Here is a 72,089-nt window from a genome sequence, read left to right as displayed (position 1 = left end):
AGTGCCTTTGAGGCAGATACTCATTCAAGGGATGATCATTGCATCTTTGTCTCTGAAACTTTCTGAGTAGACTCTTCTACAGCACTTATTCCAATTCACGTACATTGGGAACAATAGGACAAGAAGAGTCAACAGTACAAGTTCAAAACCCCAAAGGTGTAGAAAGATAAGAAAGTGTGTTAAACACAATCATCCTGAGCAGAGGAAATGAGCAAATGGACTTGCATAGTCTTTAGTTTGGTTCAATGACCCTAATAATATTAGAATATTTTTAAGGTAATAATAAGAGTTGGCAGTGTTTTTTGTTTTCTTTTATGACATAACTCCCCTTCCCAACATACACACATGCAAAAGTACTATGCACATTCTGGGCTTTACCTGACATTGTTTTGACAGAAAATGATGAATGGCATCATTAGTAAATCACGTTACCGAAGCAAAATGAATCTAACACCTTTTTTTAAAAAAGGTGCAGTTACAGCAATTACTGCCAAATTACTTCTAAATTATATGGTAGTTTGCACAGGCACAACTGCAGTACAGGTGAACAATTGAGAGCAATGGTTTTGTCAGAATCCATTTATATCACATTCATAAATGTATGTTTAAAACATTATCCCCCTCCCCGATGGATTCTGCCATCTCCCGAGGAAGGAGGAGCATATGTGGATTCAGCCTGCCTTAGGTTATTTCAAAGACCAAGGAAACCTTTTGAACTGGGGGGATCAAAAGGGAGGGTTAGAGAAGAAGGCTTCTGGCTTGTGTTTTCTTTTAATTCTGGAGAGGAAGAAGGCAATAACCATAAAGATTCGAAGTTCCTTTTTTTTCCCCACGAAAGGGATGACACGAAGTAGAAGGATGGGGGCTGACCAAATGGGGTTGAGGGAAGGGGGGTTGAACCAGGTACCCTTTATAAAATTTCAATTTGTAAAACAATACTAAGTCCTGTCTTGTATTCCCACAACCAAGCATGTCCTAGTAAAGATTCCTTTCGGACTAGAACTGACTCCAAGAGTTTTTGTCTTCCTAAGACATGGTTTGGGGTGGGTCCTGACAGGTTTTCTGGAACCCTTTCAGTTGTCTCCATGCCCAGGGCCTTCCCTCTCCCCTTCCAGAAGTCAGTGATCAGAACCCAGCAATGGGGAAGAGAGCATAAATCTTCCTTGCAGCTGAGCCTTTGCTGATATCCTGTGTATGGAAACTGATCAGCTTTTGGTAACCAATCACTACTTCTATGGTCATACTGTTTTATCTTGGCCTTATTTGAAACTAAAGGGAAGGGAGGGCAAATAGAAGCCACACATGGAACATATATACCTATAAATGTCTACCAGCATCAAAATCTTTTTTTCTCCTTGCAGCAGGCTTTTTAATTAATAGTTTGGTCTTAAAGAGTTTTTTTTCTTGTTTTAAAGTAAGTGGTCTCTTCTTCTTAGGTACTATTCCTTTAATGATGGTTTTCTTCCCATTCATTTGCAGAGCCATGACATGTCTGGATTGCAAGGGTAAGGGTTAATTACTATTTCTCTTTTTGTCTCCAAAACAACTGTCTGTTAATTGATTTTTTAAAAAAATTAAAAAAAATTGCATTGCTACATTGCCTTACAGCTCTCTTTTCCATTTTTAAAAAAAAACGAACCAAAAATATGAATGATCCATTGCTCTGGCTGCAAAGAGAAAACAACCCAAGTATGAGGAGGGAGCTGCTACTCCATCAGTCAACCTTTCCAAATGAGGTCAGACTGAAGAAAACACAAGAGAAACTGTCCTTTGACTTCACAGAGAATGCCAGATGAAAAAAGTCTTGGTCATTTCCTCCTTTTCCATTTTCCTCCTTTGCATACAGTGAGATACAGAGAGCTTGATGTCTGCCTTCATCTAACCATCAAAGAGAAGGCAAGGACAAATAAAGCAAGGGTCCCCGTCCCCCTGTCCATAGACTGGCACCGGTCCACAGCATGCCAAAAACTGGTCCGCGCAAACAAACAAAGCCCCATCCATGGAATGCAGGCAGCACACAAAACCACACCCACTCCAGTCCACAGAAAAACCTCTCTCCACAGAACTGGTTCCTGGTGCCCAAAAGGTTGGGAGCCACTGAAATAAAGCAAAGTCAGTCCTTGGACAATACCACTGTCCTGGGAAGCAAAGAAAGAAAGAGCTAAACAGTCCTCTTCTGTCACAGTGAAAGAGGTTATTGGTTTCCGTCTTTTCTGCGATTCAGTGGGTGGAAAGCAGTTGGTACTCTTGGACCGTCTGAATGGAAACCCAGACAAAACATTCAGCTCAATTTCTCATTTTCATTTTTTTTTAAAAATCATTTTTCATCCATTAGGAGAAGAGGCAATGAAGAAGGTTGCTGAGGGGTGAGGGGACGGGTGTGAAACAAACAAATGTTTCAACTCATGTGTAAGGTAGCCTCTGTGTGTACATGAACACTTCCCAGAACTGATTTTGGGTTGTGTAGATGGTTGTTGGGTTGTTTGCTAATGTCACAGTACCACCTGCTCAGACTGATCATTGTTCTTGAGAGGTTGGGCTCTACATACAAAATTATGACATAGGCGAGGCAGATATATGCATAGCAATGGCTGCACATAGCTGATTTTTGCATCTAGACATGAACATGAATCTTTAAAATATCTGCTTTGAACTGCACATAATTCTGTTCTAGCTTAAAGGTGTTTTTTTTAAAATGCCTCAGCAGAATTTCTCTTATGTAGACTTAAAAATACATCCTATTATTTAGTCAATATATTCTGTTCTTTCTACTGTAGAGCTGCTGTGTTCACAGACCATCTTCCTCGTGGAGAAATGTTCTATTCCACCCCAGCAGCCTTTTTATCTCCTGTCCTCTCTGGTTTCACAAGGGTATGGTATTTCATAAGCACCTGGTGATTCAGTTAAAAATAAGGAATCAGGTGCTTTTTTCAGGCTAACATTCTTAAAAGCTTGGCATTCAGATACAAAACAGATGTTTAGTGTGCATCTTGCAGGGGGCGGGGGCGGGCAGGCTGTCTTTCCAGGAAATTTTACTGGTACAATTCTGCACATTCAATATTTTATGTAAAATGTGAAACAAATTTTTTTAAAATGCAGCAGCATATAAGTTTGCCTCTTACATAAATACATTTCTCATTGAACAACAGATCTAGATAGGGACACTAAGGTTTGAGTGTTTAGAAGTGTTTGAATCAGACTTCTGCTGGAGGCTTATTGTTTATTAAGAAACTTAATAAAAAGAATTGCTGATTGATGCAAAGGATCTACCATCATTTTAGATCTCTGTGCCTTCTGGAGCCTAGATTTACCAATGCCCACTGTGCATCAGACATTTGCAGTGTAACATCCAATGTGCCTCAAATCTCACATATTGAAGTCCCCTGGGAGTTCTTAACAACTCAGAAATTTGTAAATGAATATATTGGGTTAGATCAGGGGTGTCAGCCCACGGCCAGATGCGTCATAGCAAAACTGCGCCCATCGCATTCCCAGCAATGAAAAAAAAAAGTCACAATACATCATGACACATCATGTGACTTTGCAACTTTGACACCCCTGGATTAGAGGAAAAGGAATGAGCATCCATGCATTCATTTGAAATGTGTCTGGACCAGATTAACTCTCCATTAATATCTAGGAGTATTTATTTTTTAGCTAGACAATTAACATGAATGGTGCAATAACTCATTAAACCATTTTATATAGGAAATTGTCAGTCTTTTAAGGTAGGCCAGATCAAGAGTAAGCACTGCATGCCATCCAGGAATGCTACTTTGTGGTTAGGGTACATTAACAAAATCTTCAGAGCCTACCCAAAACTTTCACTGCTTCGTTATTAAGAGCTTCTGAGTCTTTCTTAGGAGTAATCATTTTCCCTTTTCGCTTTCTTCTGAAGACAAGAGCTAATTTCTCTATCACATGCCCTCTATTAAGCTCCCTCCTACTCATGAAAATAGGCTGAGCAAGAAATAGAGGAAAACTTTCTTTTAAAAAAATGTTGGAGAGATTTAATAGTAGCTCTCACTGAAATATGTAAAGCTGGCATTTCAAACATATTTCAAAAATATGACACCTTTGCTGTAGGCAAGGGCGTCGTATTGAGTAGTGAGGGGAGCATCCTGAAAGGCACATAACCAAGTATGTCCGAGTTTTTCAACCTCAGCAACATGAAGATGTGTGGACTTCAACAAGTTGGCTGGGAAAATCCTGGAGTCGAAGTCAAGTTGCTGAGGTTGAGAAACCCTGAATTATCTCATCCTCCTTCAAAGGCAATGATGCAATGATGCAATTATCTGTGCCACTATTGCCACAGTTAAATAATTAGGAGCTTTGTGCTCTCTCCCTATACTTCCCAATGTCCTAAGCCAAAGCTACTCAGATCTATGGAATAGGTGTAGTTGAACATAAATGTTCCACTTGTCCAATCATAACTAAAGTTGCAGACCCAATACAAACTGTACCCTTACAGGAGTAAATCAGATTGAAGGCATTAACGCTAATTTTTAAATGTGCTGTTTAGGATTCCACTAAAAGGAATACAAACATGGGAAATTATAATGAATGTGTCCACAGTAGAAGCCACTAAATCAATGTAATGTAAGAATATAAAAAAGCTCTAACAATCTGAATAAAAGGCATGCTCATTTATGATATTGTATTGCCAGTTACGGTGAGCTGATATCAATAATTATATAGCTTTTTAATACTCTTATTGCTGATCAACCTTTAGGCCTTTTGACACACGCCAGCACACACAAGTCTGCAAGCCACTCTACATTGCTAATTCTGCCCAAAACAGTTTTCAAAGCATTTGGGAAGAAATACTGCAGGATAAAATATGGCACCACTACACATATTGACTGCATTGCAACTTTGCTTGTTGGAAACTAGCTGTGAAAGTTGGAAATGGTGATCACCTGACCCCAGGACACTGCAACAATCATAAATACATGCCGGTTGCCAAGTACCTACCTTTTGATCACATGACTATGGGGAATGCTACCACAGTCGTAAGTGTGAGGACCAGTTGTAAGTCACCATTTTCAGTGCCACTGAACTTACAACAGTCACTAAGTGAAAGATTGTAAACTGAGCAGTACCTGAAGATAAATGCCAACTATATTAAATCTTTCTCTTTAAGGACAAATTAAAGTAATAATTATGGTTGCATTTCTCTATACGCTTTCCCAGCTCTTCCATTTTTAAAAATCTTTTAAAACTAAATTTGCACCACAAAAAGCAACTGTAAATTAAATATTTATCTGATACTTGAATTATTTAATGTAACTTATACAATAAAAGCAACATTTTTTTGTGCCAGCTAGCTTGTCAATAATGTTCTTTAGTAGAAATCGCTACTAAAGCAAAGGGCTTAAGGCAGGGATCTTTAAACTTAGCTGTTTTATGACTTGTGGACTTCAATTCCCAGAATTCCTCAGCCAACCAGCCTGGCTGAGGAATTCTGGGAGTTGAAGTCCACAAGTCATAAAAGGGCCATGTTTGAAGACTCCTGGCTTAAGGGGTGAAGGGAGTTCCATCTTAAGTAAATCCCATTTTAGGTATTCTTCATCCTATTTTCTATCCATGCTTTTTAGGCCACTTGTGTATCCATGCTTTTTAGGCCACTTGTACGAAATCACAATTCCATTAAACCAGTATATGTGACTTACATCCACAAAAGCACTTCAGACCTGTTTCCCTAGGTTTTGAATATTGATTTTGCTGCTTACATTTGTTCTGTACCAGCCTGCTACCGGCCCTGCAGAAAAGGCAGGGACAACCCCTTTTACAAGAAGGCAAGAGGCTGGAACTAAGCCTACCAAATTTATGGATACAAAAGCAAACAAGACACGAACCATGAAACAGGAGCTATTCAAGCAGGTGCCTTCAGCAAACCAGCCCTCCCACGCATTCCCCTTTTATACAGTTCAGGGCATGGCTTCTCTCTGCCTCCTTCCGAGGTGCCCCATTGCCTTCCTCTGTTTACTCCTGATTGACTGCCTCCTGCATTGGGTGTCCTTGAACAGGGCCAGCTGTGGGTCATCTTCATCCACACTGTCAGGCTCACACAGCTGGGTCTGCGTCGTGACCAGGTGGGAGGGGCCTGGCTGAGGGCTCTCATCAGCAAGCTCTCCAACCCCCTCAGCAAGCTCTCCAACACGCCCCTCCTCCTCTGAGTCGTCCGACCCAAATGCCGAACCCACAGTCTGACCCTGAATCACAACAACATTATCACTTACAACTGTCAGTGAACTAGCATCCAGCTGACTTATTCACATATTCCTGCTGATTAACTGAACATGAGAGAAGCCAAAACCAAGTGATGAATGGGTTTCCTCTGATGGTGCAGATGTGGACATGATGACTGTAGTGGCAAGCAGGCTCTCAGCACATTCTGGGAGGTGGCAAGTGGGCTCAGAGAGACATGAAGAAATGGACTGAGAGTTAATCAGCCTCTCATCAACTGAACCCTGGCACATAGGAAGAGTAATAATTATGGTTGCAATTCTCTACATGCTTTTCCAGCTCCTCCATTTTAAAAAATATTTTAAAACTAAATTTGCACCAGAAAAAGCAATTGTAAATTAAATATTTATCTGATACTTGAATTATTTAATGTACTTTATACAATAAAAACAACACATTTTTGTGCCAGCTAGCTTGTCAATAATGTTCTTTAATAGAAATTGCTACTAAAGCAAAGGGCTTAAGGCAGGGATCTTCAAACTTAGCCCTTTTATGACTTTAAAGGGCAAGCAAGCTCTGATCCATGAAGGTGAGGAGGCTGTGAATTCACTGTGAGTTTGTGTATTTAACCTCTCAAACTAAGAGGAAATTGTGATGCAATCTTCTTGAATCTGATGTGGTTCCAAGAACCATAAAAAGTAGTTTGGATCCACATATAAATTGAGAATCCATCTCTTAACTAAATGTAGCATGTGGCTAATGTTGCTTCTTTTGGCAAGGTGAATACTTGAAGAACATGGGCAATCAGTTACTCACCTTGTTGACTGACAATGATTTTCACAAGTTAGAACTGTTGCTCTATGGGCTTTCAGCAGCCCATGTCACAATGTGGCATTTTGACAAAATTCTAAAGCTGCTGAGAATCTTCTGATCTACAATTGTTAGTTGACTTAATGCAACTCTTACTCAACAACTCATTAAAAAGTTTTTTTTAAAAAAAAATAGTGCCTGGAGGCAACAGTTGAATAGCTTTTAAGTACTGCATATTTACAATCTGTAGAACATACAGTCAAGTTATTTGTATAAGGTGGCTTTTCCTGCTCTTATATATTGTCTGTTTTCTTTCCCAGTTTAGCCTCTCCAAAACCATTTGATCTGGATAAACCAGCTTAAAGGAAAATGGTGGAACTATCTAAGTTTTGTTCTAGAGTCTGTGTGAGGGACAATGGCCCTTTTATGACTTGTGGACTCTAACTCCCAGAATTCCTGAGCCAACCATGCTGGCTCATGAATTCTGGAAGTTGAAGTCCACAAGTCATAAAGGGGCCATCATTCCCCACCTCTGTTCTAGAGGAAGGGGATTTCCTAATCCAGGGCTTTTCAATCAGTGGTACACATACCAACAGTGGTACTTTGGCATGTGGCAGGTAGTACGTGACCCTCCTAGACCAGTGTAGCAGGGTAGGGAAATGAACTGAAGTGACCCAAGCCTGAGGGAAAGGCAGCTGGAGCTGCAAGACTGTTGTGGCTTAGCAGAAGCCCCAGGATCACTGCAGGGCTCCAGCTGACTGGCACTTCTGGAAGCAGAGCATAGCTGGAGGTGAACAAAAGAGAAAAGGAGGGGGGAGAAGAGAGGATAGAAAAGGAGGTGGTTTTGGCAGGAAAGAGGATGGAGAAAAAGCTGTGGAAGGAGAGCTCAGCAGGCAGGGAGGAAAAAGAGATGGGGAAGAAGCTGTTGCTGAAAGAAAAGGTCTCCTGATTTGTTTTCGCCAGCCAGGAGAACACAATCAGCACGGATGAAACGAAAAGCCAGGAGACAAGCATGTCAGAAAGGAGGTTGGTTTATTTCAGAAGCCAGTGGGTTGCAACACTGTGACATGCAAGAGGCAGCTTAAAGAAAAAAAACCCCGTAGTTTAGTGTTTCTTCATTCTGGGAGGCTTTTGTGAGCCTTTCTTGCTTTGTGCTTGATTCCTGTGTCTTCAAGGGCACAGTGAAGGGACTGGGGAAAGGGGTGCATTCTTACTACACTGTGGCAGGAGATCCCAGAAGACAGAGAGGAAGAAGAGAAGAGGGAGAGACGTAGAACAGCTGACCAGCATGCTGGCAGTGGTGCATATTAATAAATATGAATAAATTATCATACATTTGTCAGTGCAAAGGGTAAATGATTCAGCAAAGGAACTGCCACCGAAGAAATTAAAACCGGTACTTTTTTCTACAGTTTGTAACATTTTATTAGATTATAGAATAAAATACAAAAATACAAAAGCAAAATAGTGGACACAGTGGGGAGAAAAAGGGGGGAAAGTGAGAGGGAGAAGGGAAAAAGAAAAGAAAAGGTATTGACTTCCGACTTCCTCTGTTGCAATATAAGGAAGCATTAACACTGAACCTCAACTTTTTACTTTTTCCATAATATTATGAACTAGCCATTTCTATAACAACAAATGAATCTAATCAGTAAAACCCAAAATCTACCCCCCCTTTTTTTAGTCATCAAATTTTTGACACCTTGCTAAGCAGTGGTGGTACTCAAATATTCTCATGTCCTAAAATTTATACAATCTGTGAAAAAGTTGAAAAGTCCTGTCCTATTCTGCCCCACCCAGATTCCAGGTGTGAGGGACAACTGCCTATTCAATAACAGGATTATCTATCATTCTAGATCTCTGAGTCAATGGAATACTCTCACCTTGGGAAGTAGCTATAACAAGGCTCCTAAAGCAAGGGAGATGTTAGGGTGGAGATCCTTGGGAGGGGTCTGGCAGGCTAGTGTGAGTGTTGATGATGGACAATCTCCCTATACATTTTCCCTGCTATGTGAGGTATTTTTTGCATTCAGATGCAGACCTTCAAAGTAGTTTTTTTAAGTGGTGGGTGATCCGAGAAGGTTAAAAAAACATATCTCCTTAAGACCAAATACTTTTCTACATGCAGAAACCAATGCTAAACATCACCTCAAAATGTCTATTGAACATCTGCCTGAACACACAAAAAGGTATTCACTACATAATGATGGGTCTCAAATCAATATTGAAAATATTACATATAAAACTGGACAAAATGGTTGGATTTGAACAATATTCTTAATATTCTTTATTTCCAGGGAAGGATTAGAGTTTTCTTCCAACATGAATTGCAGTCAGTGAAGCAGAAGAGTCTTAAGTTTAACCCTGAAAAGCCTAGCATAGCAATAGGACTTAGACTCATATACCATTTCACAGTGCTTTACAGCCCCGTCTGAGCAATTTACAGAGTCAGCATAGTGCCCCCAACAATAAGGGTCCTCATTTTACCAATTTGGGAAGGGTAGAAGGCTGAGTCAACCTTGAGCTAGTGAGAATCGAACTGCTGGCAATTGGCAGAATTAGCCGGCAATACTGCATTCTAACTGCATTCTAACTGGATTAACAGAGGGATAGAATCAAGATCACTCTAGAAAGAGTACAGAGAAGAGCAACAAAGATGATCAGGGGACTGGAGGCTAAAACATATAAAGAATGGTTGCTGGAATTGGGTATGTCTAGTTTAATGAAAAGAAGGGCTTAGAGGTGACATGATAGCAGTGTTCCAATATCTCAGGGGCTGCTATGGAGTCAAGCTATTCTCCAAAGCACCAGAAGGCAGACAAGAAGCAATGGATGGAAACTAATCAAGGAGAGAAGCAATCTAGAACTAAGGAGAAACTTCCTGACAGTTAGAACAATTAATCAGTGGAACAACCTGCCTCCAGAAGTGGTGAATGCTCCAACACTGGAAGTTTTTAAGAAGAGACTAGACAACCATGTGTCTGAAATGGTATAGGGTTTCCTGTCTGAGCAGGGGGTTGGACTAGAAGACCTCCAAGGTCCCTTCCATCTATTCTATTCTATTCTATTCTATGCATCACCACGGCATTGTTGTTGGTTCATGAGTTTGTGTATGTGTTTGTGTGTGTGTATATAAAACACAGTCCAGTCAACAAGGAAAGTAATTTGATAGAGAGAATGGCTGAAAAATAAGCTTTTCCATTACAGAACTCACTGCCAAGGTCAGGCAGCAGAAAGCATACCTTTCAAAAACCCAAACCATGTCTATTGTTATCTGATAGACAATTGAGAAAGGGGCCACTGCGTTTTTCTGAATTTTTATTGATACTTCCTGGTGCAAGATATCAGGGAATGGGCTGGAAATCAGGGTTGCTTATAACAATAACCCAGCATTACAGAGCTGGTATCCATAAAGCTACATTCATAACAAACTGAGATTGATGGACGATGTTAATGCCAGCTTTCAAAGCAGCACTCAACGTAACTCCCCAGATGCTTAATCCTTCATTCAGTTGACTTGGAAGAAAACTCTCAGACATGACTTGGCTAGAACAGAATTTTTATTGCAGACAAGAATGAGGTCTTCAGTGCAACAGTTGATAGCCTGTAGCCTACTGCAGTGCAAAGCATTTAGACTCTTGGCTATGTTTCTTCCTCCACCTTTCCAAGACAGTATACATGTAGTAGTAGTATATGTTATCCAGATAGATGATGGGATTTTCTTCATTACGTCATTCTTTGCATTGAACTGGAAGGGGGACTTGATTATCCCTTCCAACTCTAGCCTTTTTCTGATTCTATGGCATGACCAAGATTTCTTTGTTCTCTTAAATGGCAATTCTCAGCCAAGGTTGTGAGACTGTATGCACCTGAGCAATCAGAGCTATATGACTAGGTTATTTTTTTTTTATTATAGCATACCTACATATACCAACTGAAGACTTTTTTTTTAAAGCAAAACACATTGAACATAGATTGGAGCCTAAGAGAAAATAATTTTGTTTGTGCTATATGATTGACTCAAAATGTTTTATATAAAAAGAAAATGGCATATAGCCTGTTTTCTGCCAATGTGGACCTGATTCCGTGTTGGAAGTTCTGCTGTCAATTAAGCTTCACTAGTATATTTATGAATATGCAGAGCAGTAGGTTTGTGTACGTTTTTATATATTATTTACAGAAGGTTGCCATGCCTGCTGAAGAATTGCTGAGTGGAAGCAGTAACTGGCATATGTTCTGGATTGAGCAATGTCAGCCTCTCCCCACGCACCAGACACCACCAGAGGCATTGAAATTTAGTCCGCATGTCCTTTACTTTAGAGTTGTTCTACTCTTTTGAATCCTCTGACTCCAGAGTTGGGAATGTGAGGATCAGAGCCCTACATTCTCTTGATGCAACCCATTTAAAGTTTACAAGTATAACTGCTCTATCTCTTCCAGGAAAGGAAATTAAAGAGCAAAGGAAGAATGTGACTGTTCACTTCTTTTAGTTTATGATGTACAATAAGATGCAGGCTTCTCCTAGTCCCTTGGGGCAAGTCACAAACACAGATTAGCAAAGCATTGATTTAATTGTCTCTTCCCCCAGGAAAACTGCAACATGCCTGTTTAAAGTTAACCTTAACAAGGATTCTTATATCAAAGGAGCATCACCCCTACATTTAGAGTACTTTTGAAATATTTTACAGATGGATCAAAAAGGGCAAGCTAATGTTGTTTAATCAGCTCTCTGACTTTTGAAGTTTCTTTCACACAACTGAGATTGTAGCTAGATTTTGTCTCAAATGTCAGAGTCTGTAGTTTACTTTTTAGAAATACGGTTATAAGTGCACAACATTTGTTATTTGTGATAATAGTCATTCTCGTAGGAGGTGGCAGGGGATGGATGGGTTGACCAAGTGGTGAAATGTGTGTTGGGATATTGCAAAGCAAATTTTGTCCCTTATATTTGTGCGTATACCACGGTGCAAGTACAGAACACCAAAGCTTACATCACCATATCAAGACACACTTTTCTACATTTTTGTCATTGTGGTTAGGAACAGACATATGTAATTCCACATTCTTGGAAAAGCTCAGAAGCTCAACATAATAGCCCATTTGGTTTTTGAAGATGAATATCATGCAACTCCACTGTTTTTATAGTTCTTTTCTCAATCTGATCAATTCTCTTTTTAAGTACTATGAAATTCAGCACTCTAAACATTTGGAACTATGCTGCTATCCTGGTTTGGCCGATAGCCATAAGAGGATAGATCAATAACATATGGTCAGATGTTCTTATTCCTGTGATAGAAGAAAATCTTTGGAATAGCAGAAGTCCTTTTAGTTAAGCCAGAGGAGAACCAGGGTATAGCAGCAGATTATTAAACTTTTTTAAAATATTCATGCTAATGGAATGCAACTGTATTTTTTTAAAAGTCTGTCTCACACAAACATACATGCATATCTAGGAAAGGGTATTGGGGCTAACTAGTTGTGGAAATGGCTATTTATTCTGGGACTAGTAAGCTTTTATATTGATTTTTAACATGGGTTTATCTTTGATAGAAGCTGTTAATGAGAGCTAGATAGCCACCTATCAGAAATGCTCCATCAGTTTAATTCCTGTGTCAGCATATTGATTGGAGGACCTGTAAAAATACCTTTTAAATATATGATCTTACAATGAACTTCCAACTTAGTTCCATTTTTGTACTCACAATTTATTTTCATTTGGATTCTTATGATCTTAATTACCTACATTTATAAAAACAACTTTATTTCCTTTCTAAAGAATGTTGTTGTTGTTGTTGTTAGTTGCGAAGTCATGTCCGACCCATTGCAACCCCATGGACAACATTCCTCCAGGCCTTCCTGTCCTCTACCATCTTCTGGAGTCCATTTAAGCTCACATCTACTGCTTCAGTGACTCCATCCAGCCACCTCATTCTCTGTCATCCCTTTCTTGTATTGCCCTCAATCTTTCCCAGCATTAGGCTCTTCTCCAGTTAGTCCTTCCTTCTCATTAGGTGGCCAAAGTATTTGAGTTTCAACTTCAGGATCTGGCCTTCTAAAGAGCAGCCAAGGTTGATCTCCTCTAGGACTGACCGGTTTGAATGCCTTGCAGTCCAAGGGACTCGCAGGAGTCTTCTTCAGCACCATAGTTCAAAGGCCTCAATTCTTTGGTGCTCACCTTTTCTTATGGTACAATTTTCACAGCCATACATTGCAACTGGGAAAACCATGGCCTTGACTATGCGCACTTTTGTTGGCAGGGTGATGTCTCTGCTTTTTAGAATGCTGTCTAGATTTGTCATAGCTTTCCTCCCCAGGAGCAAGCATCTTTTAATTTCTTGGCTGCATTCCCCATCTGCAGTGATCTTGGAGCCCAGGAAAATAAAATTTATCACTACCTCCATTTCTCCCCCATCTATTTGCCAGGAATTGAGAGGGCCAGATGCCATGATCTTGGTTTTCTTAATGTTGAGTTTCTGGGTATGTTTTAATCAACTAAAATTGACTTTGGAGGGGGGGTAGCTTTTTTCCTTTACTTTTACTAACCTTGAATTAGGCTAGGATAATTTTAGAGTACTTTATTTATTTTTATCCCATCTTTATTATATTTATAAATAACTTAAGGTGGCAAAACATACTTAATATTCCTTCTTCCTTCTATTTTATCCACTATAACAACTCTGTGAGGTCAACTGGGCTGTGACTAGCCCAAAGTCACCCAGCCAGTTTTCATACCTAAGGCAGGACTAAATGTCACAGTCTCCTGGTTTCTAGCCTGGTGCCTTAACCACTCGGTGAAGTAGAAAAGATATTGCTAGAGTGATCAGTGTAACCAAACACAATGTAGTTATTCTATTCTGTTGGTGGTACATACGGACATCAAACATCTAATTACTTGGTGACACGATATTATATCTGATTGGCTTGGAAAGTGTTTCACTTATTATGTGTGTATGCATATGCTTTTGTGTTGCAGTTATGAATTCTTAATATTTTTACTAATTTGCTTAATAAATGAATCACACTGAAATTCGGTCCTGTTCCAAAGAATATTTTTAAAACTTGTTGACACTAGTAAGACTAAACATTATTTCTGAGTTTTGAGAAACCCATTAGGAAATTAGGAAATCTATTCTTCAAATAGCACTAAAACAGCACACAAATCTAGTGTGGATGCTAAATTTCAGTTACATGATTGTTTCACACACATACAGTATCTGTTTTGGGGTTTGAGGGAGGCTGTTCAGACTTGCATCATGATGATGTGGTGTAAAATAATGTGGACAGCATGTCAGAAATTATATAATCCTATCATTTTTATGATGACATCATGACACATATATCGCTTTAATATCCTCATGCCTACAGTATGTACATCTATGATAATTGTTGCAATAATTTATTCACAGTGTAAATAAAATTTAGTTGAATAAATAGTAAAGTTGGCCTGCTATTTCTGGGCATCCATTATTTTTGAAGAGTTGTCAAACTATTATAAAAACAAATGAAATACTATCCTTGATCTGACAAACAAATATATGGAAACTGCAATATATTGAGCTATACTTAGGCAAAGTGCTACATATAAAATTTCTGGAAGATACCTCTGATATGTTCCTGTTTATATTGTGCAGGTCTTGACAGATCAGCAGTCAAGCCACCCATTTTTCAATCCCAGGATTTAGATACTTCTTACTAGTGTTGGATTTAGAGCATCAAAGGCTTCACTGTACTGAGGAACAGTTTGGATTACTTAAAACATGCACACAGATGCATTTTATATAGTTATACTGGTGTAATAAGTTCCAAATTGCAGGCAAAACTTTCATATTTTAGTCACATTCGGATATATTTAAACTGTGTAGACCTGAAACACATTTTCATAATTTGGATTGGCAAAACTGGTTTTTAAAACGTTAGAACATAATGGAGCCTGAAGTCCAAAGTATGCTGTATTTATCAGTTGATCCATTGTAATTCAAGGAAATGAATATTAAGAAGTACAAATAAAGGTACACTTATATACAATTAAATACGTACAGTTTCCCCAAGATTCCAATAAATAGAAATTTTGGACTAAGTTCTTTGGATCTGTAAGAAATCAATACTCAGAGACTCATTGTTCCCCCAAATATGTGAGTACTTGGAATTATACTTAGTGGCAACTATAACAGATACATTGACTTAATGCAACCTATAGAATATTTGTTCCAAAATAAGTTCTATTATGTTATCAATGGGAAATATATATTTAATAGTATCCACATTGCTCTGGATTTCTATGGAAGATCTATTATTGCAATAGTTATAAGAAGATCAGATCAGAGAGGCTTGGAAAGTAACATAAATTTATCTAACCCAAATTTTATGAGTATTTGAAGTTCACTGCCTTACCAGTATGTGCACTTAAATCCAAGAGGATATTTACTTATAAACTATCATATATAATCTGTCCATCCAGTATGGTCATATAGAGTGAGTTCCCAAGCTTACTTTGTGCCTATTTACATTTTTGGAATTCTAAAAATACTGTGTATGCTATTACAAAAAGGAGTGAAGGCAAAATTATTTATTTAAAGAAATAAATAACCAATTTTAGAAATTAAACTCAAGGGCTCAGAACCCCAGAATACAAAATTATCCCTTTGACTTTGCCAGAAAACCCATTTTGCAAATGTGAGAATGAATGAGGTTAAAAGTCCATCTGATCGTACACTGGAAAAAATAAAATAAAATCATGCACATATACAAATCAATATTGTTATATCAGAAGAATAATTCCCCACAGAGAATGTGCACCCATATAAAGAAGCCACAGTGTGTGTACACACATACACATGCACTGCAGGCATTGCATGAAGTATAACAATAGAAAAGAGAGACCCCAAAATAATCACTACTTTCCTCTTATGCCGTTTTCTTCCTGCCCACCCATTACACTAGCCTTCACATTCCCTCCTTATCCCTTGCTGACATCCTTGAACACCTCCAACTTTCACTACTATTGCTACCCTCTCCCAAGGGGGTTGGAGCTGGAGGGTTCTCTTTGTCTTCCTTCCCACTCACTTTCTCTTTTCTGGCACCTGGAGAGTTTTGCTTCCAGTCAAACTTGCATCTAAAGAATCTTTCTCATCCTGATGTGAAAGGCATTACCAGGATTTCAAGGTGATGGGTAGAGGATTTGGTTGCATTTAGAAAACATTGCAGCTCATTAAAATATTTGTGGTTTTTTTTCTTTTATATAATTTGAAACCTTAAAAAAGGAAAGGAACCCAATAACTAAAGGTAAAGGTAAAGGTTCCCCCGCACATGCGTGCTAATCATTTCCAACTCCAGGGGCTGGTGCTCATCTCCGTTTCAAAGCTGAAGAACCAGCGCTTGTCCGAGGACGTCTCCGTGGTCATGTGGCCGGCATGACTAGATGCCAAAGGCGCACGAAATGCTGTTACCTTTCCACCGTAGTGGTCCCTATTTTTCTACTTGCATTTTTTACGTGCTTTCGAACTGCTAGGTTGGCAGAAGCTGGGATGAGTAACAGGCGCTTACTCTGTTACGCGTGTTCTGAACCAGCCTGCTACCGGCCTTGCAGAAAGGCAAACCCCTGTATAAACAGTAGAGACTGGAGAGCGTCTGAGGCTGGAAAGCGTCTGCCAAGATTTATTACACAAACAACAGAACAAGAAACAAAACACTGGAACTTGAATCCTCAAACGGAACGGTTGCTTTCAGCAACCGGCCCTTCCCCAAACACTCCTTTTATTTAGAGTTCAGGGCGTGGCCTCCCTGTGCCTCCTTCCGAGGAGTCCCACAGCCTTTCTCTGCTTGTTCCTGCTTGACTGCCTCCTGCGTCGGGCGTCCTTGAACAGGGCCAGCTGTGGGTCATCATCATCCGCACTCTCGGGCTCGCGCAGCTGAGAAGAGGGCCCTGGCTGGGGGCTCTGCGAAGCCTCCAAGCCATCATCAGCAAGTTCGTCTTCAACACCCACCTCCTCCCCCTCATCTGAGTCATCCGAGACATCCGAGCCGGCTGCCGGACCCACAGGCTGGCCCTGAATCACAACACTATCCCGCACCGCAGGGCCCTTCCCCCGGGGCTGCCGATCCGGATGCGGTCGGGATGGGAATTGTTCGTGAAAAGCAGTCACCAACGCAGGGGCATGAACGGCGGTCGCGTCTTCCCATGTGAAGTCCTCCGGCCCGTACCCTTTCCACTCGATCAGGTACTGGAAACGACCTTTCAACCAACGGGAATCCCTGATGCTGGCGACCTCGTACTCGGGGGTGCTGCCTCCATCACGAGGTCCTGATGGGGGAGGTTCCGCTTGGCGGAGTGGACAAGACGGTTGTTCGGGGACCAACAGGGACCGATGGAAGACTGGGTGCACGCGCAGGGAACGTGGCAGAGTTAAACGATAGGCGACCGGATTGATGACAGCCTCGACTGGGAACGGTCCAAGGTAACGGTGGTCCAGCTTCCTCGCCGGCCGCGTGGATGGTAGGTTCCTGGTGGACAGCCAGACCCGATCCCCCACCGATAGTGGAGGCGTATCCCTTCTCGACCGATCGGCAAACCTCTTGTAGTCGGCCTTGGCTTTCTCCAGCTGCCGTCGCACCAATTGATGGATCGCCTGTAACTCCGCCATGAAGTCGTTCGCTGCCGGCTCCGGTGAGTCCACGGGAGAAAGGGGGAAAAACCGGGGGTGATAACCCACATTGGCCAAGAACGGTGTCATCTGCGTGGAGGTGTGCTGCGAGTTGTTAAAGGCAAACTCGGCTATGGCCAGATAGTCCACCCAATTGTCCTGCTGCAGGTTGACGTAGCAGCGCAGATACTGCTCCAGGATACCGATGACCTTCTCGGTACCCCTGTCAGTTTGAGGATGATGCGCGGACGAGAGGCAAACCTTAATGTCCAACGCACGCATCAACTCCTGCCAGAAGCGGGCTGTAAACTGGGACCCCCTATTGGAGACGACTCTATCGGGGAGACCGTGCAGCCGAAACACCTGTTGGATGAACATGCGACTAGTGGCGCGAGCTGATGGTAAGCCGCGACAGGGGATGAAGTGCGCCATCTTGGTCAGCATGTCCACCACCACAAACACTGTCGTGAAGCCGGAGGATGGGGGTAAATCCGTCAGAAAGTCCATGGACACAGCCCCCCAGGGTCTCTTGGGTGTTGGCAAAGGCTGCAGTAAACCAGGCGGGGCCCCTGTCGCTGACTTGGCCTGCCTGCATGGGATGCAGGAGGTGACATAAGACTGGACGTCGTGTCGGACTCGGGGCCACCAGAAGGTACGGGAGACCAGGTTCAGAGTCTTAAACAGGCCAAAATGCCCCGCTGCCGGGTTATCATGACACTGGCTGAGGACGAGTCCCCTGAGTGGCCCTCCCGGAACATAGAGCCGGTCACGATAATACAAGAGTCCATCCGTGACCGTCCAAGGCGAGTCTGGCCCCACCTCCTCCTTCCGCTGAGCCACCCACGCCTCCTGCTGCTGCGCCTCCCGGATCCGAGCCCGTATATCAACCGGCTCCCGCACCGCAGCAAAAGACTCGACGGGGATCACTGTCCTGGGCAGAAGCTTGTCTTCCACTCGGGTATATTCGGGCTTCCTGGACAGAGCATCCGCTCTCTGATTGTGCCCGCTTGGTATGTACCGAACCCGGAAGTCAAACCTCGTAAAGAAAAGGGACCACCGGATCTGGCGTTGGTTCAAATTCCGAGCGGTCTGCAGGCTTTCCAGATTCTTGTGGTCCGTCCGGACCTCAATTTGATGCCGCGCCCCCTCCAGATGATGTCTCCAAGCCTCGAACGCCGCCTTGATGGCCAGCAGATCCTTCTCCCAGATGGTATAGTTGCGCTCCGAGGGGTTCAATTTCCGAGAGTGATACGCGCAAGGGAAAAGGGTACCGCTGGGCGTCGTTGCCTGGAGTAACACAGCCCCAATGGCAATGTCGGAGGCGTCTGCCTCCACGACAAACGGCCGTTGCGGGTCAGGATGCTTCAAGATGGGCTCCTTCATGAAGGCGTCCTTCAAAGCCTGGAACGCCTGTTGTTCTGGTGCGTTCCACTGGAACTGAGTCTTCTTCTGCAGGAGCCGGGTGAGGGGGGCTGTCAAGGCGGCAAAGCCAGGAATGAATGTTCGATAGTAGTTTGCAAATCCAAGAAGTCGCTGAACATCCTTCACGCGACGCAGGGGTTGCCAACTCGTCAACGACTCAACTTTACTCGGCTCCATGGCGATGCCCTCAGGAGAAATGCGGTGACCCAGGAAATCGATGGTCACCTGGTAAAACTGGCACTTCTCTAACTTGGCAAACAGCCGATGTTCCCGGAGGCGCTGCAGGACCTGACGGAGATGCTGATGATGCGCTTCACGCGACGGGGAGTAAATCAGGATGTCGTCCAGGTAGATCACGACAAACTGGTCCAACAGATCCCGAAAGATGTCGTTCATAAAATGCTGAAACACAGCGGGGGCGTTGGTCAGGCCAAACGGCATCACCGTGTACTCAAAATGTCCATAGCGAGTACCAAACGCCGTCTTCCACTCATCACCCGGCCGAACTCTGACGTGGTTGTAAGCTCCACGCAGGTCCAGTTTCGTGAAGATCTTAGCCTCCCGGAGTCGGTCCAAGAGCTCGGGGATGAGGGGCAGCGGGTAACGGTTGCGCACCGTGATGGCGTTGAGTTTCCGGTAGTCACAGCAAAGTCGTAACTCGCCCGACTTCTTTTTGACGAAGAGCACGGGCGCAGACACTGGCGAGGACGAGGGCCGGATGAAACCGCGAGCCAAATTCTTTTCCAGGAAGTCCCGCAATGCAGCCAACTCGGGCTCCGACATGGAGTACAAACGCCCCACTGGGAGAGGCGCATCAGGGACTAAATCAATGGAGCAGTCATAGGGCCTGTGCGGGGGTAACTGATCCGCCTCTGACTCGCTGAACACGTCAGCAAAGTCGGACAGTTCGGGAGGCAAGGAAACCCCTGGGGAACCCTCCACCTGGCCGGCACAGATATGGCGGGAGTGGTCCACGCACTGCAAGCTTGGGAAGGTGACCAAGTTCTGAGACCAATAGATCTGTGGATCATGCGCCCGGAGCCACGCCAGTCCCAAGACCACGGGCAAGTGCAGATCCGAAGTGATGTAGAACTGGATGGCCTCCACATGGGAACTGATGGCCATACACACTGGTTGCGTGGCGGACAGGAGCACTTGACCATCGATAGTCTCCACTAGCATGGGCGGATCCACCGGACACTGGGGAACAGTCCATTTGGCCACAAAGGCCGAGTCCATAAAGTTTGTGGTAGCCCCGGAGTCAATTAAGGCATGGACTGGAATCCCCTCTGGCTTGCCAGGAAGGATCAGACGTGCCTCCAAAATCAAATGCCGTGGAGGTTCACAGGCACCATTGGAACGGCGTCGCTCGGTGTGGTTGTTGTGGGTCGCCCGATCTATCACACCGTCTAGATCGGGCTCGGGGCGTTTCCCGACAGCAAAGTAGGGGACTTTCTCGGGGCAGGCTTGGTCACTGATGCCCGCTGACGCTTCTTTGGGCAAGAAGCAGCCAAATGTCCAGGGTCCCCACAGTAAAAACACAACCCCCCCGATCGTCGTCTGTCCATTTCCGTCACCGATAGACGAGACCTGGCGGCACCCAGCTCCATTGGCTCCTCCCTTTGGACTGGGGGCTCACGCACAACAGGGGCGGCAGGGGTCTGTGGGGTGGCACGGCGACTCTTTCGCTGCTGCAGCCGGGCATCGATCTGCAGGCAAAGATGGATCAGCCCATTCAGGTCTGAGGGAATGTCCATGCGGGCCAGCTCATCCAACATCTCCTCCGACAATCCATCCTGGAAGGCATCCACGAGCGCAGCCTCATTCCAGGCGGAATCCTGGCTAAGCAGCCGGAAATCGCTGATATAGGCCTGTAGTGGGCGTTGACCCTGCCTCAGAGCTTTCAGGCCTCGGGTGGCAGTCTGTGTCTTAATTGGGTCCTCGTACATTAGGCGCATATGGTCACAAAACCCCCCAAAGTTATCCAACAAAGGGCTAGGTTGTGCCAGCAGAGGCATGCCCCAACGAGCTGCATCCCCCGAAAGAAGGCTTAACACGAATCCCACCTTATCCCGGTCAGTGGGGAAATCAGCTGCTCTCACGCTGATAAAAAGCTGGCATTGTCCCAGGAAGGCAGGAAACAGTTCTGGATCGCCAGCAAATTTATCCAGCATTGCTATCTGACATTTCCTCCTGGGTGGGGGTGCAGCATGTACCTGAGCTTGCAGTTGAGCCACCTGAGCTGCCAGCAAAGTGAGTTGCTGAGTGAGCTGAGCATTCTCGGCACGTAGCTGCTCCATCTTAGTAGTAAGGGGTGGGAGGCTGAAAGCAAACTGTTCTGAACCAGCCTGCTACCGGCCTTGCAGAAAGGCAAACCCCTGTATAAACAGTAGAGACTGGAGAGCGTCTGAGGCTGGAAAGCGTCTGCCAAGATTTATTACACAAACAACAGAACAAGAAACAAAACACTGGAACTTAAATCCTCAAACGGAACGGTTGCTTTCAGCAACCGGCCCTTCCCCAAACACTCCTTTTATTTAGAGTTCAGGGCGTGGCCTCCCTGTGCCTCCTTCCGAGGAGTCCCACAGCCTTTCTCTGCTTGTTCCTGCTTGACTGCCTCCTGCGTCGGGCGTCCTTGAACAGGGCCAGCTGTGGGTCATCATCATCCACACTCTCGGGCTCGCGCAGCTGAGAAGAGGGCCCTGGCTGGGGGCTCTGCGAAGCCTCCAAGCCATCATCAGCAAGTTCGTCTTCAACACCCACCTCCTCCCCCTCATCTGAGTCATCCGAGACATCCGAGCCGGCTGCTGGACCCACAGGCTGGCCCTGAATCACAACAACGCGGCACTCGGGATTCGACCCGCCAAACTGCCAACCTTCTGATCGACAAGCTCAGCGTCCTAACCCACTGAGCCACCCAATAACTATCCCTACCTAAAGCATACCTATTGTATATTTCAAAGGCTTCAGTATACCACATACAGCAAGCAACTGATGTAGAGTAGGGGTGTTAAACTTGCAACGTCACATGACGTGTTGCGATATATCGTGACTTTTTTTCCATTGCTGGCAATGGGGTGGGTGCAGTTTCGCCATGATGCATCCAGCCCACAGGCTGGCAGTTTGACAACCCTGATGTAGAGCAACATGAGTCCCAGCTTTGATTCCAAGAGTGTTCTGAATATGTAAGATTCATATGTTGTACAGTTCCCATGTTCAGTATTGATAAGAAAGCTTTCAAATAATGAACCATATTTATATCAAGATTTATTGAGACACAAGGACACAACTGTAGGGTATTCAAGGGCATTCTTAACCCCTGTTCTGAATAATTCTTTCTGAAGCAATATAACTAATAATGAGGAAAAAATTCTGTCCTCCATTTCTCTTTTATTAGCTGCCAAATACCTTAGCCTGTGGCGATCATTTGTTTTTGTTTGTGTAATCATTAAGTGGTGGCCTTTTTAGTCCTTCTTTAATCAACACAGCGGATGTATCTTCATGCTACATGTGATACTGATATGCTGTCCTTTCCCTCTTCCATTAAAGGGAACAAAACAAAATGCCAGCCAGATAATGGAACAAATTCAGCTGCACAAGTTCACTAATTATGTTGTTTCCAATAGGTGTGCAGTTAACACTTTCTAGATTAGTGCTTCTCAAACTTGGCAACTTTAAGACATATGGATTTCAACTAAAACATTTCAACTACCAGATTTCTGGGACCAAAAAACTACCAGATTTCTGGGACCAACTACATTCACCATACCTTTAACCTGAATGCATAAGAACCCACCTTACAAGCAGCTGATTTCTTGAACTACTTTAATTCCTTGTTTGGGCCTTAATGTATTGAGACGTTCATCTAAAAGGATGATCATTAGTTGACAGTGGTTTATTTGCTTAGCAGCCCTGATAATCAATCATCAGGTTTCACCACTTGTCTTGTGGCATTTTATTTCATCACTAGGTACACTATGTAATAGTATAATTCCTTACAAGTTTATTAATGGCATATTTATTTGAGTGGGTTCCACTATAAATAGAATCTATATATTTTTTAACAAGAGGGTTTATTATTCCATTAGCTGTTTGCTTTCCTTTCCAAAAATCTCAGTCAAAGAAAAACTAAGATTGGGGAATCATGAAAATAGTATTCTTTCTTTCTTTCCTAGAATAGCTGATCTTTCAAGGTCAAATAAAGGGCTTTGGATGAGATATTGCATCTGTCTTTCTAACCCAAGAGAACTTATTTACCTCTGGCCTCATTTGACTTATGCACAGAGATACTGAAACTGTTAAAATGCCACCACATTAAATAGATATTTGATACTTGGTACACTCGTAATCTCCACTTCTTTGATTTTTTGGGAGGTGGAGTGGAAAACAAGAGTCAGCAGTATTTGATAATTCATCCAATGGTTGCAGTGGCCAACATAATAGAAGACTCTTTGACAAACTTCACACATGCCATTTTGTTAAATCAAGATAATGTTATCCGCCTACCCAAATCTACTAATTGATTTCATTTCTATCATTCAACTTATTTGTCATCATATCTCCCCTTCTTTAAATACTTTACTGCCATTCTTTACTTTTTGTTTAATTTTCTCAATTAAAAAAACCCTTTCCTGAAAAAAAGTATTGATTGGCTATATTTACACAATGTAAATAACAAAATAGGACTTCTATAATCACATGTTATGTCCAAGCAATATGATTTAATAGGATTAAGTCATATTGCTTGGGCATAACATGGTTGATATTGTGACAATGTTTGGATTCTCACAGCAAACCCTTCCCATTTTACCCTGACCTAGCCTTTTGTGTGAGCCAGGTAATTGTGTTTCTTTCTCTCTCTTTCTCTTTGCCTCCTTCCTGAACAGCTTACTTGAGTTTCTATTCTTTTTGATAAAATTATCAGAGCTCTATTTCTTACATTTTGATTTTCCTCCCAGTTCCTCCCAATAATCTAATTTCTTAACTTAGTGTGAAATGTTGTACTGTAAGTTAGTCTTCCATTACCTCAGCAGGAGCTGTTCCAGAATTTCTGAAACAAGTAAGACTATTAAGCTCATAGTTTGTTTGCGTGAAATCTTTGCTTGGCTGGAAATATGACAACTTCCACAGTTTTATTATGATAGCTGTTATATTACAATATGCAACAAATCTAACTTGTGGAAATGAAGAGATCACCTTTATTAAACTTTTCTTCAAGTTAGGTTCTTACCCCTTAAGGAAACACTAACTGGATTAAAAGTGTAATGTTTTTACATGGCATATGACTGGTTCTGTATAATCACACTACTTTCACATAGTAAAAAAAGTAAATCACTATATTTGGCACACTGGTTAAAGTGAAGCTTGGCAGGCAACTCTGCCCACAGCCTGGAGTTCAATCTCAATGGGGCTCAAGGTTGACTAAATTTTCCATCCTTCCAAGATCGGTAAAATGAGGACCCAGATTCTCTCTCTCTGTGTGTGGGTCAATATGGAAATAATGCTTCTGCATTGTAAACTGCTCAGACTACTGTAAAGTGCTATGGAATGGTATATAAGCTATTGCTATGGTATATAAATGCTATTGCTAGAGCTATATCAAATTGCTGATCCAGCTTTAGTGGAGTTATCTCATATTGTTGTGATGAACTGGGTTTACTTAGAATCAGGATGGATTCTTCAGATTGACTTTTCTGGCTGGAACTGCCAAAACTGTAGTTCAGCCAGAACCTGAAGGCCATATCTGAGTTACTGAAGTGACAGATGAACATTATTACCACCGACTATGAATTACAGTTCATTTCCACTACTCAGTTCAGCCTTAGATCCTACGAGATCTCTGGACAATATCAACTATGGTAATTAAAAAAATGATACTTCTTGCATATGTACAAAGGCTTCCCATCACTTCTGACCTCTTTTATCTGGACTTGAGTTTAGATTTAAGATTTCCAGAGACATTGGTTTAACTTTGAGATGGCCTTGTGCAGTAACAGATATGTCATACAAAAAAATGCATTTACCGAGTCAGGAAGGCAAAGGATCTGCCTGCTATGATGGAATCAAATAGTAAAATAAACAGGAGGGGCTGCTGAAAATGGCTGCCCTGTCTCACGTTTCTCTTCCATTTGATGCTTGCCATAATATACAGTACCTCACATTCTGGCAATGTTCCAATGTTCCAGTTGTCAACAGCAGCCAATTATATGGACATGTGCACAGTTAATACTGCAATAATGTCATCTCAGGAAAGTTGTCCTAGACCATTTCAAGTCTACATCTGAAAGGTTACAGATATGGTTGTGGAAAGCTGTCCTAGATATTAGAGAAGAAAGAAGACAATTCAGCCCAGTTTTAGCATCATATAGGAGAGGAGGCAACAAACACATATGCTTTGAAGCACACCAGTCTACTTTTGATCTCTGTACTTCAGGAGTGAAAAATAGTTCATAGCTAGTTCAGTATTGAAAGAAAACATTGTAGTTAATACGTATTATAAAGTTTATTTCCATCTGATTGAAGCATAGTATGTTCAATTCCCCCTCCTCTTCTTAATCAATTTATTTAGGCAAGCATTGCATACTTATTTTTACTTTCAAACAAGAGTCATATACAGTACAGCCTTTCATTAGATTATGATTTCTGGGACAGTGACTTGCTCTTCATAATGACCTGTGGGATATTATAAATCTGGCTATAGTTATACAGACACCTTGTCTGACTGAATTTAAATTTTGAAAAGGCTGGCTCCAGTTAATCATGTTGACTGCCTCTGTTTCCTATCTGTTTTCATCATAAGGCAGCACCTGTTCTCAATAAATTATACAGAGTAACTCCTTGAAAATAGCTCTCTCTCCCCACATCCCTGCCAAACATCCTCTCTTATACACACACACACACACACACACAGAGAGAGAGAGAGAGAGAGAGAGAGAGAGAGAGAGAGAGAGAGAGAGAGAGAGAGAGAGAGAGAGAGAGAGATGCTGTTTTCTCAAGCATCTTTATCATCTGGAATCTGATCTGCAAACTAATTTAGAGTATTAATATACATGTAAGAGGAGAATAGAAACACCGTAAGAGGGGAGCAGTTCATGCTAAATATTATGGAAGGAAGTTTTCCTTCTATATTCCAATCAGATTTGGTTATGTGACAGGCTAATGTAAACAATTAATACCCTCTAGGTTTGCCAGCCATTTGAGGTAGGCCAAGTGAAGAAACAGACACCATATGGAATCCTGTAATGCTTGATTGATCAATTAGTGCTATCAAGTCATTTCTGGCTCCTAGCAACCATATAGATAGATTTTTAATATTTTCTATCCATATGGTGTTCTTGTTAAAAATACCACAGTCATTTGCCATTGCTTCCTCTCACTCTGTATGCATTTATGTTTTTGCAATTGTCACGAAAGTGATCATCCCTCTCCAGCATCTTCTTATATCACTGCTGCCCAATATAGATCCCTGCTTGCTTTAGTTGAACAGCTGCTTATAACCTTCATATTGTGGGTGATTCTGCAGGGAATAAACACACTTGGCATGCACTTCCAATGCTTTTCTTTCATCCCACCCAGGAACAAACCCCTGCCACAATAAGCCAGTATAGCAGGACTAGGGGTGATGGGTGGGTGGGGGGCTGGAATGCTACTTTATTGTTATAAGATATAATAGCAGAATCTTGAAATTTTGTCCACATTCTCTGTCCCATCACATACTAAACAAAATCAAGGTGAGGTTATTTTGAGTTTCTTTCTCAAGCTTCATTCATTTCTTAATGTCCCTTCTTAACAGTTTATTCCTTTCCTTTTTCTCCCATTAATCTTTCATACATGCCCCAAGGTAATCTCTAAATTCCTTCACAAGATTGATCTACTTTCCATTTGAAGGTTATGATTCTATAGCACACAGACCAGCAGATGGTGTCTGCAGAGGCCACCTGATTGTGCTTAATCAGAACTCTGGGAATGGACCATTTTTGCTCTGTATGGTTGATGGTGGAATATTGTAGTCATCCAATCATGGCAGAACCAAAGCCAAAGTATTGTGAACATTAGGAAGAGAGGAAACTAATGAAAGGTTGCCTGAAGAAGGGGGTGGTTCATCTATCTTGAAAGAAATGGTAGTGCCTTCTTAATAAGACTTTGCTGAATCCAATAATTCTCAAGAACTGTTGAGGGGCTTTAACTTTCCTTTCTGAGAAAGGTGGCTGGGTTGCAATTTCAGAGGATCCTGCATTATCTAAAACTTTTTTTTATTTGAGTTTCAGGCTAGGACAGTGATGGTAAACCTTTTAGAAACCAAGTGCCCCAAAACTAGCCCTGCCCCTATCCCCACCCCACCCCTAGCCAACCCACCCGCAGGGCCACCCATCACCTCCATGGCCCACTGCAGATTGCCCAGGCAACCCAGCAGTGTCATGGCGGCCACGCTGTCTGCCTGTGCCCCACAGCACCATCTGCATGTGATGGGGCATGAGGGTCCCCGCTGCCCGGCTGCCATGTCCTTGGCTGTGCTCACTCTGGCCGCACTCAGGGGCAACTCTCCTCCAGGGCGGCTGCTGGTGAGGAGGGAGCCACGAGGGGAGGTGGGGCTGGGGCAACGATGCGTGTGCCCACAACAGAGGGCTCTGGGTGCCGCCTCTGGCACGTGTGCCATAGTTTCACCACTACTCGGCTATGAGGTAGTTATAGAGCCTGCATGGAGGAGCTGAGATGGGGCCATGCAGCCATGCTGGCCTTCTTTGAATTCTCAGTACATTTTTATACCTTAAATCATAGTATACTTCTGGACTACCAGAGTGGGAGGCCCTGTGTGCTTTTCTTTTGTTTTTTGGTGGTGGTGGCTTTCATCCTGTTTCCAAGTGTGTTTTGAGTCTATGATGATAGGAGGAGTTCAAAGTTCCTGATACTTCACACTCTTCCTGTTTAATATCGACCTGAGGCTGCTGGTCAAAGTCAACTCTTGGTTCAGACTGAGATATCATCAGTATGTAGATAATATTCACTTGTATATCTCAACCTCAGGTTGCCAAGTGATGCTTATCAAGATCAATTCTAGTAAGACTGAATGGGTATTAGGTCTGGAGAACTTTCAGCTTTAGTATTGCACGGGATCATATTTCCCTGATCAGTTTTGCTCAATGAGCAGGTACTAACTGTAACCAGAAAGGCCTTTGCACACATCTATTCTGTATACTAATTATCCTTATTCCTCACAGTCACTGTGTACCCCTTTATAATGCCTTATAATGCCTTGTATCTCCACACTTGGAATATTAAATCCAGTTTTGGTCACCATGATATGAAATAGATGTTGAGACTCTAGAAAGAGTGCAGAGAAGAGCGACAAAGATGATTAGGGGACTGGAGGCTAAAACATATAAGGAACAGTTGCTGGAATTGGGAATGTCTAGTTTAATGAAAAGAAGGACGAAGGGTGACATGATAGCAGTGTTCCAATATCTCGAGCTGCCACAAAGAAGAGGGAGTCAAGCTATTCTCCAAAGCACCTGAAGGCAGGAGGAGAAGCAATGGATAAATTTCTCCTTTTTGAGAAGAGATTGGATAACCATTTGTCTGAAATGGTACTGTATAGGGTTTCTTGCTTGAGCAGGGGGTTGGACTAGAAGACCTCCAAGATCTCTCCCTACTCTGTTATTCTGTATGTGGACTATTGCAATACACTCTACATGGAGTTGCCCTTGAAGACTTTGATTTCACGTAAGTGAAGGGATCTTTTGGAATGGAAATGATTGTGAGTTGTCCCTCTAAATACATTTTCTTGATTCATCAGTTTCATATTTTGTTTTTATTGTTGTTCATTACCCATATTAATTTGGAGGTAGGGAACATTATAATAAAATAAGTGAAATAGTAAAATAAAATAATAAAATAAAATAAATAACAATGAAATAAATAAAGGATTTTTTCTAAAAGTTTCTATGTTGCTTAACATATTGTATGCTTTGTCTTGTTGTCAGATAATGCCAGACCCTTTTATTGGTTATGTATTTGTATGTGTTTGTACTAAAAATTATGCACAAATGCATAATGCACAAAAGCAACAGCAAAGTCAAGGCTTTGGAATGTAAGCCTAATTTTTCTTTTCCCATTTTTAAAAGGTTTTCATTCAACTTGCTATTTAATTTATATTTTATTGAGGAAAAATTCATGCCTGTAAATTAGCGCTTCTGGTAAAGACATTTTATTAGCAAAGGAATGTCTGACTAGTTACTGGAATCCTGTATGAATTTAGCCATGTTTTTGTGTTAAAAATTCCCCTCGCTGTGGTGTTAAATCCCATCAAATTGCTTGATTGTATGGCAAGGAGCAAGAGCTGAGAGAGAACAATAAGACTGGTGTAAAGAGCCTGTTAAAATATTCCTAGGGCTTGTTTGCTAATTTCATGGAAAGTGGTGTTTAAAAAAAGGTAAAGTACATTTATTAGGGATGTGACTTTGAAATATTGAGTCAGCTTCAGTTCTCTGTATGATAAATTGTTCCATACTGTGAAGAAAGGTAATAGAATGTGCTCGATTGTATCACTCAGAGGAAAGAACAAAGAATTAACATTTACTGGGACACGTCCATATTGCATATTTACTATGAAATGGTCATGTGTCCCTCTTTCATTCTTATTGAGCATTCACAACTTCATTAGAAAGCCATTTTTCTCTCTGCAGGTTTTCCTGTCTCCTTCCAAGGTGCGGACAATGACACTCTGAGAGGGAAAATGAACAGTAATTCAATCACCACTACTATAGATTGCCTTATTCCAACTTTCCTTCATTTAAGGATATTGATTTTTCTTTTACGTGTTTCTGTTGAATGAGTTCACCATTTCCCTTGAAACTTTAGCACACCTTCATCAATCAGCTTATTGTTTTTATTTATTAAACCTCTTATTTTGTATCCATTTTTTTCTACATTTTTACCACTGAAATCTTTCAAAACTGTTCCTTTGTTGAGACATTAAGTACACATTTGTGAGCTAACCATTTCTTTTAGAAAAAAGATTGTTACTAATATGTGTGTGTGTGCATATATATGATCCATGCCTTGATCAGGCAAAGGGCTTGTGTGGGTAAATGAAATTGTGGGCTATGTCTTCAGACGTATATATGTCCAGAAGGGTTACCCAAGGCAAACAGGTCATGATGGATACCCCAAACTAACACCAATCACATCTGCCAACTTGCATTGGACCAACACGGCAGATTATAGTCTATTCCTTCAACATGTCAATACAACCTCAAAAATGGTCCTCATTCCCTGGAGGTTCTAGGGCAATTACCCATGGCAGCGGGATGACCTGCCTAAAGGCAGAGAGAGCTAAGAATTGTCAGGCTAAATCAGGCTGCCTTTGGACTTTGGACATAGGAATGCTCAATCAGCATGTATTGTGGGCCCAAATGGCAAAAGAAAGCTCAAGACCGTATTGGCTGGAAACATGCAGAAGAGGCCTTCATCCTGCAGTGGACAGACAATGGCTAGAATGATGCTGATGATGTAGATACATTTGTATGTATATTTGTGCATTATATATAGAAAGTGGGAAGGCTGGATGCTGGTTGTTTGTGCTTCCTCCCCCCCCCCTTTTTTTTTTGAAGCAGAGATCCTTTTAAATTCAGGGTTCTGAGGTAAAAGGCTTCAGCTGGTGCAGAATGCAGCCGCACGAGTAGTAATGGGAGTTTCCCGATACTCTCATGTAACACCTCTTCTCCGCGAGCTGTATTGGCTTCCAGTTCCCCTCCGGGTGAGATTCAAGGTGCTGGTGATGACCTATAAAGCCCTAAATGGCATGGGTCCAGATTATCTCAGGGAGCACCTGCTGCCAGCATCAGCCTCCCATCGTCCTGTGCACTCCCACAGGGAGGGCCTCTTTAGGGTTCCGCCGGTTAGGGAATGCCGGTGGGTGATTCCAAGGGGGAGGGCATTCTCTGTGGGCGCACCTGCCCTATGGAATGAACTGCCGGTGGAACTTCGGACTGCCCCGGACCTTCGCTCGTTTCACCAGGACCTGAAAACTTGGTTATTTGATCTTTCTGGCCTGGACTGAGGGGGTTTTAATTTAACTTTAAATTTTAAATTTTAATTTGTTTTAATTCTGGGCTAGTCTTAATTTAATTCTATTTTAATTGTATTTATTTTTATTGTTTAATTCGCCCTGTAAAAAGCCCTGAGTCCTTCGGGAATAGGGCGGTATATAAAATCAATTAAATAAATAAATAACTAAAGACAGCATAGGTAGCCCTCGTTTAACAATCATTTACTTAGCAACTGAAGCTATGAAAGACCTCCCCAGAGCTACTTATGACCCAGTCTCAAGGTTTTAACAGCCATACACCCCTCCTGTGGTCACATGATTGCATTTTGGTTTCAATATTTAATATTTTATCAAAATATAAAATATAGAGATACAAATAAAAATGAAAATAATGGGGAAACGGGAGGAAGGGGGGAAGAGGAAAAAGTGTGGGATAAAGGGGAAAAGAAAAAACCCATTGATTTCTGATTCCTTTTGGTGCAATAGAATAAGGTAATAACATACAACCTCAACTTTTTACTTTTACATAATAATATACACTAGCTATTTCTATAACAACAAACCTATCTAATCAGCAAAACCCAAAATCAAAGGGTTTTTTTCCACCTCAACCACAAAGTCCAAAAGCGGTTTTCAAGTAGAAACAAAATTAATTCTATTCTTTTCTTTAATCAGAGCAGTCAATTTAGCCATCTCTGCTAACTCTATCAACTTTTGCAGCCATTCATCCATTGTGGGAATCAAGTCTCCTTCCTTTTTTATGCATAAGGTATTCTTGCTGCTGTCAGCATATATAGCATCAAAGTTCCATTTTTTTTTTCAAGTTCTTTATCCATTAAGCCTAAAAGAAAAGTCTCTGGTTTTATCTTTATATTCACTTTAAGAATCTTCTGTATTAAGATGTCAATCCTACTCCAATATTTCTTTGGTTTGTCACATATCCACCATAAATGGTAAAAAGTTCCTTCTTTACATTTACATTTCCAACATTCACTTGAAGTACCTTTATACATTCTTGACAATTTATCCAGTGTTAAATACCAACTGTATATCATCTTATAAAAAATATTTTAAATTATTGTTGTTGTTGTTAGCTGCGAAGTCGTGTCTGACCCATCGCAACCCTATGGACAACGTTCCTCCAGGCCTTCCTGTCCTCTACCATCTTCTGGAGTCCATTTAAGCTCATGTCTACTGCTTCAGTGTCTCCATCCAGCCACCTCATTCTCTGTCGTCCCCTTCTTCTATTGCCCTCAATCATTCCCAGCATTAGGCTCTTCTCCAGTGAGTCCTTCCTTCTCATTAGGTGGCCAAAATATTTTAGTTTCAACTTCAGGATCTGGCCTTCTAAAGAGCAGTCAGGGTTGATCTCCTCTAGGACTGACCGGTTTGAATGCCTTGCAATCCAAGGGACTCGCAGGAGTCTTCTCCAGCACCATAGTTAAAAGGCTTCAATTCTTTGGCGCTCAGCCTTTCTTATGGTCCAACTTTCACAGCCATACATTGCAACTGGGAAGACCATAGCCTTGACTATACGCACTTTTTTTGGCAGGGTGACGTTTTTGCTTTTTAGTGTGCTGTCTAGATTTGCCATGGCTTTCCTTTTTAAATTATAATTTAATGTAAATTTTAAACCTTTTGTCCACATGTTCTTCCATTGTTCAAACACTGTTATATCCAAAGTTCTTTTGCCCACTGAGTTATACAGTTCTTTACATACTCATTCTCCAAGTTAATTTCAACAGCAGCTTATAAACTTTTGCATAATACTTTCATCACTACCAAACCATAAAATTTCCAATTCATTTTTTTTACAAAATCAAATCCACATGTTTTTTAAAAATCTAGTTTAAATCTTTTTTTTCATTTGTAAATATGGGGAATACATCCTTTAATTCCAACACCTCTTTAGATTTGAGGATAGGGTCACCATAATTGAAAAATATTATTTCACTGTAGGTCCACCACCAGTCTGGCCTTGCCAAAATTTCTTTTCTAAAGAAAAGCTTTCTGGGGTGACACCCAAAGAGGCATCTTCACGGAGAATCTTACTTTGTATTTATTCCAAACTCTTAGGGTGGCACATATAACAAAGAGGTTGTTGAAATCAACATTTACTTTAACCTTGTCATAACATAAATATTTGTGGTTCTCCAGCTCAGGTAACTTCTAATTTTGGAGAGTAACCCACTCTTTTAGCCAGACCAAATAACAGGCATCAAAGTACAATTTCAGATTGGGTAATCCCAAACCTCTTCTTTCCTTAGCACATGATTTCATTCTGGGAGCTTGGCAATGGACCCACATTTACTGCCATTTGTGCCATCCCGCTGTCACATGTTTTTGCCAGACATCAGTATTGACTTCCATTTTCTACCAAAAAAAAAACCATTGCATGCAATGGGGTTGCTTAACAACAACCACAAAAAGGTCATAAAATTGGACCCAGTCATGTGGTGACTCACTTAATGACCAGCGTGACTTATAACTGTAATTCTGAGCTCACTTATGGTCGTACATTGAGGGTTGCCTGCATTTTCTTCCTCAGTTCTTAGCAATGATGCCATTTACCCCATTAAATCACTCAGCCTTGTTTCCAGAGGCTTTTCCAGGTAGCCAATCTGGGAGTCTGCATGTGGGCTAAAAATGCAACAAATTCTGTACATGCCAGAACAACCCAAGGGGCAGCAAATGATGGGGGAAATTGTGTTGGTTTGTGAAAGCTTCTGGTAGGACCACTTTGCTCAAAGCATCATTGAAACAAAGCAGCCCTTCAAAGCTTTGCACAGTTTTAATCCTGACTCTCCTTGTGTGGCATCTCTACAGTTGTCTGCAGCCTCCCTAGCTTGCAGGGCTTCAATTAAATCTCAGGGGAAGATGTGGCCTTTTAAAAAATAAAAATGGGAAACAGTGTCAGCCAAGAAGGCTGTAGGATAAGGAAATGTATTGTAATAGGAAAAAAACAGCCATACCTTCCACTCCCTTGAGACAAAAAATAAACAAAACAAAACAAAACAGGTAAACACAGTTAAAAGCTATTATCAAACAGCCTGAGGAGAAGGTAGAAAACAGAAAGCTTTTTTTTTCTTCGCAGTGGAACAAAATTGTAAAGAAGCTAGAAGATTTCAGTACAAGAATAGATCTTTGTAGACCTGTGGTGAACCAGAGTTAATACTTTGTTTTCTGTGCCTTTAAATATTTCATGAATTACAGACGGTATGTTTAAATATTTGCTTATCACATTCAAAAGTAGAATATCCTGACTGGAAGACTGCTGTGTTTCCTTATGTTTCCATTTTGAGTCAAAAAATAATCTCCCTTTTTAAGTCTGGCCTCTCACAGGATTGCATGACAAAGAATAATTTCCTGTGTATGGGCTGATTAGTACTTTATCTCGATAACATTTTGCCTCCTAGTACCACTTTGAGGTTCGACTTACCCCTTTGGTTAATCACCTTTTTTGGCTTTTATTTTAAACTAAGTGCCCCCGAGTCAGGAATGTTCAAACAAGATCCGATGTATTTTGTTGCTCTTGAAACCTGGCAAATTAATTATGGGAGGTATTTTTAAAAAATCAAATCCTCCTATACAGTAGTTATCAGACAATTGCACAACTACTAAAGCTTCTGTTTGGACAACATATTAAAGGGCCAAGAAAGAAAAACTGAGATAATTTAAGAAGCCAAGTACAGACTGTAGAAGAAAACCAGTGGTGGGATTCAGCCAGTTCGCACCAGTTTGGCAGAACCAGTGGCTAATTTTTTGTTGCCCAGGCCCAGAATGAACCTCCGGAAGTGGCACCCACACAGAGAACAGGTTGTTCACATATTTGTTTCCCACCACTGAAGAAAGCCTTCATACATATGTCAGATTTGAGGAAGGAGAACTTTAAAAAGTAAAGAAATAAACATATCCATAAGAGTCTCAGTTCTTGTCTTTGCTTGAACTTTAGCTTCCAGTAAAGGGACAGTGAGAATTCCTTCACTGTTTGTTTAGCTTCTCTCAAATGTTGCAAAAACTTTGGGTGCTGCCCAAAATATTTTTCCAGGATTTTTATCAGCAGTCCCCCATTCCTGATTTTTCTGATGGCTTCCTGTTACTGCCACAGACCTTCCTGCAAGCCTCTCTGCAACAGGTATAAAAATGTTGACAAAAGATGAAATGGGTAACGGAAAAGAAAATTTACAAATGGTTGTTATTAACTGGAACGAAATAGGCTAAATAATGCTAGTCTGTTTTTAACAATTGTTTTCTACCCAAATGTATAAAAAAATAGATCTTAATTTCTTGGCAGTTTACTATTGGAATCAAATGTTCTTTACAGTGACGTTCAGCAGCAATATTAAAACAAATGAAAAGAGTTGCAGTGGTTCTCCTTCAAGGTTGCTTTCAGTTAGTGCAGGTTCGAGTCCCACCAGGCTCAAGGTTGACTCAGCCTTCCATCCTTCCGAGGTAGGTAAAATGAGGACCCAGATTGTTGGGGGCAATAAGCTGACTTTGTAATAATGCCATTTGGGGGGGGGGGTGAAAGCCCTAATAAGCAGGCATATACATAGAATGAAGGCTATTGCTAAGCACATTGATTTGTGCTTTAGATTGTAAGCCGCCCTGAGTCTTCAGAGAAGGGCGGGATATAAATGGGATTAAATAATAATAATAATAATAATAATAATAATAATAATAATAATAATAATAATAATAATAATGTTGATGCTGGCAGAAGGGAAGAAATCAGTCTTACGACCATTCCTTTGCAAGGTTTCTCTAGGCTCAACACTTCTCCACTTTCTGTTTCCAGGATCATGCACGAGCCTGAGGTCAGATAACCTTAATGAGCAGATGATACTTAATTGTGTACGTTGACCCCTGTAGCTGATTTAATGGAGGTTCTATCTCAGTTTGAGGGATAATTGTGATCTGAGTGGGCTCTGGCTCAAAATTGGCAAGACTGAGTGGCTTATGGATTCATGGGACCTCTGCTTCCAGGGACTTTCCAACTAGTTCTTGAAAGGGTTGTACTTTCTCCAGATGGAACTGATATGTAATTTGAGGATCCTCTTGGACTCATGGCTCTACCTCACTGCAGCTTTGAAGAGTAGAGCAAAGACAATAAGTATGTCCCCTTGAGAGGAGAGGGTGTCATGGTTCCGACAGTTGAGACTCTTCAAAAGAACTTCGAGGCATTGTTTAACTTAAAGAATCTTTTATTTGAGAAGCTTAATATCGGCACTACATAGTTGAAGCCAAAAACTGAATTCCCCTCCCCTTGGCACAAAGTAGCAAAGCACAATTCCCTCCTCCAACTATCAGTCATAAATCACATTCCCCAATTAGCTTGAAACGTGGGCTCTCTCCACAGCTCTCCAGCCTGCCAAATCGTTATCAAATCTGGGCTCAGTAACCTTGAATTCCCATGGCTTAGTTATTGTTGTTATGACTAACTGGACTCTCATCCCCCCTCCCAGCATCAATCAGCTCTAAAAGCAAAAGAGAAAAATGAATGCATTCCAATCTGTTGTCAAAGCAATAACACCCGATGTTAGCAGCATTGACAGAGGGTAGGTAGCAATGTTCCTAATCCAGGAGTCTTCAAACTTGGCCCTTATATGACTTGTGGACTTTAACTCCCAGAATTCCTCAGCCATCTTGCCTCCTTCTTGTGCCTCCAATGCTAATATTTCTCTGACAACTCTGAAGCTGCATTCCTGCTACTCTTCTCCTAGGCTTGGCATTTGAATTCACTCATGGAAATCTCTAGTACTTGAATCTGGACTTTATTACCATGTCATAAACTTCCTGATAATAGAATCACTAAGATTTCAAAAGTTCACAGAGTCTATAACTTGCTTTGTAATTTAATTAGTGATCTGATAGCTCAAGAAATCCAGGACTATTTTCCGGCGTATAAGATGACTGGGCGTATAAGAACTGGGTTAAAAAGTCATCTTATACGCCGGAAAATACGGTAAGCTTTGTAATTAATCCACTATCTGGGCCATCAATGCACTGGGCTACTGTTCTTCTGCTACAACAAAATACTCTGCAGAATAATTTTAATGAGATTATAAGATAATTAAAATGAATGGCTTTCTGATTTGCCTCAACTGGTACAGGACAGATTTTTTCTAACCCATATAAAAAGGGGCTTTCCTACTCTCTGCCTTTAAATCCTAAACAGAGACTCTACAGGCTGAACATTCTCAGTTCACGGAGCAGCTCTTTCAAGCTGTCCAGTGATATTGATGGTTTTGTATTTTAGGAAAACAAGTCCATTGCTTTATCCCTCTTCCTCCCCTCCATGATACAAAGAGAAATTAAATGGATCTTTACATAGTTTCTAGCATTGCTGGACATATTTATATGAGTCTTTTTCTTGAAGATTTTAACACTGATCAGATGAAAATACCGTATTTTCCAGCGTATAAGATGATTGGGTGTATTAGACGACCCCTGACTTTTGAGAAGATTTTCAAGATTTTTCGTCTTATACGCCGGAAAATACTTACATGCCAGTTGCCAAGTGTCTGACACAAGCCCGATTCAGCCCTGTCTGATGCAGATGGTGCAAAGCCTCCCTTTTGAAGCCCAAAGGGGCTTTTCCTTCCACCCACCCTTTGGAATAAACGCAAGAGCTGCGTTCATACGATGCACTCTTCCAGGCCAGACTCTGCAAACGGCATGCCAGAAGCCACAACCACCACAGGAACTCTGAGTCCCCGCCTTTCAGCAGCCTGCACAGCCAAGCACAATCCGGCTTTGAGAGTACATTTGCAGATGGAGCAGCTGCTGTGTCTGGAGCCAAGCCCCACCCACGAGGCAGTCGGCCAGGTGGGCCCGGAAGATGCGCTGGAGAGCCAGGCTTGGGGCAGCCATGCTGAGGCCGGCTGGCGAGGGCCGCTGTGTGGTCTGCGAGCGAGAGGGGCGCCAGGCCACCAAGTACCACTGTCCAGACTGCCGGGAGAGATAACGGGTAGCAAAGCGCGCTCTGCTTATGCTCAGATGCCGCTTGGGCGAGGGGGAGGAGCTTCCTGCCACTCCCGGGGTCTGGCGTTTGCAAGGGGGAGGGGAAGGGGCTTAGAGGCTCTTGGGGGTGGGAAGGGAGAGTCATGTTGGAGGGGGGACTGGACTAAGGAGGCTTGAAGTTGCTTTGCAAGAACAGGGGCACTCGATTGATTTGTGTACTATTTTCCGGCGTATAAGACGACTGGGCGTATAAGACGACCCCCCAACTTTTGAGAAGATTTTCATGGGTTAAAAAGTCATCTTATACGCCGGAAAATACGGTAAGCTTTGTAATTAATCCACTATCTGGGCCATCAATGCACTGGGCTACTGTTCTGCTGCTACAACAAAATACTCTGCAGAATATTTTTAATGAGATTATAAGGTAATTAAAATGAATGTGTTAAAATCCCACTAAGACTGCCTCTACCAATCACCATATCAATAGCTACATTATGGGCCTATTATCTATCACAGGGGTCTTCAAACTTGGCCCTTTTATGACTTGTGAACTTCAACTCCCAGAATTCCTCAGTCATCGTGCCTGGAGGAATTCTTGGAGTTGAAGTCCACAAGTCATAAAAGGGCCAAGTTTGAAGACCCCTGATCTATCATATCTCTCTCTCTCCCTCTCCCTCCCTCTCCCTCTCCCTCTCTCTGTGTGTGTGTGTGTCTGTGTGTATGTATGTTTCTGTCTATCATCTACCATATACTTTTACTAACTGGACTTGGTGTATCAAAAACTAATACAAGTATGCATGGGGGGGAGGTTACTGCTTCCTATTTTCTGTTGACCTGTCTAAAATCTTCTAAAAAACATTTATTAATAACCATAATTTTAGTGCTTCTAATTATGTTTCTTTCCCCCCACTTTAATCTTTTAAAAGATCAGTGATCACAGTAACCAAAATCAGACATGGAGGATGTATCAAATATTTGTCTTTCATCGTGGAATCCAGTTTGCTCACCCCCTTCTCCTCATATTTTGCTTTTGTTTCCCCTTCTGCACCCTTCTGGACATTCTTACATTTTACTAGACTATTTAGATGACCTTTCCACATGAAAGTCCAATAATCTAGATGTTACCTTGCCTGCAAAGTTTATATAAGCTCTCAGAGCTCTAATAAAAATACTATAAATGTGGGTATTGCAAAACAACAATATTTTTGCTGTAAGAATGCCATGTATATGCTCTTAGGTATGGGGGTGCAATGTAAGATCATCTCATATGTGAGGAATCACTTGTATGCAGGGAATATTTCAAGTGCACACAAGGGAATCAAAGAAAATGCTGGCACAATCTGACAGTTCTATAATCTACTTCTCTGGTTACACATCCTGATTCCATCAACACTAGAATTGCCATTGTTTGTGCTTGCAAAGCTCATTTAGCTCTATTTTGTATGACTCGCATACTGAACAAAATCCTAAATGGTGCCATCACAGCAGGACATAGAAAGTCAGTGAAGAAGATAGAGTGCTCTACTGGTTGAAAAGGAATGCACATGTTTAGTTCTACTATAGATACTCCTGGTTTAGCAGATATTTTGGCTAACAACCATTTGCAAATATGAGTATAATAAAAAAAAATCATTTTCCAACCAATCCATGCATTTACAGCCAAATTTTGTGCACCTCACTGAAATGAGAGCAACCCTGGCATAGCTATATGAGAGTACTTTAACTGAATAGCCAGGAATCAGTGATGTTCACAGCATCTGTCTGTCACTTTCTCAGTCACATGTTCACCTAATAACCATTTTGTTTAATGACCTGGTTATTGGAAGAGAACTAAACAAGGAGTAGGCAACCTTAGATTTAAGTTTTCTGACAGCACCAAATCAAGGTTTCACATAGAGAAGAATAGTACAACATGGAACACTCAGGCTACAATTTAGAGCCTGAGAGTACCATCCCTTTTTATTATATTTCTAGGAATGCAAAAAACAAGGGAATTCATCAAATGGAGAGCTACCTGGCATCATTAGCTTCAATGGACCATACTGAACATCTCTACAAGCAGGTACATCAACAGCCATGTCATGAGCAGTTCATCTAAATATGCCAAAAGTCAAGCAATGCTTTGTTGAACAAAGAGAATAGTGCAAATATTCTGAGTTATGGCATAAATGTATGGGCGCCTCTCTGGATGCCAGATTGGAGGAGGATGAGCTGATCCCAGACATGTCAGGGGGGCAGGTGGTAGCATGCTCAGAGGTAGCCAGTGGCCTCAAGCCAGGATCAGCAAGACCAAAAGCATTGGAGCAGTTGCAGGGGGAGTGACTGGACAAGCAGCCCACTGAGTGTTGGGACACTTGAGACACAGCTGCAGTAAAACAGAGGAGGAGCTGCCTCCTCTACTTCATCCAAGACTACACAGAGTGGAGAAAAGGCAGGAGCAATGGCATTCAGGCTGGCTACTCATGAGGCAGCAACCTCACCCCTCTTGATGGACTGCACTTGGTGATGGCTATTTAGTGGAGTGAGAGGAGGGGAATGACGTTGGGAACAACATGTCCATTTTGGTGCCTAGAGTTTGCCAGTTTGTTGATGTTCCTGACTCTGGATTTGACTCTTGGACTTACTTCTTGGACCTTGACATTGGACTTTGGTGTATGTGTTTGTGTGTGCCTTGTTTGCCTCTACTTTATCCTTACCATGTGGACTGTTGCAGCTTCATGAATTTGTGCAGGAATCATTTTGGAACTGAATTGGGAAACTCATTAGGAGTTGCCTTGTCACTGGATTGGGATTCCCTGGGGAAGACTTTTAGGGTGTTTGGAAAGCCTCAATAAACCCCTTGAATCCTCCAGGGTGTGTGCCTGTGTGAGCAGGAGCAGGACAATGTATTTTTTTGCTTCAATGAGCTGAACATCAGACATTATCTTTATGGCACTCTTTATTGACTTCAGGAATGGGTCACCTTGTCGGAGGAACCGTCTCGCACCAGCAAAAGGGAGATGCTATGGATCCTGTTGGTCAAAGAATTATGACTGGTGGGATTGAAGAGAAGAACCTTTTCTGCCATGGCTTCCACCCTCTGGAACATTGTGCCCCTCAAGGTGAGATCCATACCCACCCTTTTGGCCTGAAAGGGTCTGCCAAATGGCCTGGGGCCCCAATGGGAGCCTGTCTTTCTGAAGGTGATTAATGGATTAGAATAAAACTCTACCTTCTCCCAGTGTTTATCTTGCTTCCTTCCTTCCCATCTTTGTCAATTTTAAATTGAATTTAGTATAACTATTATTTTTTAAATGTTTCATATTGTTATTTCTATTGATTGTAAACTCCTAGAGTTGCTTCTAGGAGAGATGGGTAGCAACTAGGTGTAGTGAATGAATGAATGAATGAATGAATGAATGAATGAATGAATGAATGAATGAATGAATGAATGAATGACTGAATGAATGAATGAATGAATGAATGAATGAATGAATGAATGAATGAATCAGTACTTCTCACAGACCGGGAACAGTGGAAACCCAACCCAATTATTTTTGTTAACTTAATAGTGTGTAATACCCACTCCTAGAGCAGGCAAGGGAGTCTCTTTTTGCATCATAAAGGCTCAAACAAAAAGGTATGTGATGGGGGAAAGCCACATCATTTATTTATTTGTTTGTTCAAGTTGGGAGAGTTTGAATAAAATGCCATGGTTACAGCAATATGTTAAAGGTTACATGTTATTTTTGCTAAAAGGCAAAAAAAAATATGCCCATTTTCAAAGGTTTGTCAATAAATTCAGAGATGGATGTCAACGCTGCTAACATCAGACGTTCTTGCTTTGACAAAAGATGAAGAAGCAGCTATTTCATATGTAAAACTTGTGTGTTACTTTTAGAGCTAGAATCAGTTGATGCTGGGGGCGGGGAGGAAGAATGTCTCTCAAGGCTGTTTTGAAATAAGAGAAGATAAGAATTTGGCGCGTTGTCTAACAGAAGGGAAAACTGACCCTTCAAACTACTTGGAGAATGTGATTAATCACAGCAATAAATGGAGGAGAATTGTGTTTAATATTATTGTGCTAAGGAGAGGGGAATTCAGATTCCAGCTTCCAGCAAGAATCGCCGATGTTATAGGGCTCTAATATAAGACTTTTAAGGTAAACAATGCCTCATAGTCCTTTGAAGAGCTCATCCATCAGAAACTTGACAATGGAATCTGGGACCATTTCAGGGTACTATAGGTACAATATGTTGTATGTAAAGGAAGAGCTATACTGTATGAACAATAATAAATATGAATGGGATATGCAGTTATACATATATATTTATTTTTTTACAGGAGCTGGATATTTATCCAATCTCAAGATTCTAGTCTTTTAAAGTAAGTGAACATTTAAGTTCACTAGATAAAGAATTAACATTTATTTTGGCCTCATGATTTGTTTGCATGTCTTGCCTATTCACCCCTAAGGAACAGCCCATGAGTGATTCAAAATGTTATTTTAAAAAAAATGAAACCAGTTGAAAACTGATAACAAGTACAAGTTTCTCACTTCATACTTCCACCAAATGTCACCAAATGTCAGCCAAGATGAAAATAAAAGAAACATTAAAATCTTTTACTGTTCCAAAAACCTACTTAAACTAAGTCATGCACTAACCATTCTGGTGAGTCCTTCTTACAGTATGTGCATTATGTCATGTGTGAGATAAGCAAAACGTGCAATCCCCTTTGGAATAATGACCCGGTTAAAATCCTAGAACTCTTAACGTAGCAAAAATAGGACTCCAGATCTCATTTTGTTTCTCTCAAAGAAACAGGATCAAATGGAACAGTTTTTCATAAACTTACTATCACATACCACACATTTCAACTCCTTGGAAAAACCTATGATATAAATGTGGCATCTAGCTAAGTACATAAGTTGGTTAACATGTCTGTTTTTAAGGGAAATGCCAGGCTGTAGACTTCATTTTGATATGCTGGATTCCTAGGGGAGGGCATACGGTAAATATTTGATATAAGATACATATTGGAAGACCTGAAGAACCAGACTGGGGACAGATCATCCAGGAGAAAATTCACTCAGTCATTAAGACTTGACACTGACTTCATTGCATATAATAATCATCATATTAGAAATTCCTAGTATTGTTATTAAATAAGGAATAAAATGCTGAAAACCTGTGCAGACAAAAGCTGTACCAGATAAACATAAATAACAGCATAATGTATTTTTATACTGTATCTCACATTTTACAATACGATGTATAGTATGTTAAGTTCAAAGAGACTCTTGCCATCCAGGTGGCAAAGAAAAGAAATAGAAATAGCAACAATAATGAAAGGAAGTTGTCATTATAGCTTCATGGTACTCAAAACACTGACAGATACTTATATCAAAGGAAAAAGTAATGTGTACTGATGATTGATTAAAGGGCTGGAAGAGAATGGAGATTTTTCACAAGTGAGAGGTGAGCAAAGTAGGTTTGTCCAAGGCAATTTTTGCTTGTTTATAAACAACCTCCAGTTAGGGGTAAGCAGTGAGATGGACAGGTCTGCTGATAGCCCCAACATTTCCACTTGCAAAATAAAATATCACTCCAGACTATATGAATCGGTTTTAAAAGGAGCAATGGGTTTCAATGTAAACAAGTGGTAATGAAGACATATTGGGATAAGAAGAAAAAATAATTTTACAAATATATTAATGGAACATGAACAAGATCAAGCTATAAATGGCTATCAGTCAAGATAGCCATATTGTAAGTCTAAAAGCAAAATAATATATATTTTTATTTATGTATCTGCTTGTTTAAAAGACTGATATAGCTGCACTAACACCTCACCCTTCCTTCTTCTATGCATGCAGCAAAATCATATCTGGGCTATGAGCTTTCATATTCCAGCCCTAACCATTTTACAATTCCCTAGGTGCTGAAGAGCAGCAAAGAAAGACACCCCAAAAGAATAATCATCCTTGCATCTGCTTCTGTATATTCTGGGTGCATCTGGCTAGCCACCTTGTGATGCAACGTTAGACCACATGGGAGCCTAGTCTGATCAGAATGATCCATCTTATGTTCTTGTCTTTTTAAACTGGGAAAGAAGATGACTAGACTGGATTTTTTACTTGTGGGTTCTGTTTACAGCAGACATGTCAAACACAAGGCCCAGGGGCCGGATCCGGCCTGCGAAGTGGTTTCATGTGGCCCGCAAAGCCATCCTGAAAACAGTGAGGGAACGGCCCCCACTGCCTTGGCCCTGGCCCAGAGACCATCCTTCTGCCAGAGACCCTCAGATCTGTCCCACTCCTGCCCAGGCCCCTATAGGCACCCTTGATGTGAACGATGTAGAGCTGGCCACGCCCACGCAGTAGGCTATATGCACTCTAGCCACGCCCACCCAGTAGGCCATGCCCACCCTGGCAATACCCACCCGGCCCCCTGAGGGCAACCGCAATGCTGATACGGCCCTCAATGAAATTGAGTTTGACACCCCTGGTTTACATGGTATTCTGTTTGCCAAATGATTCTTTCCTTTGGGTCAGATGAGACTGTTTGCCACCCACATTTTCTCACTATTAGCTTGTCTTTTCATGGCATCAGTCAGCCTTTTTTGAAGTGTAACATTACTGCACTATTATTTTGGCAAAACAATTGTTGGATGATTCTAAAAGACGCTATAAGTCACTAGTGGGGAAATGGCCAAAGATCAGCAATCCTCTTAGGAATTAATAAGTGGATGCAGGAGGAAAATCCAATGATGAGACAAGACTCAAAGGAAAACCTTCCCTCTTTGATAGAAAGCAGCAGATCTATTAGTTCCAGATCATTCTGCCTTCTTAAAAGCTATCCATTCTTGCTTGGACCATGCATTTATGAATATCTTCGGATCTGAAAAAAGCCTAAAATGTTTGAAGAGAACTATTAGCATGCATGTTTTAGCTTAATGTCTTTTTCATGTTTAGCTCTTAAGAGGGAAAGAAACATCATATTTTGATATAAACATCTGTTTCATGTTTCTCTAAATGCTCACTTAGCATGATGAGCATTAACTCTAGAGGATTCCAACTGTGCAAGGCTTTTTAGCCCAATCCAGATAGATCTCTGCCCAAATGCATTGTTATGGCACCATCTGAACAGATGACATGCACATTGAAACTCACATCCATATATTTGTAATGGGGAAGGAGGGAAACAGAATGATGACAAAAAGGCTGGAGAATCTTCAGACATTTGATTACATGACCTCCCTGAACATGCTCAAAAGGCCAATTTTCTACACTCTCAAACATTTAAAAAGAAAGAAGGATGGGAACTGAATCAGATATGTCCCAGGTACCACCCCCAGCTTCTCCTTCTCATAAAAATCAGTTCTGCAGAGTTAACATCTTTTTTCCTTTATGTTGTGTTGCTCTACAGGTTCTGTCTGCCATATCCAATAGTTTAAGCTAACCAAGCAATTTATTTTTTATATGTTGGAACCCATATGTATACAGGGAGTCACCTCATGCCCAATAATTCAGTTAATGAATAAATCTTCTTCTTCTTTGGGCCAGAGATATGTTTGCACATATTATATGTTTATATTGTTGACTGATATGCCAGAGGGTGGAAGTTAAGAACACCTAAATTTAACTTCTAAATTAAAGCTTTATGAGGTGTGTTTTCTGCCATTATTACATATAACTGTTGGTGCTGCTTTCCATTATGAGTAGTAAAGAACAGTAGATATTGTTATTGGTGATCATTACTGGTAACATTTTAAAAATTGGTGGTGTTCAGCTGTTCTTCTCTAGACCCTTCTGTGCACAATGACAAAAGCCTGGAAGTTTTCAAATTTTTTGGAAGGAATCCATGTAAATAGCATTCTAGTTAGGGTCTTCTTGCACTGTGATCTTAGTGAAGACAGTATTCTAGACCTCAGAAAAGTACGTTCTTCTTCCAGATACACCGAAAAGCAGACTCAGAAATTGAAGTCCATAGGTCATAAAGGGGTCTAGTTGTCCACCTCTGCCCAAGAGGTTCAATTTATTTTCTTTTTTTGCTAAGAATTTGCTCCCTAGTATCATAGATTATTAAAATTAGAATTAGAATTCTTTATTGGCCAAGTGTGGATTGGCACACAAGGAATTTGTCTCCAGTGCATAAGCTCTCAGTGTACATACAAGGAATAGTCATGATCATAATCAACATAAAAATACATTCATCATAAATCATAAGATGCAGCACTTAGTGATAGTCATAGGATACTAGCTAAGAAAACAACATAAAACATACTAGGACAGAAGTCCCCTACCTTTGAGCACCAGGGACTGGAGAAAGATTTTTCTGTGGACTGGTGAGTGCGTGGTTTTGTGTGCTGCCTGCATCCCACAGATGGGGCTTTGCTTGTTTGCACGGACTGGTTGTTGGCATGCTGTGGCCCAATACTGGTCCACAGACCGGGGGCTAGGGACCCTGTACTAGGATACTAAATAAAACAATGTAAATTGTAAGATATAAGCAACAAAGTTATAGTAATAGTAATGCAGTAATACAGCTTTAATAAATATTTGACAGTGTTGTAGGAATTAGTTGCTAAGCAGAGTGATGGCATGGGAGAAAAAAACTGTTCTTGTGTCTAGTTATTTTGGTGTGCAATGCCCTAAAACATCGTCTTGAGGGAAGAAGTTGAAATAGTTTATGTCCAGGATGTGAGGGATCTGTAGATATGATGCTTAAGCCAGCCTCCCCCCAACCTTCAGATGTACTGAATCATCATTTACCAATTTCACTGTCATACTGCCAATATGTAGTGATGGAAACCATGGGAACTGTAGTCCTAGTACAGTTGGAAGATGCCAAGTAGCCTTCCAATGGCTACCCAAACTATATAGAAGGGTGGTGAAAAAGGTTTCTTGGTTCTTGGCATTCTTCAGATGCCATCTCAGCATCCCAAATCTAAGAAAGCTGCAAAACAGGGGCCAGTCTTAGTTAGGCCAAAAAGTAGAATAAAGAACACAAAGCAATTTTCATTTACAATAAATAAAATGAGTGTTGGTTAATGCAATTATTTTGTTCATATTATTCTTCTTTCCATCACATTGCAAGTTACAAACTGAGGAAGAGGGGGCTTGTTCATAGCAAAATTTTGAATGTATCTGGTGTGTAGGCCTCAGGTTTTGCACCTGTAAATTTATTGTCTTAACCAGATCACTTATTCGTCTCGCTCAGTTTTGCCTAGTGCAAACTCTACCAGGTCTCTAAAAGAAGTCAATTCATATTACCTGATATCTGATTGTTTTAATCAAGCCCTTCTGCATGGCATAGGGAAAATTCAGAGGTTCTTCCTTTCCATCCATATTCTTCTTTTTCTGACAGCTTTGTCCCAATTGCTTCTATATAGTATTTTAGATCTTTAGATTTCTAATTAAAATTTGAACTGCACATATTCTTTTTGTAAACTGCCATCCATGGCAATGAGGCCTGCACCGATTAAATGACCCACAGTCTTCTGCAGATGCAATATTTCCTTTCCTGATGGCCCTGATTTTCCACTCCATACTTATTTCTGTCCTTGCTGTTGTTTTTATACCTATTCTGCATTCTTGATGCCATTGTGCCATTAAATCATATATCTGGAAGAGCTCCAAAATAATTTTGCTGACTAGTCCTCACAGGGGGTAGCTTTACACTTAATTTACTTTTACATGTAGGCTGCCAGCTTTACTACCCAACCTGTCAGCAAGTATTTTTTGTAGTAATGTGTAGCATTCTACAACTCATAATCTTCCCATTGAGTAAGCCAAAATTAACTCTAGATGGGGATAGCCAGAAATGGCAGCACCTCTCTGTCCCCTTCCTTATTCTTTTGTCCCTACACTGGGTTTTTTTAAAAGGGGGACATGAAAAAGACTGTCCTTCAAGTGGCCAGAAAACCATGAGAGAATGGTAGCAAAGCATAGAGCACTTTCCCTCAGACAGGTAGGGACATTCCAGGAGGCCAGCCAGGGTGGGAATTGCTGCCAACAGCCTCAGAAACACAGAGGAAAGATTGCAAATCTCTCTTTCCTGCCTGTTCTCTGGAACAGCAAATTAATTGAGTCAGCATATAAAGATTGACATGAAAACCATGGTATCATAGGGATCAGCACTGCTCTGGCATGCAGAAGAGGAATAATAACATTAATGGTGTGAAATAAAAATTCTCGGTCTCCTTTTTAATACAACATGCTGTGTTGAGCATTTAGAAATGAAAGAAACTACATTCCAAATGTGCAGATTAACATTCTTTATACTAGTAGTGTTTTATTTTGGAGTGCTCTTTCTTTCTTTCTTTCTTTCTTTCTTTCTTTCTTTCTTTCTTTCTTTCTTTCTTTCTTTCTTTCTTTCTTTCTTTTTATTTTTTTAAACAGGTAACATAGATTGTCTTCAAGAACTTTAAGAGAAAATTCTTTTTTTAATAAACAGAACTGAACTACCATTCAGTCTTTGGACAGAGTGTAGTGAGATTGTGATTTGTTATCATTGTTGCTGTTCTGGCATTACAGTTATCAGAGCCAACATATTTCTACTTGGTTTCACCCCTCTTTCCCTTGTGATAAATTGAATTTGTGTGCATTATGGGGTAGGGAAGATTCTGAAATGATTTTCAGTAAGTTGTCCAGTGGCTGGCTGCCAACCTGAAAAGCTCCATGAATGTAAAGCAAACCTCACTGGTCTCCATAACAGACAAGGCAGAATCCAAAAAACATTTTGTAATATTTATTCATACAGTCTGAATGAGAAAAACATTCCATAATGTGGTGATGGGGCCCTAATTCTCCATCTCCATCAAGCAGATAGATATTCCTTTCTTTTCTTTTCTTTTTCTTCCTCCCCGTGTGGTCCTATTGTGCCAGAATAGTCAAGAGGAAAAGAACAGTCTTTGGTTTATGTGCCATATAAATTATAGGAAATGTCTCTGTTTGATTTGCATTATGTAATGGCTTTTGGGAAAGTGATATTAGCTTTATGTCACAATGTAACATTTTAATTTAATTATTAGCAGGTCTAAATTAAAATGTAATAAAAAATGGACTGAGAGTTACCCACAATTCTTGATTTGGTCCCTTATGCTGGCCAGAGGAGCACATTGAGCCAAGAATGAATTTAGGCTGTGGCTTGAGGGAAGTTCAAATATTTGTATGTTGTTGAGGAACAGTGAGGACAAAGGTTGTTGAGTTTGGCTTGCAGTTTTTCCAGTTGAAAAGAGCTAGAAGGGGTGAGAAAAGGGGGGAAGGGGTGGAAAGTCTAGTCAGAGAGACTACTCTCAAAAGAAGGTAGAGTAACAGCCTTCTAAACTTTTGAGTGAATGTCTGTAAAGAGTCAAAATCATTGAACAAGAGAAGCCTTATACAATAAGAAAGAGAAGCCAAGAAGCCATTTTGGGATGGTTCAATAGAGCCACAACAAAAAAGATGTCTTCCTGTGCTGTAAGCAAGCACAGCTTACATATAGAATGAAATGGAAAGAGACAGTCCTTCATGTCTTTGGAGGTTCCAGATTTATCCTTCCTTTATATATTTCTGGCTAAACTGTTATCATTCTCGAACTACAAAGAAGACATTTAAATTTGCAGTAAAGCTGCTTCTCATCTACTATTGCAACAAAAATATTTCACTAGATGTACAAATGTCCTTCTGAAGCAAAGCATCACATGAAGCTTATTTAATCAAGAAGACAGACTGGGCACAAAGTTTGATAGACATTTCAGTCTGAATCTGTGGATCTTTTATCAGATTTTATCAATTATATGACTACCTATCTTCACATAGTGGCTCTGGGTGGCTGACAACCATGTTATGTCATTATCTTGTGAGGTACTTTTATGTTGCCTTTCTCTAAGAAGCTCAAGGCTGCATAACAGCTTCTCCCCTCATCCCTCATTTTAGCTCTACAAGGCAGATTTGACTACACTATAGTGGATACCATAATAATTATTTGCTTGACCCTCCTTCCTATGGATGTCCCTGGACCTAATCTTTTACAGTGAGCACCATACTGCATGGTGCTTTGAATCTAAAGTTGTACAAGTCCTGATCTGGCATTATGATACCCACAGTCAGAAAATCAGATTTCTGGGATTTCTTCAGAAATATTATAAAGATTTTTTAAAAGGAAATACAGAGTGAGGCATCAGGGCCTTAACAATTATTTTTAAAGAAAAAATCCTGTTATCCCATATTATTGTCATTGGGTAATACTTTCACAGAGCTAACAGTGAGTTTGAAACAAAGGACATTGAATACTACTGAGTGTAAATTTACTACTTATTTACAATGCTGGCAGGTATTCAACATTTTTATATTAGCGTAAATGACTAGACAGAGACTTCAATAAAACAGACATGAATTGTGTTTTATTTTGTGCTTATGGAGCAAATGCACTCTAGACGCAAATTACTCATTACACCAATTTTATTAGACCCCATAGGCATAACCTTTATTATGTTACTCATTTTCTTTCTGAATGGGAAATGCTGGTTCTAGTTTCTCTCTATATTTGGGGTTTTATGAGTATTGTACTTCATTAGAGTTTATCCAAAAAAACTTTTATTCTAAGTACATTTCTTTTAAACAGAGTAATGAAAATGAGTGGCTTGTAATAAAATTTTCAGTGATGATTTCCCATAAGTTAAATTCAGATGAACAAAAAAAAATATTTATAATACAGACCCAGCCACAAGTAGCCCAGCTACAGCAAAATTAACAAATAATGATTAAACACAAGTTCAAATTACACACAAAGAATAAAAGCAGTACATTTACAATTATAGCTATTGGACTCTAAATGTGCTTATTATCTCCCTGTATTCATGCAATGTACAGTAAACCACCCCACTGCCATCCTGGGGCAATCCTAAGCCATCAGTGGAGGCTTTCAAAAACAGACTGGACAGCCATTTATCTGAAATGGTATAGAGTCTTCTGTTTGAGCATGAGGTTGGACAAGAAGACTTTCAAGAGCCTTTCCAACTCTAATATTCTTTTTTTAAAAGAATTTTTTATTGATTTTCTAGTTTTACATTTAAATATTTGACAAGCAATGTGGCGGCTGAGTTGGTCAATAATTCAGTAACATACAAATATCTTTAGTACAGATCTCAAACTACTACATTAAATGTTTCCTCTCTTTTCCCTTTGGTATTTACTTCCATATTTAAATTAATACAATTTTTATTATATCGATTAAATCAAAAATAACTTTCTTGCATTTATCAATAATTTTTAGTTTATACATATCCTAGTTGTTTTAACATTCAGTCTTTTTAGACAATCAATATCCTGGTTAGTTTTTCCCAATTTTTAGTTTCCTATTAATATTTAAATTTAACATTTAATATTTATAATTTCCAAGTTTTAAATAACCCCAGTTCCCTTTATCACAATTCATCACAAGATCTAATGTTCAGGATACACGTCTCATCTATTTGAATTCTCACTATCTTACATCAACTAATTAACAATACAATATAATATTCTTATTTTCTGGTAATTTCCAAATATCTTAAATTTAGTAACCAAAATTTCTCTTATTTCAACATTTAATACTTCCTCTCTTTTTCTCTTAATATCTACTATCTCATATTTAAGTTAATAATTTTTATTATTACCGCTAAGTAAAAGCATTCATCGATAGATTTTTAGCTTATATATATCTTAATTATTTTTATATTTGACCTTTATAAGCATATCAATGTTCAAAGTTAACTATTAATATTTATGCTTCTAAGTTTTAAATGACCAGTTTTCTTTATCTCAACTCATAACAATATCTAATATTCTAAGTACAAATCTTATCTATTTGAGTATATCCTATTTTAATTCCCACGAATGAGTCAAAACCCCAATTTTCTTCAGTCTTATTCTAGCTTTCTTTCTTTGCCAAATCATCTTCCATGTCTATGCTTTTGAGTCATCGAACAAATCTCCCTGTGTTGTTATGTTTATTGTTTGACGTAGAAGAAGCCATCCGGTCACCATTTTCTTGAGAGGACTAACAAATCATCTCTCTATTTTTCCATCTTGACGTAGTTGTCCTGAACTGTTTATCTTCTCTTTAGTCTGTTCTTCTTCTTGATCCTCAGGTTCCTTCTGATTTATGTAGAAAGTCTTTTCCTTTTTCCATATTGTCACTCCCTTTTCTCAGTTTCCCATTGACTGTGTTTGTTGATCAGTTGAATCTTCTGTCATAATATTTAATTGTTCCACTTTTTCTGTTATATTCTGTATAGTTGATTTTTTAATTGTAATCAAAGTTTGAGTTTGTGTATCTGGGCTGACTTCTTGTTCTTTTCTGTAACCTCTTATTTCATCAGTGGCTGTAAGAATAGTTTAATGAATTACTTTCAACATAGAAAGAATCTGTTCCTGATCTTCATCCATATTTTCTTAGTAGTGTATTTAGGCTAAAAACTTTATAATCAGAAAATGCCAAAAAAATTGTCACTGAATATGGAACACAGCTGGGCTTCTCAAAGCTGATAAATCTTATCTTATCTTATCTTATCTTATCTTATCTTATCTTATCTTATCTTATCTTATCTTATCTTATCTTATCTTGCATAAATCTTATCTATAGTCTGGGCTACTGGCCAAGTCTCTTTTGAGCAATAACAAGTTGAAGTTTCAGGTTTAGCCACAAGATGTCACCCCTACCATTTAAAGTTTTCTTTTAAATCCAAAGTTTTTATAATCCTTTTGCTTCTTTTTTATAAGTAAAAACCCAGATCTTCAGTAAGAATAGAAAATCTTTTAGTCCCCAAACTTTAAAAAATAAAATTCCGGACTTCCGGTGGCTCCGCGGCGACGGAGGGAGCCTTCCCGGGCTGCCTGCGGCTCAGCTGGTGTTTTTTCGCCCGAAACAGCGCCGATCAGCTGTTTGGGCGAATCCGAAGCCCCCTCCTCGGGAGAAGAGGAGGGGGCGAGCTCCCAGGTAGGGGTAGAGTTCTCCAGGGCCGCCTGAGCTTATGGCTTGGGCGGCTGAAGGATTGAACTCCCCCGTAGCCTGGGTTGCTCCCAGCTGGCCGTCGCCTCTGCTCCTGACTTCTTGGAGCAGAGCCAGCCGTCTGCGACCACCCCTGCCTGAAGGAATGACTATGATTTAAAGGAGCAGGCAGAGCGATACAAGAGGAAATGGTAAAGAGGATTACTATGTTTTACTCTCCAGCTTGATGGACTTTTTTGGATTACAAATCTGAAGTGAAAGTGCGTCATATTTGGTAAAAGATGGCGGCTAAACCACCCCCTAAAACTCTTCGGAGTGCTGGAACTTCTCCCGTGCAACAATCATTATTGCAGGCGCTGCATCCTCCTGATGTATTGACATCAAAGGACTTACAAGATGCTCTTGAAAAACATACCCAGGTAATTTTGGAATCAATTAATATTAGATTTGCACAGATGGAGGAGAAATTGGAGAAATTGGAGGAGAGAATGGAGGAGAGGATGGAACAGAAGCTCAAAGCGATGAGGGTAGACATCTTGACTTCAGTGTTTAAAGTGGCTCGGTGTGTGGAAGAATTGGAGGAAAAGCTAGAAGACTTGTCTCAAAAGAATGCTATATTAGAAGCAAAACTATTGGAGAATGAAAATAAAATGGAAAGGGAACTGTGTCTTGCTCAATATTTCCAGATGCAGTTTGCCATTAGAATTAGAGGCTTAAAGGAGAATACTAAGGAAGATCTAAAGCAGCTGGTTTCTGAGGCTTTTGAAATAGTGTTGAAACAGCCAGCATCTGAAATAAAAGGAGGCATGGACAAAGTGTTTCGTGTGAATTCATGGATTGCCAGACAGAGAAAGTTGCCTAGAGATGTGGTGGTATATTTTGCAAAAAGGGAAACTAGAGATGAAGTTATACAAGCTGCTTATGATACTAAAGTTATGATTGCTAATCAAGAAGTTTTGGTCTTAAAAGAAATTCCTCCAAAGATTCTAAGGAGAAGGAAGGATTTTACATTTCTTGTGCAAGAGCTCAAGCAGCGAGATATAAGGTTCAGATGGGAGATCCCAGTGGGGTTGATGGTGACGCACGAAGGTAAAAAGTACCGTTTGGTTACTGTGATGCAAGCGCGTGATTTCTACAATAATGTTTTAAATGCAACGCCATTAACACTTTTGGAAGCTGGAAAGGGATCTGGAGAAGGAGTGCATCAAGAGGCCGAAGATGGTCAGATAGAAGACAACGGTGTTGGAGGAGATCAAGATACAACCTCGTCGGATGAATCTATAAAACAGAGGGTGACGCGTGCTGCTGCAAAACGATCTAAGAAGAGAAAGTAGCAGGAATTGCAGAAGTCTATGGAACTTTTACGATATAGTCAAGTAGTCAAGTAGGGGAGGGGGGAAAAGATTTGGGTGTAGACGCAATATATTTTTATATTTGGTGGTTTTGTGGAAAGGGTGAGCTTTTTTGGATTGTGGTACTGGAAGAGGAACGGCCGATTACAGAAGAGTTGACTTTAAAGTTTTTTGATTTGGGATCCTTGGTTAATTTGGAAAATTATTTGTAAGAATGTTATATCATGGAATGGATAAAATGGATGGAGTTTATTTAGGATAAGTATAGGGTTGAGAAGGGGTTTTTTTCTTCTTTTTCCTTTTTTTTTGTCTTTAATATATATTTAATACTATTAAGGTTTGTTCCATTCTATATAAGCTAGAGAGTGTCCTTTTCTTATTCTAGTTTTTTTTTATACATATATTTAATATTGTTAAGGTTTGTTTTATCCTATATAAGCTAGAGAGTGATGGATTTTAGAATTTATAGTTGTTAGTATATGGTTGCTTAGGTTTGCTTTTTTATATATATATATATACCTTGTATTCAGCTCTGGGAAGTAGGGGGGGGAGGGGGGAGGGAGGGGGGGAGGAGGGAGGGGGGAGGAGGGAGGGGGGAGGAGGGGAGGGAGGGGGGAGGAGGGAGGGGGGAGGGGGGAGGGGGTTTTTTTTAAAGGAAAATTGTATTTTAAAACTTTTCAATAAAAAAATAAAAATAAAATTCCAATTAGGATCAAGTTATTCTTTCAATGTTTTAAACTCCCCGGATAGTCAGTCGGTGCTGTTTCTAGAGGGAGGGATAAAATCTCCCTTCCTTCTCCACAGGGGGAAAAGTACTTTAAGCAGCTTATGCAGGTAAAAAAGATAGTTAGGATTTAAGAGAGAGAGATCTCACCCAGTCTCATCTATGCTGCTTTATATTTGCCTGGTGGTAAGTGTGACTTCAGCTGTCTCCAGCCTAGTGATGAGCCATATTGCTATGGCTGGTCTTTCGTCTGCTGATTTAGAGGGCTGCCCCAGATCAAGCGTAAGGACTAACACCCTCCTGCAATCAAGCAGGGATCCCCTCCTTGCTGGTCACCCCTACAGGGTGACTTCTGACCCTTTCCAGGGTCTCCCAGTGAAGCGAAACTGGACGCGGAAGACAGAGCTTGTCTTCCAGATGTCCATGGTGGCTGCATCGGCAAACCGGAAGTTCCCAACTCTAATATTCTATGTACTACTTTCTGAATATTGTGGCATCCACACTAACAGCTTGGTTTAGTTTGGGTTTTCCTGAAGAGCCAGGAGCACCTTTATTCAATTTCAGCTACTGCACCAACTAAGTTCAATTCTGGTAAACTTATTTAATCCCAGTAATTACCTCTCATTTTGCGTGTGGTACTCTTTTATAAAAACCTCTGAGATTTTTTTTCTTTTAGTGGGAAATGGCTTAAAGAAAGCTAACACAAAACTCAGTGACTACACTGCTATATGATGTACCATTTATAGAACCTGCGGTGTCCATTTTCAATCCATTATCCTGACTTCCCATCTGATTCCAAATCCATTTCACTAAAGTGCCCAGCATAAAGAGAAATTAGAGAGTAAAATATCAGAGATACTTTTATATCATCACATTTCTTAACTGGTCTTTGATGGATTTGAATACAGTTTTCTAAATTACCTTTAAAAAGGTTCAGTTTTGCTTTTCATCTTGTTATTGAGATATTGTACTAATTTTATACTGCTTTGTGTTTTACATTGACCTAAAGACTTCTGGAGGGGAAAAAATGATTTCTAGATGTTATTCATAGAAGGCAGCAAACATTCAGCCTGATGCAGCCCATGAGAACTGTGATTTAACTGGTCTTTGTTCTTTGAGTTCATACACTGCATGAGATCATAGCAGCCAATCTCAATGTATACATGGTTGTACTTTGACAATAAAGGTTCATTCATTCATTTATGGTTCATTCATTCAAGAAGCCTTCTTAAATGTTGTCTCAATAAAAATAATTTTAATCACTGTTTGATTCCAAGGTATTGTAGTGAATTCTAAATGGGTTGCTGCTGAACAGTAAATCTATTTTCCCCCTATAAATTCCCCCTGACTTTATTTCTGGCAACACAAATCTAGCATTTTCAATTCAGGGGAAGCTTGCTTGTTTAAAAGGAAGCAGCCAAGTTAAACTGAATAGTTAGGAATAATTAAAAAAAAACTTTCCTTCTGTTTGCAAGCAGGGGGTTGGTTCCTTTGTGGATATTGTGTGAAACATATAGTGAAGTGCAGTGAAGTCTAACTTTTTCAATAAAAAAGAGGAGGGGACCCGCCACACAGATTATGGAAGTCAGCAGGCTTCTTAGCAGCTAGACATTCTCCTTGGAGAAGTTGATAATGCCCAAACACTCTTGATTCAGTAATGCCAAATCATAATCGCAGAACAGACTTCTATGAGATCATTTGAATGGATCCACAGGAGCCTATTCCCTGCCGGATAGAAGAAAAGGAGGAAGGAGGCGGGAATGCAAGGGAGAAAGCTGTCTCTGAAAACGTTCATTCTGGATTCAAGAATTAAACTTTGTCTCTGTTATTTGAGATTCCAAAGTGGAAAAGACAACTATTGAGTGTACCCCACATTCCAAAGAGGTTCTCTAAGAGTTAGCTGCATGGTTTGGCACAAGCACATGTCCTGACATGTAGCCCAGAAAAAACACTGTAGCCAGAGTTCATGAAATCGTGTTACACCTCCTTTCTGTTAACCAACACAAGCCATCTGTGGCTACACTTTGGGATGCCCCACGAAAAGACATTTGTGATTTATATGGTGACTGTTTACCCTAGAGATACATGACACCTATTTTTATAGCAGCTGGAGTGGCCTGCAGGGTGTTCTGTGGCAGAGTGATAGAGCAAACTGTTGCCATAAGGAGGTGTCCAGGTTCAGCCTCTGGTTGGAAAAACCTCTCCCTATAGTCCAAGAAAGCAGCTGCCAATACATGTTACCAATAGCAGGCAAATGGACAAATGGTCTCTGACCCCAGTATAAAACAAGAACCCAATCACCATGCTGGTCACTAAGGATAATGGATTGAGAGCTTCCATTCTCATCTGAGCTTCCCTGCTCTTTAAACTTTCTCCAGAGGTGCTGTGCCTGAGGCTGCACTTAGATGAAGGAAATCCCTATCGCAGAATTACAGCTGACCAGTCATTGGGCCTTCAGCCCTTGTGTGGAAATACTTTGATTCAACAGGCTTTGAAAATAGCCTTTCAATGGATGTCTATGGAGGTTCTCCTTCATTCAGGTCATAACTGTCCCAAAGGGGGCTTTTATTCCAGTCCAGTTGCCTTTAAAATAAAAGTACCTTTGGGGCCTTTCAATGGATGTTTCTTTGTACTTTAAACTTTGTGTAGATGAGTTGTCCAACTCTCTCCTTCTTATCAAAACTTGATTTTGGGACTTCTTATCATCATCATCCTTCCAACAAAAAATATAATATGTTGACAGTAGAGGAGTAAATTGTAAGCCCTCTTTAAGTATAAATGGTAATGCAAAATGAATTTACCACCAATTGCTTTGAAGAAAGGCTCTTAGAAAGGAAAAGGAAGCAAGCTGGCATGTCTTAGGAAAACTGTGGACTTGAAAAGCAAAAACTATGTGATCAGCAAAAGAAGACATAACAAGTGCTGGCACAAGAAACATGCTTTCATTTCACTTAGCTTGTGGTTAATCCCAACATTTCTTGTATAGCTGTTGATCTGTTGCAGGGAGACTATATTTGCCAAATATGTTTTTCCAATGCTTTGGACCAAGGACCGTGTAATAGCTACCACAGTTATTGCACAGACTGAAGTTTGGATGGAAGCTATGTATGGCTTTACACCTCCTGTAGTTTTATACACTACCAGAAAATGTTTTGTGCTGACAACACAGAGACACACAATAGCCATTGCAGAACTATTGATGAACTAGCCTGCCCAGAGCAGATAAAACTGGCTCCATCACTGCCAAATAACTTTGGTAACGTACTCATCCATTACACTATTTTCTTTCGGTACAAGCAATGTTATGTAAAAGACAGAAAAGGAACAGGTACACCAAAGAAGACTATATGTCCCTTAATTTTTAAAGAAATATAGTCAGCCTAGCTATATATCAATATATTCATTATACTTTTTCATACCTTTTAATCCTTTCAAAATGTTATTGCTTCCACCACATTCATACATTTCTTCACATGTTGCCTCTACTGTGAACTTTACACTTTTCATCACTTTCTCTTTCAGGATTTTATCAATTCCACCCAATCAGTCTTCCCTTTCCTTTCAACCCATTCATATATTTGTTATTCAATTCGGCTTCCTTTATTTTATCCATATGACCTAACCACTTCAAAATACCTCTTTTATATAGGTTATACGTACATCTTTGTATTCAGTCCACATTCATTCTTAAATCAGTTTCTTGTTTGACTACACACACCTTAGTTATTCATTCCACTGCATTCAACTTACTTTTAAGCTGACACACTCAACTTTTATTTCCATATAAGGAAAAAAAATCATGCTATTATATACAGTCATTTTCATTTCTTTCTGCAAACATTCATTCCTTGCAATAACTCACATAGAATTCATTATGTTCTATCAGAATTTGGGCATCTTAAGATTCCTGCGTACATTTTCCCATCTTAAGTAAACATTCTACTAGATACATAAATACATATATAGTACATGCTTTTTACAAATATTTATGTACAACTTTTGTTTCTTTCTTTTATTTTAGGTTAAACCAAGCTGCCTTGCTCTTTGGTACAACAATTTTCAGAATCTTTGCCTAGAATAATCAAAGTTCTGCCCAATGTTTGTTGCAAATCATTTGTGTTCTCAGCCAATAACATGGAATCACCTGCATACAAAATTATACACAAAATTGCATTAACCTTCCTTTTTACAATTATAAGTAACTATATTAAATACTCAGGGGAACATTCTTCCCTGTTTAGCGTTTACCCATTTAAGCAATTCAAGCATTCCATTTTATTTATATCAGGGGTGTCAAACTGCCGGCCCGTGGGCTATACACGTCATCTGGAAGCCACGACCACCCCATTGCCAGCAATGGCAAAACCGTCCTGATACATTGCATGATGTCATGTGACATCACGGGTTTGACATGTCTGATTTATGTTATACATTTATTGCATTTAGCAATCAAACCTTAACTTCATATATCCCAAATCAGGCCCCATAGATAAAGTCAGGCCCCATAGACAATCTATAATATAAATTACATTAAAAATCTGAATTGCTTGCCATTTTCTTCTAAGCATTTTCTTACCAATGCACAACCTTTGAACTTTCTCTGGAAAAAAAATGAAACAAACCTATTGTGATTGACCTATGGGGCCTGTCTTTGGGTACACCCTGTTTAAAATGCTTTCTCAATATTGAACTCCCCCGTAGCCTGGGCTGCTCCCAGCTGGCCGGCGCCTCTGCTCCTGATTTCTTGGAGCAGAGCCAGGCGTCTGCGACCACCCCTGCCTGAAGGAATGATTATGGATTAAAGGAGCAGGCAGAGCGATACAAGAGGAAAAGGTGAAGAGGATTATTATATTTTACTCTCCAGCTTGATGGACTTTTTTGGATTATAAATCTGAAGTGAAAGTGCGTCATATTTGGTAAAAGATGGCGGCTAAACCACCCCCTAAAACTCTTCGGAGTGCTGGAACTTCTCCTGTGCAACAATCATTACTGCAGGCGCTACATCCTCCTGATGTATTGACATCAAAGGACTTACAAGATGCTCTTGAAAAACACACCCAGGTAATTTTGGAATCAATTAATGATAGATTTGTAAAGATGGAGGAGAAATTGGAGAAATTGGAGGAGAGAATGGAGGAGAGGATGGAACAGAAGTTCAGAGCGATGAAGGCAGACATCTTGTCTTCAGTGTGTAAAGTGGCTCGCTGTGTGGAAGAATTGGAGGAAAAGCTAGAAGATTTGACTCAAAAGAATGCTATATTAGAAGCAAAAGTATTGGAGAATGAAGATAAAGTGGAAAAAGAACTGAGTCTTGCTCAATATTACCAGATGCAGTTTGCCATTAGAGTTAGAGGCTTAAAGGAGAATACCAAGGAAGATCTAAAGCAGCTGGTTTCTGAGGCTTTTGAAGTAGTGTTGAAACAGCCAGCATCTGAAATAAAAGGAGGCATGGATAAAGTGTTTCGTGTGAATTCATGGATTGCTAGACAGAGAAAGTTGCCTAGAGATGTGGTGGTATATTTTGCAAAAAGGGAAACTAGAGATGAAGTTATACGAGCTGCTTATGATACTAAAGTTGTGATTGCTAATCAAGAAGTTTTGGTCTTAAAAGAAATTCCTCCAAAGATTTTAAGGAGAAGGAAGGATTTTACATTTCTTTTTTTTTTATTGAAAAGTTTTAAAGTACAGTTTTCCTTTAAAAAACCCCCTTCCCCCTCCCTCCTCCCCTCCCTACCTCCCCCCTTCCTCCCCCCTCCCCCCCTCCCTCCTCCCCCCCTACCTCCCCCCAACCCCCCTCCCCCCCAACTTCCCAGAGCTAAATACAAGGTATATATATATATATAAAAGCAATCATAAACAACCATATACTAACAACTATAAATTCTAAAATCCATCACTCTCTAACTTATATAGGATCAAACAAAACTTAGCATTATTAAATATATATAGAAGACTAAAATAGAAAAAAAAAGAAAAAAAAACACGAAAGAAGACTTATTCGAATGCTACATAAAACTTCTTAACCCTATACTTGTTCTGGATAAACTCAATCCATTTTCTCCATTCCATAATATAATGTTCTTGCGAGTAATCTTTCAAATAGGCCGAAATCTTCGCCATCTCCGCCAGGTCGGAAACCTTTAAAATCCACTCTTGTATAGTCGGCAATTCCTCTTTCTTCCAATATTGACCTATCAAAAGTCTTGCTGCCGTAACTAAATTCAACATCAACTTGGAGTCCACAACTGTAGCGTCCACAATTATTCCCAACAAAAAAAATTGCGGACAAAACTTTATCCTCCATTTAAAATTCTTCTGCATGTTCCACCAGACTTTTATCCAAAAAGCCTTGACCTTTTTACATGTCCACCATATGTGAAAATATGTTGCATCTTCATCACCACACCTCCAACACTTAGGCTGGTAATTCGGATACATACTTGCAAGCTTTTTAGGATCTAGATGCCATCTATAAAACATTTTATAAAAGTTCTCTCTTAGATTTTGAGCTTGAGTGAATTTTACATTCCTCACCCAGATCTTTTCCCACGTGTCCATTGTAATAACTTCCTGAATGTTTTGGGCCCATTTTATCATACAATCCTTAACAAGCTCTGTTTCTGAATCGATCTCTATCAATGCAAGATATATCCGTTTAATATGTGCTGGTCCCTGATTTCTAATTTGCTTTATCAAATTTTCATCAGTCATTGCAAATCCATTTTTCTGGTCTTCTTTCCACCTGGCCCGTAACTGAATATATTGAAACCAAGTCTGAACAACCTTCTCTTCTCGCAAGAAGCTATATGATTTCAAGCACCAAACATTCCTTTCCAAACTTAAAATTTCCTTATAAGTAGTCTCATCGTGTTTGAAACCAGCATGTATATTTTCTATTGCGTGTTTTGGGATTGCCCACAATGGTATCTTGCTGCTTAACTTATGTCTATACTTCTTCCAGACTCTCAGCAGTGCCTGTCTTAAAATATGCATCCTAAACACAGTATCTACCTTCTTATCATACAACAGATATGCATGCCAGCCAAACAACAAATCATGGCCCTCAAGATTTAATAACCTCGGTTGTGTCAAATTAATCCAATCACTTATTCCTACTAGTGCAGCAGCTTCATAATATAATTTAAAATTAGGCATTTTAAGGCCACCTCTCTCACGAGTATCCTGCATAATCTTAAGTTTAACTCGTGGCTTTTTCCCTGCCCACACAAATTTATTAATACCACGCTGCCATTCCTCCAAGTTAGAATCTTTCTTAAGAATCGGTATCATTTGAAATAAGAATAAAAATTTGGGCAGGACATTCATTTTCACTGCTGCAATCCGTCCCAACAAAGACAATTGCAATTTTTCCCAACTCTCCATTTCTTTTTGAATTTTCCCCCATAATTTTTCATAATTATTTTTATATAGCTTTGTATTAGAGGGCGACAAAATCACCCCCAAATATTTAACCCTTTTAACAATCTCAAATCCAGTTAATCCTTCTAGGAGAGCCTTCTGCGAAACTGTCATATTTCTAGCCAAAATTTTAGTTTTCTGTATATTTACTTTAAATCCAGAAACCTTCCCATATTGTGTTATTATCTCCATCAGGTCCACAACAGAGTTCTCTGGCTGGGTCACTGTAACAACCTGATCATCTGCAAATGCTCTCAATCTATAATCCTGATCTCCAACTTGTATCCCCTTAATTTTTTCCGAATTCCGAATCTTAACCAATAATATCTCTAATGTTAACACAAATAACAAGGGCGATAGCGGACACCCTTGCCTTGTGCCCTTCTCAATATTACATGCTGTTGTCAAACTATTGTTAACTATGATTCGGGCAGTTTGTTTTTGGTATAATGCCCTAATCGGTTGTAAAAAATTTTCCCCAAAATCCATTTTGTCTAAAACTTTCAACAAGAATTGCCAGTTCAATTGATCAAAAGCCTTTTCAGCATCTAAAAAGATTAGCGCAGCAGAGATCTGGTTGTGCCTTTCCAAAAACTCTAACAGATCAACTATATGTCTCACATTATTTTTCATTTGTCTTCCACTAATAAACCCCGTTTGGTCCCCATGAATCACCTGTTGCAGAACCCTCATCAGTCTGTTAGCCAAAACCTTAGCAAATATCTTATAATCTGTATTTAAAAGCGATATCGGTCTGTAATTTTTAACTAAAGTAGCATCCTGGTCTTCCTTCGGAATCAAAGAGATAAAAGCTGTTCTCCAAGACGGTGGCACCTTTCCCCCCCTCTGGATTGTCTGGAACAGTTCCTTTAACGGTTTTATCATCTCTAATTGTAAGTTTTTATAATAGGCCGCAGTCAAGCCATCCGTGCCTGGTGCTTTATCCACCTTCAGTTCCTTAATAGCTGTAAAAATTTCTTCTTCTGTAATCAGTTGATTAATCCCCTCTTTTTGTACTTGCGTAAGAACCGGGATGCTAGCATTCTCCAAATACGTATCAATATCTTTTGCATTAATGTCCTCTTTAATATATAATTTCGAGTAAAAATCCACAAAGGCATCCTTAATAAGATTCTGTTGATACACAACCCTTCCTTTATACTCAATCTTATCTATATTAGATGCCCTTTGTTTTTTCCTCAATCTATAAGCTAACCATCTGCCTGGTTTATTAGCGTTGCAAAAAGTATTATGCCTAGCAAACCGCAGATTGGTCGCCACTTGATCAGCCATTAATTTATCAAATTGTCCTCTTAACAGTCTAATAGCCTCCTTGATCTTCACATCCTCTGGGTTCAAAATCAAAGCCTTTTCTTTTTCCTTTATTTCATTCTCCAGTTCTTTCCTTCTAGTTTCCACTGCACGTCTATGTCTATTATTCATATATATCAACACCCCTCTCATATAGGCCTTGCTAGCATCCCAAACCATATCCATAGAGGTACCCTTATTCATATTAATCTCAAAACAATCCTTCATCCGCTGTTTGCATTCTTCCACATTTCTCTGATTTCTAAACAGATTCTCATTTACGCGCCATGAGCGCCTATCTCCTTTTTCCTTATCAATCTCCAACCACACTGGACTGTGATCAGAGATAATTCTTGCGCAGATCTTCACCTTTTTAGTTCTCAAAAGAAAATCATTAGTCAACAAAATAAAATCAATCCTCAAAAAAGATTGGTGTCTATCAGAATAAAAAGTATAATCCTTCTCCTGCAGATGTCTCTCACGCCAAATATCTCGCAATTCCAGGTCATCCTTCATTTCAAAAAAAGATTTAGGCAGTCTAGCGTGACTTGGAATGCGCTTGAAGGCTCCAGCCTTATCCAACTGTACATCCATAACTCCATTCCAGTCCCCCATAAAAATAAAAGATTTATAATCCAACTGGGTAAGCTTTGTATGAAGTAAAGTAAAAAAGTCAGCTTGTTGTTGATTTGGTGCATATAATCCAACTAAAAGCGTCTTTTTACCTTCTAACAACAGCTCAATCATAACATATCTTCCATGCTTATCTGCTTCAATTAAATCCGCTGTTAAGGCACTTTTAACATAAACAACCACTCCATTTTTCTTATTCTCTGCAGAAGCAACAAATTGCGTACCCAGCCTCGAGTTCAATAAGTACTTTTGATCCAAAACTCTAATATGCGTTTCTTGCAGGCATATAACATCTATCTTAAATTGTTTTAAATATTGAAAAACTTTCTTCCTCTTCTGCGGTGAGTTTAGTCCATTAACATTCCAGGTTAAAAATTTAGTTGCCATGTATATCCTCGAAAAGCTCTTGGACCACAGCTTTGATAGGACTAGCTTCCTTAGGCCGTGCTCCTCCCACAGCTTGGCTATGAATGCGTTGTGAAGAATCTGAAGACTTTTGCTGATCTTGTTCTTTTATTTTCTTTGCTCGTTTTAAAGCAGCACGCGTCACTCTTTGCTCTCTAGGATCATCCAAAGAAGTTGTAGCTTGATCTCCTCCAGCACCATTTTCCTCTGTTTCCTCCTCTTGTTGTTCTTCTTCTCCAGATCCCTTTCCAGCTTCCAGAAGCGTTAATGGGGTTGCTTTTAAGACATTATTGTAGAAATCACGCGCTTGTTTCACAGTAATCAGCCTGTACCTTTTACCTTCATACATCACCATCAGCCCATCTGGAATCTCCCATCTGAACCTTATATCTCTTTGCTTAAGCTCTTGCACAAGAAATGTATAGTCCTTTCTTCCCCTTAAAATCCTTGGAGGAATTTCTTTTAAAACCAAAACTTCTTGTTCAGCAATCACAACCTTAGCATCATAGGCAGCTTGTATAACTTGATCTCTAATTTCTCTTTTTGCAAAGTAAACCACCACATCTCTTGGCAACTTTCTCTGTCTAGCAATCCATGAATTCACCCGAAACACTTTATCCATAGCTGCTCTTATTTCAGATGCTGGCTGATTCAATACCCCTTCGAGAGCCTCAGAGATCAGCTGCTTTAAATCTTCTTTAACATTCTCTTTTAAACCTCTGATTCTGACAGCAAACTGCATCTGGTAATATTGGGCAAGGCTTAACTCCCTTTCCAGTTTGCCTCTTACATTTTCATTCTCCCGTGCTTTTACTTCTAATATAGCATTCCTTTGAGCCAAATCATCCATTTTTTCATCTAAATCTTCCACACATTCCGCCACTTTATGCACTGAAGTCAAAATGTCTACCCTCATCACGCTGTACTTCTGTTCCATCCTCTCTTCCATTCTTTCCTCGAATTTCTCGAATTTCTCCTCCATCTGTGCAAATTTATCAGCAATTGATTGATTAATTGATTCCAAAAGTACCTGGGCATGTTTATCCAGAGCATCTCGCAAATCCTTCGATGTCAGCACTTCAGGAGGGTGCAACGCCTGTAGTGATGATTGTTGCACCGGTGAGGATCCTCCACTCCGAAGAGTTTTAGAGGGAGGTTTAGCCGCCATCTTTTAATCCTCAATTATGACGCACTTTCAATTAAAGTTTAAAAAGTCCAACAAGTTCGAGAGTATAGTAAAATAATCCTCTTCACCTTTTCCTCTTGTACCGCTCTGCCTGCTCCTTTAAATCATAGTCCTTTCTTCAGGCAGGGATGGTTCGCAGACGCCTGGCTCTGCTCCAAGAAGTTCGGAGCAGAGACGACGGCCAGCTGGGAGCAACCCAGGCTTCGGGGGAGTTCAATCCTTCAGCCGCCCAAGCTCCAAGCTCAGGCGGCCTCGGAGAACTCTACCCCTACCTGGGGCCTCACCCCCTCCTCTTCTCCCGAGGAGGGGGCTTCAATTTCGCCCGAACAGCTGATCGGCGCTGTTTCGGGCGAAAAAACAAACAGCTGAGCCGCGGGCAGCCAGGGAAGGCTGTCTTCGGCGCCGTGCCGCCACCGGAAGTCCCAGGATTTTACATTTCTTGTGCAAGAGCTCAAGCAACGAGATATAAGGTTCAGATGGGAGATCCCAGTTGGGTTGATGGTGACGCACGAAGGTAAAAGGTACCGTCTGGTTACTGTGATGCAAGCGCGTGATTTCTATAATAATGTTTTAAATGCAACGCCATTAACACTTCTGGAAGCTGAAAAGGGATCTGGAGAAGGAGTGCATCAAGAGGTCGAAGGTGGTCAGATAGAAGACAACGGTGTTGGAGGACATCAAGACACAACTTCGTCGGATGATTCTATAGAACAGAGGGTGACGCGTGCTGCTGCAAAACGATCTAAGAAGAGAAAATAGCAGGATTTGCAGAAGTCTATGGAATTTTTACGACGTATTCATAGTCAAGTATGGGAGGTGGGAAAAGATCTGGGTGTAGACGCAATATATTTTTTATATGTGGTGGTTTTGTGGAAAGGGTGAGTTTTTTTGGATTAGAGTTTGGTGCAATATATAGAAGATTTCCAAATGGAGGTTAAAGTTTTGTTCGCAATCTTTTTTATTGTTTGGAATAATTATAGATGTGGTACTGGAAGAGGAACGGCCGACTACAGAAGAGTGGACTTTAAAGTTTTCTGATTTGGTTGAGGTGGCGAAGATTTTGGTTAATCTGAAAGATTATTTGTAAGAACGCTATATCATGGAATGGACAAAATGGATGGAGTCTATTTAGGACAAGTATAGGGTTGAGAAGTATTATGTAGTATTTGAATAATTCTTTTTTCCTTTTTTTTTCTCTTCTGTTTTTTTTTTCTCTTTCTATTTTGGGTTTTTTTTTCTTGTTTTTAATGTATATTTAATATTATTAAGGTTTGTTTTATCCTATATAAGCTAGAAAGTGTTTTTTTTATTTTAGTTTTTTATATATATTTAATATTGCTAAGGTTTGTTTTATCCTATATAAGCTAGAGAGTGATGGATTTTAGAATTTATAGTTGTTAGTACATGGTTGCTTATGTTTGCCTCTCTTTTTTTTTCTTTTTATATATATACCTTGTATTCAGCTCTGGGAAGTCGGGGGGGGAGGGGGGAGGGGGGGAGGTAGGGGGGGAGGAGGGAGGGAGGGAGGGGGGGAGTTAGGGGGGGAGGAGGGAGGGGGAAGGGGGGGGTTTTTAAAGGAAAATTGTATTTTAAAACTTTTCAATAAAAAAAAAATGCTTTCTCAATATGTACAATAAAGTTGCTTCTCACATTCATCATTTCCCATTGACCTTCTGAAGAGCAAAAAGGTGGCATGCACATGCCATGCCTGGCATAAAGCCTAACTTCACTTCTCCACATTTTACTTATTGTTAGCTCTTGTCCCCTATACAGAGTACAGAAAAGAGCAACAAAGATGATTAGGGAACTAGAGGCTAAAACACACGAAGACTGGTTGCAGGAACTGGATATGGCTAGTCTAGTGAAAAGAAGGACTAAGGGTGACATGATAATGTGTTCCAGTATTTGAGGGGCTGCCACAAAGAAGAGGGAGTCAACTTATTTTCCAAAGCACCTGAAGGAAGGTAGGACAAGAAGCAATGGATGGAAACTAATCAAGGAGAGAAACAATCTAAAACTAAGGAGAAACTTCCTGACAGTGAGAGCAATTAATCAGTGGAATGGCTTGCTTCCAGAAGTTGTGAATCCTCCCTCACTGGAGGTTTTTAAGAAGAGATTGGACAACCACTTGTCTGAAATGGCATAGTCCTGGGCAGGGGGTTGGACTAGAAGATCTCCAAGGTCCCTTCCAAATCTGTGATTCTGTTATTCAGTCAGAATTATGCCAAATACCTTCCTAGACGTACTCACTAAAGTAATCTTGTTTATTTATTTTTCCCGTTTTCCCAGTTATTTAATGTTTCCTCATGCTATCATTCTCTTTAACTATAAGGGCATTCTTTCAATCATCTCACATAGATGCAGCCATCTCATATTTATGACTGGTTGCAGTGTCCTGTGGTCACATGATTGTGATGGTTTTACCCTTTTCTGATAAAAATGCCCATTAGGGATGCTGAGTCACTTAACGATTATGTGATTTGCTTAAGGCAGGGGTCTTCAAACTTGGCCCTTTTATGACTTATGGACTTCAACTCCCAGAATTCCTCAGCCAGGCATGCTGGGTGAGGAATTCTGGGAGTTGAAGTCCACAAGTCATAAAAGGGCCAAGTTTGAAGACCCCTGCCTTAAGGGTCTGGTGATTCACTTAACAATTGCTGTAAAAACTGTCACAGAATCAGATCCGACTCCCAGTAGCATATTTATTTATTTTATTTATTTATTTTATTACATTTATATTATATTTGCCTGCTTGTGCTCTCTAACATACTTGTTTTTACTCTGATCCAAGCAACGTTCACATCCACTTTCCTTACATGCATTTTCCATTAATTCCATCTTCTAATATTTTTAATATGGGTTTTATGCTTTCTCTGACTACAGCTGTTCTGTTTTTACTCTAATTCCTTTCATTTGTTTTATTTTAATTTGCATCTTTTTTGTAATATGTTATGGTCTGTCCTATAGTCAGAAACTCTCATCATCCTTGTATCTTTCACTATTTTTTTCAACCTTCCATCATACATAAACTAATTAATTATATATTTAGTTGTAAATTTATTCCTTTGCTGTGCACACATATAAATAGATTTACCCTTAAGCATTCTAAACAAATGCTCTTTTTGACTTCCTTTCTCTTCACTTTCCTTAACATTTAAGTTATTTTGAGCAAATTCCCCCCATTTTTTTTATTCCCATTTGGCAAAAGAGGAGCCTTTCAAACACAATGTGTGAGAGTGTATGTGTCACAAATAAACTACACATGGGCAAAATGCAAGTCTCTTTTTAAAAAAAAAAAAAACAACACAATATTTTACTTTTTGTTGCATTGATGGTGCATTCTTGGTCTACATTTTCTGTCTGAATTTACCTAAAAGTTTAGATGGTCTATACAAAGTCTGAGTACAAATGTATGCCCTTGCTTTCATAATCATCCACGCAATAGTTCTTCTACCTTTATTTGCAAAGAGCCATGTTGAAATGTTCAGTTTTGCATTCAGTTATGCAAAAAAACAAACACCTGGATTCAGCGTTTCCTCAAGGAATCTTCTGAAAGGGGGTGATTTCTGCCAAAATGTCATGAAGATTTATGGCTTAACATTTGTGGATTAAATTGAGGACAGGTGGGAGAACATTCAAGCATGCAAAAGAATGATAGCAAAGGTATATGCAAGAAAAGGGTAGTTATTCTGTTAGATAAATGGATACATGTCTTCCCTGGGAAAGGCAAAGGGAAAACACTATGTTCAAAAAAACAAAGCTTCAACAGACAGATAATTACCAGTGAGACAGTCTTTCACCAAAGCAAAACTAAAAAGCATGCTGGACCTGAAGGCATAGTCTGTATTCCATATAACCGCAAACTCTAAAAAAGCCACTTTTGGCTCAGCTGCACAGACATTTCAAGGTAAGTGAGCTGCTGACATATTGCATCCCCAGAACTCTGGTACCATACCACTATGCAGGCAAATACTGATGTTCAACTGATATCCCAGCTCTTAAGGAAACCTCAAATATAGAGACAATAAATTGCATTTTCTTTGGAATTGTATTTTCAAGGTTTTTGTTTTTGTTTTAATTGTACTTTTAAAAAGCCTGAGCTTTCTGTGCTGCGTTAGTATAGAAGCCTGCTTTTGATAGTTCTCTGCATGGATTAATCCAGTGTTCCTGAATAGAACTGGAAAGGTTTGAAATGTCATTTCCTATGTGGCTTAGAAACCTCTTTTTTCTTCTTAGTTGCCCTTTGATCTCTAATGCCTCTGATGGACGATGGATTTCTTATGAACTCTGCTGTCATTGGATAGCCTTCCCCAATCCGTCATTTACTAGATGTTCTGGACTAGAGCTCCTATAATCCTCAGACAGGATCAGCTATTGTTGTCCAATAAACCCAGAGAACATAAGGACATAAGTTAAGGGCTTAATGCTTCTGTTATCTGAAATTATTTATTGGTCTCTATTTTAAAGAAGGATATTTACATTGATCTCCACACACTTTTATCTGTAAAGGTCCAAATTCAAAGAGCAAAATATGATTTGGAGCATCCATTGTTCTTGTTAGTTGCGAAGTCATGTCTGACCCATCGTGACCCCCATGGACAATGTTCATCTTTCCCAGCATTAGTCTCTTCTCCATTGAGTCCTTCCTTCTCATTAGGTGGCCAAAGTATTTGAGTTTCAACTTCAGGATCTGGCCTTCTAAAGAGCAGTCAGGGTTGATCTCCTCTAGGACTGACTGGTTTGATCGCCTTGCAGTCCAAGGGACTCACAGGGGTCTTCTCCAGCACCATAGTTCAAAGGCCTCAATTATTTGGTGCTCAGCCTTTCTTATGGTCCAACTTTCACAGGCATACATTGCAACTGGAAAGACCATAGCCTTGACCATATGCACTTTTGTTGGCAGGGTGATGTCTCTGCTTTTTAGTGTGCTGTCTAGATTTGCCATGGCTTTCCTCCCCAGGAACAAGTGTCTTTTAATTTCTTGGCTGCAGTCCACATCTGCGGTGATCTTAGAGCCCAGGAAAATAAAATCTATCACTGCCTCCATTTCTTCCCCATCTATTTGCCAGGAATTGAGAGGGCCGGGTGGATATGATCTTGGTTTTCTTAATGTTAAGTTTTAAGACAACTTTTGCATTCTCCTTCTTCACCCGCAACAAGAGGCTCTTTAGTTCCTCCTCACTTTCTGCCATTAGAGTGGTATCATCTGCATATCTTAGGTTGTTGATATTTCTCCCAGCAATCTTAATTTCAACTTTTGATTCATCTATCCCTGCCTTTCTGATGATGTGCTCTGCATATACCGTAAGTTAAGTAGGCAGGGTGACAGTATACAGCCTTGCCAGACTTCTTTCCCAATTTTGAACCAATCAATGGTTCCATGTCCAGTTCTCACTGTTGCTTCTCAAGAGACAAATAAGATGGTCTGGTACTCCCATCTCTTTAAGTACTTGCCACAGTTTGTTGTGATCCACACAATCAAAGGCTTTAGCATAGTCAATGAAGCAGAAGTAGATTTTTTCTGGAACTCCCTAGCATGATCCAGCGTATGTTGGCGATTTGATCTCTAGTTCCTCTGCCTCTTCGAAATCCTGCCTGTACTTCTGGTAGTTCTTGATCCACATACTGCTGCAGTCTAGCTTGTAGGATTTTAAGCATAACTTTACTAGCATGTGAAATGAGTGCAATGATGCGATAGTTTGAACATTCTTTGGCACTGCCTTTCTTTGGAATTGGAATGTAAATTGATCTTTTCCAATCCTGTGACCACTGTTGAGTTTTCCATCTTTTAAGATTTTGAATATCTTAGTTGTAATACTGTCATTTCCACTAGCTTTGTTGTTGCTCAGCTTTCCTAAGGCCCACTTCACTTCACATTCTATGAAGTCTGGCTCTAGGTCAGTGACCACCTCATGCTGGTTATCATGTACATTAAGCTCGTTTTTGTATATTTCTTCTGTGTAATTTTGCCACCTCTGCCTCAGACAGCCATTTTGCTTTCTTGCATTTCTTTTTCTTTGGGATGGTTTTGG

Source organism: Vipera ursinii (genome assembly GCF_947247035.1).
Source record: "Vipera ursinii genome assembly, chromosome: 2".
Classification (NCBI taxonomy): domain Eukaryota; kingdom Metazoa; phylum Chordata; class Lepidosauria; order Squamata; family Viperidae; genus Vipera; species Vipera ursinii.
Note: the sequence above shows the minus strand (reverse complement) of the source record.